Source organism: Malaclemys terrapin, chromosome 6 (assembly GCF_027887155.1).
Source record: "Malaclemys terrapin pileata isolate rMalTer1 chromosome 6, rMalTer1.hap1, whole genome shotgun sequence".
NCBI classification, from domain to species: domain Eukaryota; kingdom Metazoa; phylum Chordata; order Testudines; family Emydidae; genus Malaclemys; species Malaclemys terrapin.
The window spans coordinates 131,535,539-131,604,973 of record NC_071510.1 but is presented as its reverse complement, the minus strand read 5'-3'; the positions used below and the strand labels follow the sequence as shown (position 1 = coordinate 131,604,973).

Here is a 69,435-nt window from a genome sequence, read left to right as displayed (position 1 = left end):
CTTGAGGCCGAAGGGCAGGGTCAGGAACTCATAGAGCCCCAGAGGGGTGACAAAGGCCGATTTCAGCCTGGCATCTGCATCCAGCGGCACTTGCCAATAGCCCTTTGTAAGATCCATGGTGGTAAGGTACCGAGCACCTCCCAGCTTGTCTAGGAGCTCGTCCGGCCTGGGCATGGGGTAGGCATCGGCTACAGTGATGGCATTGAGCTTCCGATAGTCCACACAGAACCGGATCGACCCGTCCTTTTTGGGGACCAGCACCACCGGCGAGGCCCAAGGGCTGGAAGACGGCTGGATCACCCCCAAAGCCAGCATGTCATTGACCTCTCTTTCCAGGTCCTGAGCAGTTTTCCCTGTGGCTCGGAAGGGGGAGCATTTTATAGGCGGGTGCGATCCTGTCTGCACCCGGTGGACAGTCAGATTAGTGCGTCCAGGCTGGTTGGAAAACAGCTGTTGGTACAGATGCAGCACCCCTCCGATCTCAGCTCGCTGGGCAGGGGTTAGCCGATCAGAGAGGGGAATTGCTTCCAGGGGGAAGCCAACTCTTGTCCCAGGGAATAGATCTGCTAAAGGGTCATCTCCCTGCCCCTCCCACTGTCCACACACGGCCAACACCATATTCCCCCTGTCATAATATGGCTTCATCATATTCACATGGTACACCCGGTGGTGGTGTGCCCGGTTCGACAGCTCCACCACATAGTTTACTTCGTTTAGTTGCTTGACAACCTTGAAGGGCCCTTCCCAGGCGGCCTGGAGTTTGTTTTTCCTCACGGGGATGAGGACCATCACCTGATCCCCAGTGGCGAAGGCGCGGGCCCGTGCTGTGCGGTCATACCAGACCTTCTGCTTCCTCTGGGCTCTGGCCAGATTCTCCCTGGCCAGGCCCATGAGCTCGGCAAGTCGTTCCCGGAAGGTCAGGACATACTCCACCACCGACTCTCCGTCAGGAGTGGCCTTCCCCTCCCATTCGTCTCTCATCAGGTCCAGGGGCCCCCTTACCCGCCTTCCATATAGCAGTTCGAAAGGCGAAAACCCGGTAGACTCCTGGGGTACCTCCCTGTACGCAAACAGCAGGTGAGGTAAGTACTTGTCCCAGTCCTGCGGGTGCTGATTCATAAATGTTTTCAGCATCATTTTTAGCGTCCCATTGAACCTCTCCACCAGCCCGTTGGATTGGGGGTGATATGCTGAGGCCCAGTTGTGCCGGACCCCACATCTCTCCCACAAGCACCGGAGTAGGGCCGACATGAAGTTGGACCCTTGGTCCGTCAAGACTTCCTTGGGGAACCCCACTCGGCTGAAAATGGTCAGCAGCGCATCCGCCACAGTGTCTGCTTCAATGGACGATAAGGGCACTGCCTCGGGGTGGCGGGTGGCGAAATCTACCACCACCAGGATGTATTTCTTCCCAGACCGGGTCATCTTGCTGAGAGGTCCCACTATGTCCATGGCCACCTTCTGGAAAGGCTCCTCTATGATGGGCAAAGGTCTCAATGCTGCCTTCCCCTTGTCCCGGGCCTTCCCCACCCTCTGGCAGGGGTCACAGGATCGGCAGTACTGCCGGACGTTGGTGAAGACCCCGGGCCAGTAAAAGTTCTGTAGCAGCCTCTGCCTGGTGCGCCGGATCCCCTGGTGCCCTGCGAGAGGGATGTCATGGGCCAGGTACAGTAGCTTGTGGCGAAACTTCTGGGGAACCACCAGCTGCCTCCTGATCCCCCACGACTCCACTTCCCCCGGGGGAGCCCACTCTCGGTACAGGAACCCCTTCTCCCACAGGAACCTCTCCTTGCATCCTCTCCTCATGGTCTGTACCACACTGAGGTCAGCCAGGCCCCTTAGCTTCCGCAGGGAGGGGTCCTTCTGCAACTCGGCCTGGAACTCGGCGGCTGGGGAAGGGATGGGGACCTGCTCCCTCTCGTCGGCTGGGTCGGAAGCCCCAGCCACCCCGCGGCCTGTCCTTGGGTGTTCCCTCCCCACCCGGGAAGGGTTCGGTGCCTCCGGTGGGACATCCTTCCCAAGGTCAGGGCGTAGTGCCCCTCGCCGGCTCTGGCTACGGGTCACGACTAAGGCGGTCTGGGGGCTGCTTGGCCAGTCCTCTAGGTCCCCCCCCATCAACACCTCAGTGGGCAAATGGTGGTGCACTCCCACGTCCTTGGGGCCCTCCTTGGCCCCCCATTTCAGGTGTACGCTCGCTACGGGAACCTTGAATGGGGTCCCGCCCACCCCGGTCAGGGTCAGGAAGGTGTTGGGCACCACCCGATCTGGGGCCACCACCTCGGGCCGGGCCAGTGTCACCTCTGCGCCCGTGTCCCAGTATCCATAAACTTTCTTCCCATCCACTTCCAGGGGAACAAGGCACTCGCTCCGCAGGGACAGCCCCGCGCCAACCCTGTAAACGGAGAACTTTGAATCCGGAGCATCTGGCCCCCCAGAGAAGCTGGCCGGGGGCCCTTCTCTCTCTTGAGCAGTTGATAAGCTGCCAGCCCCTCTTGCGTGGGAAGCCTGCCCCTCGTCCGTCTGGGCCTCTACCAAGTTAACCCGGTGCGGGTTCGGTCTGCTCAGTCTGTCTTTGAGCTTGGGGCACTGGGCCCGAACGTGGCCTCTTCGGCCGCAGTAATAGCAGCTCATGTCCCGTGGGTCCCCTCGAGCCGGTCGGTTGTCCCTGATGCTGGGCATTCCCCGTGGGAGGGGATTCCCCATATTCCCCCTTTGGGAGGTCCCAGGGTGACTCTCTCTCTGCATCGCGGCGGGCCTGTTCCTTTGGGGCTCCTCCCTGACACCCCCTGACCGGCTCTTTACAAACTCATCAGCCAGCTGCCCGGCGTGTCGCGGGTTCTCTGGCTTTCTGTCCACCAACCACAGCCTCAGGTCGGATGGGCACCGCTCATACAGTTGCTCCAGTACCAGCAGTTTAATCAGGTCCTCCTTCGTCTGGGCCCCATCAGCCCACTTGCTGGCGTATCTTTCCATGCGGACGGCTAGTTGCAGATATGAGATCTCAGGGGTTTTATCCTGACTCCGGAACCTTTCCCGGTACATCTCAGGAGTCAGCCCAAACTCACGTAGCAGGGCCTTTTTGAATAGTTCGTAGTCCCCTTTCTCTGCCTCTCCCAGTTGGCGGTACAATGCCACGGCTTTGGGGTCCAGTAAGGGGGTAAGGACCCGGAGTCTGTCCGCGGGATCAACCCGGTGCAGCTCGCAGGCCGTCTCAAAGGCCTCCAGGAAGTCATCCATGTCCTCCCCCTCCTTGTATGGGGCCATGATGCACTTATCAAAGCTCCGTGCAGTCCTGGGTCCCCCCTCACTCACCGCAGTCGGAGGTTCGCTGCCCTTCAATCTCGCCAGTTCCAGGTCATGCTGACGCTGTCTCTCATTCTCCTGTCTCTGTCTCTCTTCATGCTGACGCTGTCTCTCATTCTCCTGTCTCTGTCTCTCTTTCTCCTCCCGTTCATGCTGACGCTGTCTCTCTTCACGCTGATGCTGTCTCTCTTTCTCCTCCCGTTCATGCTGTCTCTGTTGTTCACGATCCTCCAGCTCTCTCAGTTTTAGCTCTTTCTCCCATTCCAGCCAATTCCGCTCCCCGGATGCCGAACGTCGCCGGGAGGATCCTCTGCTGGCCGGCGAGCTTCGCCGGGAGGGTCCCCTGCTGGCCGGGGGGGCCACGGCGCCTTCGGTATTTGCTGGGCTCCTCCCCACCCTTCCCCTAGGCATAGGAAGGAGGGGTCTCGGGAAGCCCTCAGCAGCCGGCTGACCACTCCCAGCTGGGACAGACACTGGTGCCTGCGCTGCATTTGCCAGGCTGCTTCCCTGAGGACACAGGGATCAGTTCATTCGCGCGATCTTCCGCCTCTAGCTGGGCAATGAGCTGTTCTTTGGTGAGCCTCCCAATGCGCAGCCGCCTCTGCTTGCACAGCTCCACCAGGTCGCTCTTAAGCCGCTTGGCATACATCTTCCTGCTGGCCACTCACCGGCCTGTGTGCTCACAGCTCCCCACAGTTCCCAGGGGGACCCCTAGTGTGCCAGCCCTTCTCGAGGTCACCGCCTCTCTGCCAGGGTCGAGCTGCAGACTCCTCCGCCCCTGGGACCACTCGCTGCGATCCCCTCGGGGGACCCTGTTACTGCAAAAGTCCTTCTCGCTGGTCACACACTCCCAGGGGTAATAACCGTCTCTCTCCCACTCTTCAGCAGGCCTGGTCCCCGTCAATCCCCCTTCGTTTTACTGCTCCCCAGTCACTTACTGCAGGAAGCGCCGTCCACGGGGTGCAGTAGATCCCACCGCTGCCACCAGTTGTTGCGGAGTGTGGGGGAGTTAGGGCCCTGCACCCCTCTTCCCGAGATTCACTGCGACTCTCAACCAGCCAGTAAAGCAGAAGGTTTATTTAAGGACAGGAACACCGTCTCAAGCAGAGCGTGTAGGTACGACCAGACCCCCTCAATTAGGTCCCTCTGGGAGGTTCAGGGAGCTTAGACCCCAGCTTGGGGTTCCCTGCGTTGCACCACCCAGCCCCAACCGCCACTAAAACTCCAAGCCCCTCCCGCTGCTCCTCTCCTTTGTCCAGTCTCCCGGGCAGAAGGTGTTAATTCTCCCCACCCCCGTTCCTGGCTCAGGTTACAGCTCAGGTAGCTTCCTTCAAGGGAAGTCCCCCCCTCCTCACTGCAATCCCCCTGCAACATTCCCAGGTCAAATCTGCCCTGCTCCCTGCTCCGTCACAGCCTCCTATGGTCCCACCCCCCCAGCCCCACCCCAGCCCTTCCCACCAGCTCCCCATTCATTGCAAGGGCCTGGCCGGCCCCTCCCTGTGCCCTCTGCCAGCACCGCCCGCCCCTCTGCCCCTCACGCATGGAGCAGCCTCCCGCACCTCGATCGCCCCCCTCCCGGCAGGACCCCACCTGAGACCAAGCCCGGAAGGACAGACAGAAACTAGGGACCGCCTGCCCCAGCCCGGGAGCTGGGAGTGCTGCAGGATCTGCCCACCTGTGGCAAGGGCCTGCTCTGCTTGGGGTCCCCACACCAGCCCGCTCCCCTGGCCAGGTTCTGAGCACAATGCCTTTCCTGGGTGCCCTCTGGCTCAGCCCTGGCATGGCCCAGCTGTCTGGGCAGCCCTCCCCGAGACGTGCGGATGATGAGAAGCGTTTGGAGGACAGGAACGTTTCGCAGCTGTGGACACAGGGCAGGTTTCAGCAGTGACGGTGCCCTGCTGGGCTCTACAGGGGGTCTGGACACGGGTTTGGGTCCCTCCTTCCCCTCTGGCAAAGCACTGACTCCAGAGGGAATGAGCCAGGTAGGGCGCTGGGCAGGCCAGTGGGGCCAATGGCCCTGACCCTCGTGGAAGTGCCGTGGGGTCTTTCAGCCAGACGCAGGGAAGGCCGTAGAATCATAGAATATCAGGGTTGGAAGAGACCTCAGGAGGTCATCTAGTCCACCCCCCTGCTCAAAGCAGGACCAACCCCAACTAAATCATCCCAGCCAGGGCTTTGTCAAGCCTGACCTTAAAAACCTCTAAGGATGGAGATTCCACCACCTCCCTAGGTAACCCATTCCAGTGCTTCATCACCCTCCTAGTGAAATAGTGTTTCCTGATATCCAACCTAGACCTCCCCCACTGCAACTTGAGACCATTGCTCCTTCTTCTGTCATCTGCCACCACTGAGAACAGCCGAGCTCCATCCTCTTTGGCTTGATGTCTCATCCGAACAATGGTGCCTCCATGCTGGGGCATCGGGGAAAGGGCCCCTAGGAACCCCCACAATGACACCGCTCCCTGCAGAGCAGTGCCCCGAGCACTGGGATTGGCATTGACCTGATTCCTAAGGAAGAATCTGCTGCCCCTGGGCGCAGAACGGCCTGGCCCAGCCGCTCAGAGGTGAGGCCTGGAAGTGAAGTGGGGTCTTGCCTCAGCCCTGCTGGGTACTCTCCGGGCACCGCAGTCCTTGCTCTCTAGAGGCAAGTGGCCGACAGTACAGGGCAGCCTGGGCACTGCTGCCGGGGCGCCGTGCCGGGCGTGGGCAGCGCTCACAGGAATCCAGCCGGGAGGCAGCGAGAGCAGACGGCCGAAGCCAGACCTAGGCCCAGGCTCAGGGCCAGCAGGAACCCGTTCAGGATTGGTCCTGGCGCCTCGTCTCCTGCCGGGGCGAGCTGTTCACAGACCCCTCCGGGGCGACCTAGGCAGAGATGGGCCGGGACCAGAACCACTTGGGAAGTGTGCGGGGGAGGGACTGGGGGTCGCCCTATCGCAGTTCTGGGCCCGAGACACGCGCCAGCCAACCTGGTTGTTTTCTCATTCCGAAACAGCTGATCCCAGGAGCTCTCCCCACTTCGGCGTGTGTGGGGGGAGTAGCCGGCAGGGACAGCTCGCTCGGACCCACCCGCAGCCCTGAGTCAGTCTGTGATCCAGACCCTACCTTGGCTCCAGTCTGGGCCCAGCCACGGGTCCCCAGCCAGCTCGGTGGGACACCTCCTTGCTGCCCCACGTGCAGCTGGAAAGGGGGAGTGCTGGCAGTGCAGCCCGGGCTGGGAGGGGCCAGCCAGAGGCAGGAAGGGCAAACTTTGTCCCCCCGACCAGGCTGTTTGGTGGCCCCATGTGTGAGATGAGCTGGAGGGTCTCAGCCCCGGGCCCATGTCACAGCCACCCCCGCCCCCATGGCAGGCTGTGACGAACTGGGACTGTTCTTGCTGGGGTGTGGGAATGCTGACAGGGGAGTGTGACTAGGATGGTCTGCATCGGGGGATGGGAATCTGCCCAAGGGAACATACCTGAGCTTGTAACATGAGAACCCAGGAGGGGGTTGGAGGTCAGGTGACTCCGGGGCCCGGGAAACTGAACAAAGGCTGTGGGAGGGGTCGCGGAGAGCGGAGTGCTGGAAGCAGGCTGGAAGGAGGCAGAGATGGCTCTGACCCCCCAAAGGGGGGTGGGCTGGCATGCCCTGGGACCCCAAGCTGGACCTAACTGAGGGGGGGCCCTGTTGTCTGTGCCTGCAAGACCTGTCTTGGACTGTATTCCTGTCATCCAAATAAACCTTCTGCTTTACTGGCTGGCTGAGAGTCATGGTGAATCGCAGGAAGCCGGGGGTGCAGGGCCCTGAGTCCCCCAATACTCCGTGACAACTGGTGGCAGCGGTGGGATCTACTGCACCCCGTGGACGGCGCTTCCTGCAGTAAGTGACTGGGGAGCAGTAAAACGAAGGGGGATTGACGGGGACCAGGCGTGCTGAAGAGTGAGAGAGAGACGGTTATTACCCCTGGGAGTGTGTGACCAGCGAGAAGGACTTTTGCAGTAACAGGGTCCCCCGGGGGGATCGCAGCGAGTGGTCCCAGGGGCGGAGGAGTCTGCAGCTCGACCCTGGCAGAGAGGCGGTGACCTCGAGAAGGGCTGGCACACTAGGGGTCCCCCTGGGAACTGTGGGGAGCTGTGAGCACACAGGCCGGTGAGTGGCCAGCAGGAAGATGTATGCCAAGCGGCTTAAGAGCGACCTGGTGGAGCTGTGCAAGCAGAGGGGGCTGTGCATTGGGAGGCTCACCAAAGCACAGCTCATTGCCCGGCTGGAGGAGGAAGATCGCGCGAATGAACTGATCCCTGTGTCTCAGGGAAGCAGCCTGGCAAATGCAGCGCAGGCACCAGTGTCTGTCCCAGCTGGGAGTGGTCAGCCGGCTGCTGAGGGCTTCCCGAGACCCCTCCTTCCTATGCCTAGGGGAAGGGTGGGGAGGAGCCCAGCAAATACCGAAGGCGCCGTGGCCCCCCCGGCCAGCAGGGGATCCCCCCGGCGAAGCTCGCCGGCCAGCAGAGGATCCTCCCGGCGACGTTCGGCATCCGTGGAGCGGAATTGGCTGGAATGGGAGAAAGAGCTAAAACTGAGAGAGCTGGAGGATCGTGAACAACAGAGACAGCATGAACGGGAGGAGAAAGAGAGACAGAGACAGCATGAACGGGAGGAGAATGAGAGACAGCATCAGCGTGAACTGGAACTGGCGAGACTGAGGGGCAGTGAACCCCCGGCTGCGGTGAGTGAGGGGGGACCCAGGACTGCACGGAGCTTTGATAAGTGCATCCTGGCCCCACACAAGGAGGGGGAGGACATGGACGACTTCCTGGAGGCCTTTGAGACGGCCTGCGAGCTGCACCGGGTTGATCCCGCGGACAGACTCCGGGTCCTTACCCCCTTACTGGACCCCAAATCCGTGGCATTGTACCGCCAACTGGGAGAGGCAGAGAAAGGGGACTACGAACTATTCAAAAAGGCCCTGCTACGTGAGTTTGGGCTGACTCCTGAGATGTACCGGGAAAGGTTCCGGAGTCAGGATAAAACCCCTGTGATCTCATATCTGCAACTAGCCGTCCGCATGGAAAGATACGCCAGCAAGTGGGCTGGTGGGGCCCAGACGAAGGAGGACCTGATTAAACTGCTGGTACTGGAGCAACTGTATGAGCGGTGCCCATCCGACCTGAGGCTGTGGTTGGTGGACCGAAAGCCAGAGAACCCGCGACACGCAGGGCAGCTGGCCGATGAGTTTGTAAAGAGCCGGTCAGGGGGTGTCAGGGAGGAGCCCCAAAGGAACAGGCCCGCCGCGATGCAGAGAGAGAGTCACCCTGGGACCTCCCAAAGGGGGAATATGGGGAATCCCCTCCCACGGGGAATGCCCAGCATCAGGGACAACCGACCGGCTCGAGGGGACCCACAGGACATGAGCTGCTATTACTGCGGCCGAAGAGGCCACGTTCGGGCCCAGTGCCCCAAGCTCAAGGACAGACTGAGCAGGCCGAACCCGCATAGGGTTAACTTGGTAGAGGCCCAGACGGACGAGGGGCAGGCTTCTCACGCAAGAGGGGCTGGCAGCTTATCAACTGCTCAAGAGAGAGAAGGGCCCCAGGCCAGCTCCTCTAGGGGGCTGGATGCCCCCGACTCAGGGTTTTTGGTTTATACGGTGGGCGCGGGGCTGTCCCTCCGGAGAGAGTACCTTGTTCCCCTGGAGGTGGATGGGAGGAAGGTCAATGGATACTGGGATACGGGCGCAGAGGTGACGCTGGCCCGGCCCGAGGTGGTGGCCCCAGATCAGGTGGTGCCCAACTCCTACCTGACCCTGACAGGGGTGGGCGGAACACCAGTCAAAGTGCCCGTGGCAAGGGTACACCTGAAGTGGGGGGCCAAGGAGGGCCCCAAGGATGTGGGGGTACACCCGTATTTGCCCACTGAGGTATTGATGGGGGGGGACCTGGAGAACTGGCCAAGCAACCCCCAAAAGGCACTGGTTGTGACCCGCAGTCAGAGCCGGCGAGGGGCCCTGCGCCCTGGCCTTGGGGGGGGTGCCTTGCCTGAGGCGCAGGACCCTAACCTGGTGGGGAGGGAACGCCCAGGGACACGGCTCAGGGAGGCTGCAGCTTCAGACCCAGCGGGCGAGAAAGAGCAGGTGGCCATCCCTGTCCCAGCTGCTGAGTTCCAGGCCGAGTTGCAGAGAGATCCCTCCTTGCGGAAGATAAGGGACCTGGCCGACCTCAATGCGGTACAGACCATGGGACGAGGTGGCCGGAAAAGGTTCCTGTGGGAGAAGGGGTTCCTGTACCGAGAATGGGCTCCCCCAGGGAAAATGGAGTCAGGGGGGATCAGGAGGCAGCTGGTGGTACCCCAGAAGTATCGCCGCCAGCTGCTGTGCCGGGCCCATGACATTCCCCTCTCAGGGCACCAGGGAACCTGGCGTACCCAGCAGAGGCTGCTACGGAGCTTTTACTGGCCTGGGGTCTTTGTTACTGTCCGACAGTACTGCGGATCCTGTGACCCCTGTCAGAGGGGGAGGAAGGCCTGGGACAAGGGGAAAACAGCTTTAGGACCCTTGCCCAGCATAAAGGAGCCTTTCCAGAGGGTGGCCAAGGTTAAAAGGGCGGCTCTAAACCAAGAGAGCCCAAAGCACAGACCTCCAGACTGGAGCGCTGGGAGAAGACCACAGCCCAGTTGGAACCCCAGAGGTATGGGGGTGGAAAAAGGGCACAGGCCGCATAAACCTTCCCACATGCGAACTGCGAGTGCCATCAAGCACCCCCGACCGAAGGGGGGGCGTGGAACTGAAGGGGCCTGGTGTAATTCCCACCAAGGAACTGGAGGGATGCGGGGGCATCCATGGGAACGGGGGTAGGTTCAAACTTCCCCAGGTCACTGGCTAAAGTGACCCTGCTCAGTTCGGTCTCGAAGGGGGGAGAGATGTGACGAACTGGGACTGTTCTTGCTGGGGTGTGGGAATGCTGACAGGGGAGTGTGACTAGGATGGTCTGCATCGGGGGATGGGAATCTGCCCAAGGGAACATACCTGAGCTTGTAACATGAGAACCCAGGAGGGGGTTGGAGGTCAGGTGACTCCGGGGCCCGGGAAACTGAACAAAGGCTGTGGGAGGGGTCGCGGAGAGCGGAGTGCTGGAAGCAGGCTGGAAGGAGGCAGAGATGGCTCTGACCCCCCAAAGGGGGGTGGGCTGGCATGCCCTGGGACCCCAAGCTGGACCTAACTGAGGGGGGGCCCTGTTGTCTGTGCCTGCAAGACCTGTCTTGGACTGTATTCCTGTCATCCAAATAAACCTTCTGCTTTACTGGCTGGCTGAGAGTCATGGTGAATCGCAGGAAGCCGGGGGTGCAGGGCCCTGAGTCCCCCAATACTCCGTGACACAGGCACTGGCTGGCCCCTGGTTCACAGCCTCCGCAGAGAGGCCGGGATCGGAGCCCACGCTGCCAGGGGTCTCTGGTACCAGTCGGCTGAGGCAGCTGCCAGGGCAGGGGGTGTGTGTTGGTCCTGCTGGGGAGGGGTTGTGTTCCTCAGTCCCCTCCTGAGCATGGGACAAGCCCTGGGCGTGGCTGTTCCCGGTGCCGGGCTGCAGCCCACGCTCTGTTCCGCTGAGGAGCACCGCGGCCGCCAGCTCCCCCCAGGCCCCGGGGGCTGCCCGCGCCACGGAGAGTCCCCAGTGGAGCTGCTAAAAGCCTCCTTGCTCGCAGGGGCACAGCACGCGCTCGCTGCGGCGGAACAACGGGGCGGGGGGACGCCAGCCAGCCCGGCCGCCTGCTGTACTAATTAGCCAGCTCCCAGTCTGCGGAGGCAGGGACTTTCCCCTGGCAGGCAGGCGGGCGAAGTTGGCTGCAGCATGGGGGGTAGGGTGAGGGTGGAGGAAGCAGGCAGATTATCCACACCACAGGCCCAGGGAGCATCTGGGAGCCTGGTGTGATGCGATGAGTGTAATAATATCTCATTGAAAGGGGCCAGGGCCAGAAAGAGTTAATTACCTCCCAGACTGACCTGACCCATGGCCCAACTTTAGAGACTGGCTAGGAAGATCTGTAAATGAATAGAGCTTTGAAATGCAGCCGGCATTGTTAGAGGTAGAAGGGGAGATGTTTGCTCAGGTCTTGTGATGTCAGCAAACAAGTCTTGTCTATTGCTATAGCTTTGATTCAAAGGTCGAAAAAGGAATATTAACATTTAGGAAACACTTGAGGGAAATAGTATTATTGTCTCTATGTCTCTTTGAAGGTTGTGGTAACCTGTATCTGAACTGTTTAATGGATAAATTACCCTGTGCTAATTGCCAGGATGTTTGGGAGAAGGAGAGTTAGGCCTATTGTTTTCTCAGGCCGAAAGGCTGCTGGAAATGTATAAGAACCCTGGGACACGATCCTGCTTCATCTCAGATCTGCTTTGGGTTTCAAGAGGGGGAAACCTTAAGCCACAAGGATTGAGAGCCCCAGTTACTGACTGGAGTCACCCTGAGCATGGACATTGGACTATAACCTCTGGACTATTTCTAAAAGGACTTTTGGCAGCTACAAGCTCATCTCTGCTATGTATCTGAACCTCAAGAATTGAATTTGAAGTCTATCTGTAAATTGATCTTTTAACCAACACTCTCTTGCTTTTCTTTTTTAACAAATTTTAGCTTAGTTAATAAGAATTGACTATAGGGTGTATTTTGGGTAAGATCTAAGTTATAATTGAACCTGGGTATGTGGCTGATCCTTTGAGATTAGAAGAACCTTTTCTTTTATATGAGAGAAGATTTTCAGTAATCACCATCATATCTGACGTGTGTGTCTGGACGGAGGCCTGAGGCTGGGCACTTCAAGGGAACTGCGTTGTTTGGACTTCTGAGTAACCAGTGCGGTAATACAGAGGCTGTTTTGGGCTGGTTGGTAAATCTAAGTATTAGAATATCCACCAGCGTTTGGGGTTTGTCTGCCCTGTTCTGTTTGCAGTTCACCCTGATTGAGTGACCTCAGCTGGTTCCCGCAGGCAGCATCGTCACACTTGGCCTCTAGCGCTGGAGGATTTCAGGGCTGGGTACGTCCGGGCGCTCCTAGCGAGAGCTGAGGTTCCCCGGTAACGCCCAAGTTGCAGAGCTGAGCTGTGTGGAAAACACCGAGTGCGGCGAGACTTGCGGTAAAACCGGGAGAGCTGGCAATGCAGCTTGGGCCCCTCCCGCCCTTCACACGGAGCCCCTCGCCCAGGCCCGCCAACAGCAATTCCGGACCCCAGGGCAGAACCGTCAATGAGCCCCCTACTGCAAGCCGCGCCCGCGTGGTCCGCCTGACATTTGGGCCTACACTGGCTGGTGCTGCCCCCAGCACCCCTAGTTCCAGCGGGGCTCCTTCCCCCTCCCCCCAGCCGCCCCATCAGGGCGCGCCCCCTCTCCCCACAGCGTGGCCAGCACAACGGGGCGCGATCGGTACCTTTCTTCTCCTCCACTGCGGCACTGAGGCAGACGTGGGTGAGGACAGCAGCTCTCCCGGTCCAGAGAGGTCCACTGGCTGCTGCCCAGGGCCGGCGGCTCCAGTCCCCCATCCTGGGCTGGGAAATAATCCCCAGGGTTCGGTGTGGGTCTCTCCTCGTCCCCCCGGCAGCGCTCAGCTCCTCTCCCCGGGTCCGTGCCCTGCAGCTCGGCTGAACAGCTGCCCGGGCACTGGGCGGAGACAGTGGCACTGGGGCTAAGGGGTTCGGGCACCGTGCTCCCTGGTGCCTGGCGGCGGCTCCCACCCCATGTGTGCACTGGAGAAAGTGCCTGGGGTGTGTCTGGGAGCTGGTGGGTTGCACGCACCTAGGAGCCTTGCGCCTCCCCCCCCCCCCCCCGGTGATTTAAAAGGGCCTGGGGCCCCTGGGCAATTGTCCCCTTTGCCCTCCCGCCCCCGGCGATGGGCCTGCCCTCACTCCCTCTGCAGGCCTAGGGCTTCCCTCCCCGCTCACATCTGCAATTAGGGGGAGAGCGTGGCCCTTGTCTCCCCACGGGCAGCGGCTGACCGGGGTCTGGCTGGTCCTGGATGCACAAAGCAGCTCCCATTGCTGCTCGCTCCCCCACTGGGCTGCTGCTCCTCCGCCCGGCGCAGCCCCAGGGATTTCCCCAGCACCCCCCCAGTTCCATGCAGTGGTGCCAGTGTAGTCGCTGGTTGGAAATTTGAATTGAAATGGAAACACTCCCGAAATGATTTGTAAGCGAGGTCTGGCTGAGCTCTCCCCTGACAGCGAGCAAGTGATCAGTGTTGTAACCCGGCACCAGCCCAAATGGATCCCTGGGGCAGCCCAGCTCTGTCTGATCCCAAAGCCGTTCCACCCACCGCTGGCTCATCACGAGCGGTCAGGGGCGAGCGCACTCAGAATCCGCTGCTAATCCCTGGCTGGAGCGCTCAGCCACAGGGAAAGCTGCTGGGTTGGGAGGGATCATTTGTCCTCGATCCTGAGCGTGTACGTCTAGCAGAGACTGGCCAGACTGGGTCAGACCAACGCCCCGTCTAGCCCAGTGCCCTGTCTTCCGAATTCCCGCTGGCCCCTCCCGCGGAGTCGCGTCTGGGCGGGAATTCCCGCTGCCCCCTCTGCCTGTCGAGATGTGGGGCGGTGCAGGGAGGGGGCTGGGCGTGTGGTCTCCATTGTCAGCGGATTCGTTTAATGTGCTGCTTCTTCATTTATGTCCCGTGCCCTTGTGCCAGGCTCCCAAACCGCCTGGCTGCATCAGCTCAGCATGCCAGACTCTGCTCCCAGTTACCCTGGGGGAAATCCAGAGACCTGTGCCCCATATAAACGCGCCAGGCCCTCTGCCTCAGAGCAGGCCGTGAGCAGCTCTGAGCGAGGCTGGGGAGAGACGTCAGTGGCAGTGACTCAGCACATCACAAGCTCCATGATCCGAAATGCAGCCTCTGGTTTTTTTCCTCTGCAGAATAATCCTATATTCCAAGGCCAGTACGTCTCCTCGCCCCTCCCCACTGCATTCCCACCAGGTCCCCAAAGATCCGGGCTGCACACGCCCACCTCCAGGGCGGGAACCAGCCGGGAGTCCCCGAGGGGCCCGTTAATGGGCCAGAGGGGTCGCTGCCTTGCCATGCCAGCTGTTCCCCACTGCCTGGCCGAGAGCACTGATCTGGGAAGCCAGACACAAGAGGGGTCATCATGGCTGGGGGCGTGGGGGCATTGCTGGTACAACTCCCAGTGCCCCAGGGAGCACGAGCCTGGGGCTGGAGAGAGCATCTCCCCTCTGCGCTTTCCTCAGCTCCCAGCCCCCCAAAGCTGCAGCCAGTGCGGCCCCTTTGCAAAGCCCAGCCCAAGGCGGGAGCCTTGGTGTCACGGGCCGAGGCTCAGACAAGAAGGATGGCCCAATGGTTAGGGCACTAGCCTAGGACTTGGGAGACCAGGGTTCTAAGCCCCTGCACCTCCACAGCCTCCCCGTGTGACCCTCGGCAAGTCCCTTTGCCTTGCTGTGCTGCGGTTCCCCAGCTGCGGCTAATGCTGGGGTGGTGCTCAGTTACTGCAGCGATGGCCATGAGGGCAGCTGAATGGCATCTCACAAGGCACAGCCCTGGAGGGGCCCTGGCAGCCTGTTCCCCTCTGATTTGGGTGGGGCGGACTGCCCAGAATGGATGCGCCCACTTCTGGAGTGTACTAGGCCTGAGCTGCACAGGCCCTGCCACTGCTGAGGATGTTAAACAAAGGCCCGGGCGGGAACTGAGTTCAAGTTCACAGAGCTGGTGGAGGGAGCTCTGCCCAGGGGGCTGGTGCTGGAGAGGGGCTGCTCTCTGGAGCGAGGGAACCAGGAATCCTCACAAGCCACCGGCACTCAAGGGCAGCGGCCCAGGACAGAAGGGGCCACAGAGCGAAGTTCCCTGCCCCAGGGCTCTGGACTCACCAGGTGCTGCAGGCCCATGATGCACCAGACAGGGACCCTGGACACCTGGTCACTGCAGCAGCCCCTCTGGGGCTAACCAGCAGGGGCTGGACCGGGGGGGCACCTTAGGAACCCCCCAGAGCTGCTGGTGCCTGAGCGATACCGAAATCCAAAGACCAACAGATCTATTGAGGTTGGACACAGCTGTTTAATGGACACATCTCGCTGCACAGCCCTTCTCACGCCCCGCGGGCCGGCCCCAGCCATTCCCCCGGTCCCACCGACAGCAGGCGATGGTGCTGTCTCAGCAGTGCCGCCGGCAGGGTCAAACCTGGAGGGCTGATGCCCCCACTCCCGGTGCAGTCCTTGGCACCTGCGCAAAGCGGGGGTAAAATGCAGCCCAGGCAGAAGGGTCGGGCTCCGCGCAGGGGAACGGGCCCCTTTATCTGTACATTGCCCCCCAACCTCCTCATGGCGTGTGGGAATTTGGGTAACCCATTGGCTCCATGACGCTGGCCTCCATGCTGCCCTGCCTGGCTGGGTGAAACCCATGCACTTGTTACACAGCCAGCGAGCCAAGTGCCCCAACCAGCCCGCGGGGCTCACCACCACAGCTCCATTCACAAGACAGCGTGGCCCACGGAGACTACACATCCCAGCAGTGCACAGGCTGCAATGCATGTTGGGACGTGTAGTCTCTGCAGTTTATGCCTCTGTTAAAGCTGATGGAGGCTGCATGCAGCCCCATTTTCTGCAAACGAAGGGCAGCCTTCGGGGCCCAGAGTTTGAGCATCACCCTGGGTCACCAGCCAGAGACAAGCAGGCTGAGGGCTTCAGAGCAGCCAGAGGGTACAGAGGCAGGACTGCCCTCATTTCAATGGAGACTGTGTCTAGCTCCCCATTTGGTTACCTCCTGGGCTGAAGCAGAAAGATCCAGGAAGCTACCCGCCCCCGTGTCTCCTCCGTCCCGTTTACTCAGCAGCGGGCCTCTGGGAGGGAGCCCCCCCATGTATTATCCCTGTCGTGTACGTGCGCCCTCCTGCCGCCCTCATTTCAACACTGACGTGCCCTCGGCGATGCGCCAGCCCGGGAGTGTGAGTACGAGGCGTGCTTGTCCCTGGCACACTGGCTGCTAGTGTTGCCTGAGCGCTCCGGACCCGCTGCGAGCGCTGCTCCCGACTCCCCGGGGAGGAAAGGTACCGCTGGGGAGCTGACGTGGGCTGGCTCGGACGTGCAGCTCGTGCGGTGGCCCGGGTGGGTGGTGTCACTGCAGCTGCCTCGCGCGGCGTCTCACCATGTCCCTGGTGGTGTCTGTTGGGGCAGCTCCATGTTCCTTCCCTCTCTGCCATCGTTCAACGGGCTGCCCCAGGGAGGGGAGGCTTTCACAAGCAGGACCTGTGGGCGAGCGGCCTTGGCTCGGCATCGCGGTCCATGCCCTGGGACGCCCACGGGCCGAATGTGACTGAGGGTGCGTTGCCATGCTGCCCACGGCTCCACTCCTTTCTGACCGCGGGTCCCAGGATGTTGTGCTCCATCTTGATCTGGGGGGATCGCGGGCTGTGGCCTGTCGTCTCCTCCAGGGACGCGAGGGTGGGCACAATCTGCTCCGGGTTAGGCACGGTCGGTGCAGCTTGGCAGCTGTTTGCAAGGTGTGAACGGAGTCATGCGGTGGCAAAGTTTGGGTGTGTTGCTCCACTCCGTGCCCACGTCCCAGGGCGAGAGGTGCCAGAGGAACCCCTTAGATAGACAGCGTGGTTGGGCTCCCGTTTGGGTCACTCCTGTGCACTTGAATCTTCTTATGTTCAGCAGCAGCAATCCTTCATCCTCTCCCCACGCCGGGCCCACCCCACGCACATCATGTGTGGCTCCAGGCTACCTTCACCGTCCCAGTGGACATGAGGCAGGGCTGCTGAGACGGTGACGAGGAAGGTTATAGTCCAGACGACAACCGGGATGGAGCAGGAGGGGGCGTTGCAGGCAGGCTTCCTTCTAAAAACAGGACAATGTTCTGGGCAGGTCCCTGAGAAACCAAGAGCTGCTGTGCTCCGAATATACTTGATACAAGGCGAATTGGCCAGTGAACCCCCAGGACTGGAGAGCTGCAGGATCTGGAGTGAGCAGTCATCCAGGAGACAGAGCGACCCCACTGGCCATCCAGTGACCATGGACTCGCTGATGCTGGGGTGGGTTGCATCTAGACCCTCCCAACACAACGGGACGGATTCCTCTGGCACAGTGTCCTCTCCTCTCAGCCTGCCCAAGCCAGGCCCATTGGCAGATCTAGCAAAGCAAAAGCGAAAGCATTTGCCACACTGGACCAGAGAGTTGGATCCTGCCTCTGGCAAGGGCGGCTATCGGGTGCTTCCGATGTAACCCCCCGACACATGCCAATGCCCCATGGGTGGCAATTCCCTCCTGAGTCCTGCGGTGCTCCAGGCAGAGCTGTCGGGAAGGACTTGGTTTCTGGCGGTAGCTGGGCACGGCTTTGAAGCAGGCCATGCCTGATGTAACCGTTTTATCTCCGCTAGGTTGAACTGTGACCGATTTCCCTCTCCCATTAGCTGAGCCAGCACTTGCTGCAGCCGCTCAGCTCATATGCGGCTGGCTCTGGGGATGGCCAAGTACTTATTAACGAGAGGCAGAGCCTGCCAAGAGGGGGAGGGGAGCGCGCTCTGATGTTCTTGGTGCAGCTCACGGAGCCTCACGCCTTCTGCATTCCCTCCTGTAAGAAACAGGACGAGAGCAAACCTCAGTTCTGCCCAGCACTGCTACCGGAGAGGCCCAAGCCCGCTGATTCTGAGCCCCTGTCCTTGCTGGAGCTGGAGGCTAAGGGGATCCAGTGACCTCTTGTTGCTCACCACGGATCTCCGCTCTCAGGCATCTCTGCTTCTGTACCGGCTGTTGACGTCATGAACGCAGGCTGGTTCCTAGCTCCCCGATGATCCAGGCCCTGTTACAGGCTCCGGGGGCAGGGGACTGTGGGGCAAGTAGCTAGAGGAATCCATGGCCACCTTCCTAATGAATACGTAGGTGCGGAGACTACAGACCCCAGTGTGCACTGCTTTGTCTCTGGGACAAGGCACTGCATTCTCTGCCGGCTGCACCTTCGCGTTCAAGGGGAAGGTAGTTGGTTCTGTGGTGGTGAAGCTGGGTGGGGTGGAAATCTGGCCCCTCCTGACAGTGTCTCCGATGAGTTGCTGATCTTGCATCATGGTGCAATACTGGCTTCTCTTTGTAGGGAACAGGAAGCACTATTATGAATAGCTAGCAGGTACCAAGTGCCAGTGGGGGGGCTGCTAGCACTGTGCCTGTGAAAGGTGTGCAGAGCTAGTGCACATGTGTCACCATTGCCCCCAGGTGGGTGGAACTGGAACTGCTCACTGTGTGTCATAGCTCCTGTACTGCTAACAATGAAAGAAGATTCTTCTTTGGCTCAGGGCAGTGGCCGGTGCTTTTGGAGCCGGAGGGCATGACTTCTATCCTGGCTTATGGCTGTGAAGTCACAGGTGGCTACGGATTCCATAAAGTCTGACGGAGGTCTCAGAATTTGCAGACATGCGATGCTGTGTAGTAAAGGCAGGTGGCTGGCGTCTGACAACTTTGAGAGGACTAAGAAATCACAAGAAACTCGCATCCCTTCTTCACACATGGCAAGGCCAGAAGAGACCACTGTGACCCTCCTTCCTAACCCCGCCCCGTGACCCCTGCATCCAGCCCGGCACTGGGGGGTGAGCTAGCAAGTGTCTTCTAGAAAGACATCCTGGCGCGAGGCCCAGGTTACGTTAGCGGCAACGCTTCTACGGCTCCTACCACGCCCTCGCTCCAGAAACACAGGGGGCCTGATCTCCCCCCCACAACCTCACCGCAGTGAACCAGGCTCACTTCCCTGGAGCTGACACTGGTGGGAGCGAGAGGGGAATCCGGCCCCGTGACAAGCAGCTGACACACCACCCAACTCTCAGGATTGTCCTGACGGGCCCCCTGGCTGGCAGAGCAGCGCCTGGCGCCTTAGCCGGGAGGAGACCGGGAGGTGGAGCTGCTCAAAGGGAGTTCTCTGTGGCTCGTTTCTGCAGCGGTGGGCCGGGGGTTCGCCAGCCTGAGGAAAGCAGCTCCCCACATGCCAGCTCCTGGGGACACTGAGCTGTTCTGCTTGGTGGCCCCGAATCCACCCTGTCCCCCCCCCAACCCTCCCGGCCAAGGCAGGACTGTCGCTTGCACAGAGACCAGGGCCTGCTCCGTGGTGGCGGTCACACTGCTGTCCTTTGGGTGGTGGTGAGAGGCGACCCAGGCCCGGTATGCCACGTCCTCGCTGGGGTCTCACGGCATTCGGCTCTTGCTCCGTGCCCAGCTCTCCCAGCCAGAGATCTGTTCACCCAGAGAGGCTGGAATATGGGCGTCGAGAGCCACCGTGCAGAGCAGAGAGGGGACCAGTCTGGGGGCGGGGGTGGTCCCAGAGAGCAGGGGAGAGGCTGGCACGGTGCCCGGTCCAGCTTGCCAGCTGCAGGGCAGCCCCGCAGTGCTGGCCCCACCCCACCCAACACGCCTCCCTCTGCTCTCCAGCAGGCACGCCAGTGCCATTGCCAGGCCAGCAGGGGGCTCGTTAGTCCACAGCCACCGGGGTCACGCCCAGTCCGCCGACCCGCGGCCACGGTACAGGGCGACCTCGACGCTGGAAACCGTCCAGCCGCTACGTGGGGCTCACATGGGCTTTCTCAGCCAGTCAGAAGCCAGAGCGCTGCTGGACTGTTTGCGTTCAGTCCTCTCTCCGCTAATCAGAAGTCTGCCGAATTGTGTGCGGGTTGGGGGGGCAGCTCCCTCTCAGCCAATCAGAAACCAGAACTCTACTGAGCTGGGGGTGTGGCCGGGCGTGGTGCGGGGTTTGGGGCCTCGCTCCGCCAATCAGAAGTCTGCTGGGACGTGGGTGAGGGCGGGGGAGCTGGGTGCGGCTACCTGCGGCCCATGGAGACGGGGCAGCCCCTCTAGCGGGTGAAGCAGTCTGTCAGCTCCTCCAGCTGCAAGCTCAGCGACTACAGAACACAAAGGCTAGGACTGGGCTCCGTGCGCCCGGCCTCCCGCCCGCTCATGCATCGTCCAGGTTGGGAGCCCTCGCCCGGCCCCTGTCCCGGGCGGCGGCTACGCCAGCGGCTTCAGGTGGATGGCGGCGCTGTTGGGGCGGGCGGCGAGGATGTAGATGACGTTCTCCTTCAGGAAGGTCGGCCAGTCGACAGGCCTGCTGGGGAGAGCGGAGGGGGGTTAGCGTGGGGGCCACGCGGGCAGGGGCTCGGTCTCCAGCCCAGCCCATGTGTGCTACGCAGCAGCTCCTGGCCTGACCACGGGCCCTACGGATCCCAGCGTGCAGCGCTCCATCGGGGCTCTGCCTGTGTAGGGACCATTGGGGACACAGGGTCCCCTTGCCAGAGCCTGGCATGATGGATCTGCTAAGCAGGGGTCTACATTTCCCATCAGCCCCCTCCCCACTGCACATCCCCTTCCTCCTGGCCAGGTAAGGGGGCACAGAAGCCCTGTGAAAGACCCTGAACCGGGATCTGACTGGGCACCTAGGGGAAGCAGCAGCTGCCTGGCGAGCCAGGAGAAGCCGGACGCGGAGGAACCCCCAGGAACTGGATGCAGAGCCCCGGGTGGAAGGCTGTGGGGCCGGACATCACAGCTGGGTGCAGGTCTGTGTGGGGCGTAGGGGGGGGCAGCAGCTGGGCAGGGACCCAGGGCAGAGGGATCCCGATGAGACACACCGCTAAGTGACCCTGCAAGTGCCTATTTGCTGGAATAGAGCCCGGACTGGAGAGGGCAGCCCAGGCATGGAAGAGCCGTCTATGACCCTCGCGTGGGCTGCCCCCCAGACCCAACCAAGAACCCCTATTGCTCTTCAAGCCTCGGTACCTAGGGTATCGGCTACCTTCCCCTTTCCTGCCAGCCCCTGTAAAACAGCCTTCCCGTAGCACACGTCTGAGTGGTGACGGGACCGCCAGCCTCGTGCCTGCAGGGCCTAGCAGTGAAGTGCTTTTCAGTGCTTGTCTCCGAGTCGCGGTGCAGCCGGCAGGCTCCTGGCCCAGGGCTTTGGGGCACTCCCGCCCTGAGCAGCTGTGATCACCACACTGGGACGCTGCACAAAGGAGCTCATCGGTCGCGCTCTCGGGTCCCCCAGTGATTCCCGGCCTGCGTTGCAGCCGGGGCGGTGGAGCCAGCGATGAGGGGCCGGCAGATGGCAAGAACACAGAGCAGCACATTTTGCAGCCCAGCAGCTGGTTTCTGCAGTGTTTGGTGCAGCTCCAGTGTCTTCTGCCCGCCCCCCTGCTGCGTCAGGCTCCGACCTTTCAGGGCCCGACCCCTAAGTCCCGGGTTTCTCCGGCAGCCGCTGTGGAACTGCTTTAGGTGTCTCTGCCTGTGCCGTCATTGTGGAAATGTCGGATCCTGATCTTAAGTTACCAATACTTAGCATCTCTCAAACACGAACGAGTCGTCCCACACCCCCAGGAGACAGGCCAGCGCCATTAGTACAGGTGGGAAACTGAGGCCCAGAGCGGAGAAAGGACTTGGGTCACACAGCGCGTCGGTGACAGAGCCAGGATTAGAAACCAGGAGTCCTGACGCGCAGTCCCCTGCTCTAACCACTAGCCCCGGCTCCCTCTTGCCTGGGCAGGAGAACGAAAAGGAAGAGTGGCTTTGCTGACTATTCCATTGTAAAATGTATTCACTTGCCAGCAGAAATCTGCCCCCCGGGAGGATTCTGCTAACGAACCGGGTGCTTTTACCAGAGCAGAGCGCTCCCGCCGCCCGCCTGGGAAAGGGACGCCGTCACACCATCCTTCCCTGGGCGGAAGAGCACACAGAGAGCCCTGCTCAGCCCTCTGTCTCTGCAGCTTTGCACTGATGGACGCTGCTAACTTCAGCGATGAAGCTGGCCCTTTCTGCGTGGGCTGAACGCCATGAAATACATGGAGCTACGGCTTACCGAGGTTATTTCCCATCTGGTGAATTTCCTCAACCACCCAGTGATTTTAATAGGAGACAGAACATTTTCTCCAGACGCATGGACTGGGGTGGGATAATTATACTGTCTGCCTCATATATCTATAGTGTTTTTCATTACCCTGGAGACTCTCCGGCTGCTTTCCAGACTGCTTTCCCCGCACCACCACCCCACGCTACAGAAATGCAGCCACCTCTGGGGTGTAGCAGTACATCTGTTTGCTGCTGGCTGTGACAGGAGCCCACCAGCATGGCTCTCCGGGCTGAGGGAGTGCAGTTCTGCTCTAGCTGTAGTAGAAGGCCATCTTGATTAAGCTGCTGAGTTCTGTGGATTCCAGGAAAGCTGCTGAAGACAAGTTTTCCTGGAAAATGTCACCACTCTTGCAAAAAGGCGCCCGAGGCGCTGCGTGGGCTTGTGTATGGCGCACTAGGGTGGGACGCTGGAGACCCGAGTTCTAGTCCTGGCTCTGCTACTCGCCTACTGGGTGACTTTGGGCAAGTCACTCTACTGCCCTGTGCCTCGGTTTCCCCATGTGCAAAATGGGGGCAAGGACACTGGTCTACTGGTGAAAAGTGCTGTAGTTACTACTGACCCCAAGGAGGTAGCAGCGCAGTCTCCCCCGGCAGATGGCACTGGTTTCTCGCCAGCACTAGGAGAAGCTTTCTAATGCTCAGGTTGTTCAGCTCTGGAGCCGGCTCCCAAGGGAGGTGGGGGGCTCCCCGTCACTGGAGGCTTTTAAGGCCAGGCAGGACGGAGAGCCCAAATCCACTGGCCCTGCCTCAGCGCAGGGGGCTGGCCTAGGTGAGCTCTGCAGGACCCTGCCAGCCCCACACTGCTATGATACCCCCTTTAACACCACACCCCACAGCAGCCGGGAGGGGCCTGGCTTGTGCGGGAGCCCAGCTAGCCTGGGCCCAGCGGAGCTGATCGGATGCTGCAGCCGTGGGCCTGGAGGCTCCTGCGGCAGAACCCGTCCCCCCCCCACGCCCCGCCCCGCGCCCCGCCCCGCTCACCTGGATTCCTCCTGCTCGGTGCCCAGCAGGGTCTTCTGCGGGCTCCTGTCGCTGCCGCTGCTGGCTGGGCTGCTCTCTGACATGGGCCCCACGTGGCTGATGCTGCGGAGGACAAAGGGCGTTTCCCTCCTTTGCCCCTGGGCCGCAGGAGCCGGGCTGGGACTCCACCAGCGCCCTGGGGTACCGTGTGACAAACGCCGGCCGGGCTCCAGCTGTGCCTCACACGCTGGGCATGTGGCATCAGGGGTGTGAGGGGAGATGGGGGGGCTCCCCAGGCCTCTCTCAGGCAGGTGGGAGGGAGATGGGGGGACGCAGAGGGAAGTGGGAACTGTTGCTGGGGGGCGGTGCCGGGGGATCTGGCGGACGCTTTGGCCTGCACTGGGAAGACACTGAGCAGGGGTTCTGGGTGGAAATGCTCCGCTAACTAACCAGGAGTTTGGGCCTCCTGGGGCTCCCCCAGCTCTGGCTGGGGAAGGGGTTCTCCCCCTGGGCAGCCCGGCCCTCTTACCTGACGTTGCAGGACGGGGCCTCCTTCTGGTGCTTCCGAAACCACGTGTGCTGGGCTTTCCGGCACTCGCTCTGGCTGATCCGCCCCTGGCTGTCCTGGTGGAGGGGCAGGAAGGCGGCTCGCGCCCGCTCCCGCTCCTTGGCTGTCAGTAGCCGCAGCAGGGAATTCTGTAGGAGGGAGGGAATGGAGGAGGGCAGGGGGGCTGGCTGGAGCTCCTGGGCATGGCTAGAGCGGGTGCAGGGGGGCAAAGCTCCCCTCAGGCACAGGGGTTGGGTTCATCACAGCCGTGCCAGCCCCAGGCAGCACTGAGGGATGTCCTGGACAGGTCCCTCACCAGTCATCCCAAGCTGGGGCGGTGGGAATACAACCCCATCCTGCTGATAGGTGTGGGGAGAGGAGACCACACCTCAGCTGGGACGGCCACTGTCTCAGCCTCACCAACAAAGGGGGAGGCTGACCTAGTGATGGGGCCTCCATATAATCTACCCCTCTTGGGCTGACAGAGGGGTTCAAATCTGGGACTCTCTCTCAGGTATGAGCCTCTAGGGCTGGAGCAAAAGGAGAAGTTCCTTAGCTGGCTGCTGTAGTGGGCTCTTATCCTCTTTTGTGGACCAGCCGCTCGAGTGGGACAAAGACATAAGATCATAAGAACGGCCAGACTGGGTCAGACCAATGGTCCATCTAGCCCTGTATCCCGTCTGCCGACAGGGGATGGTGCTGGCCTCAGAGGGAATGAACAGAACAAGACAATTTTGAGTGATCCATCCCCTGTCGTCCATTCCAGCTTCTGGCAGTCCCGAGGTTTACAGACATCCAAAGCATGGGGTTGTGTCCCTGAGCATCTTGGCTAATAGCCATTGATGGACCTGTCTGCCAGGAACTTATCTAGTTCTTTTATGAGCCCAGTTATACTTTTGTCCTTCACAAGATCCCCTGGCAATGAGTTCCACAGGTTGTTGTGTGAAGAAATACTTCCTTTGTTTGTTTAAACCTGCTGCCTGTTAATTTCATTGGGTGACCCCTAGTTCTTGTGTTATGAGAAGGAGTAAATAACACTTCCCTACTCACTTGCTCCACACCAGTCATGATTTTATAGACCTCGATCATATCTCCGCTTAGTCATCTCTTTTCCAGACTGTATAGTCCCAGTCATTTGAATCTTTCCTCATACGGAAGCCATTCTATACCTCGAATCATTTTTGTTTTCTGAACCTTTCCAATTCCAATAGATCTTTTTTGAGACGGGGCGACCACATCTGCACGCAGTATTCAAGATGTGGGCATACCATGGATTTATATAGAGACAATATGATATTTTCTGACTTTGATGACCTTTCAGGGTCCCTTCCAGTTCTATGAGATAGGTATATCTCCATATATTATTATTATCTCTCCCTTTCATAATGATTCTCAACATTCTGTTCGCTTTTTTGACTGGCGCTGCACATTGAGTGGATGTTTTCAGAGAACTATCCACAATGACGCCAAGATCTTTCTTGAGTAGTAACAGCTAATTTAGACCCCATCATTTTATATGTAGAGTTGGGATTATGTTTCCAATGTGCATTACTTTGCATTTATCAACATTGAATTTCATCTGCCATTTTGTTACGCAGTCACCCAGTTTTGTGAGATCCTTTTGTAACTCCTCACAGTCTGCTTTGGTGTGTTGGGTATGGACCTTGGAGAATGGCGCTCTGAAATAACTAAGATAGACAGATAGATAGATAGATAGATAGGAGGGTGTATGGGGATAGATAGATAGATAGAGGGGGTGTATGGGGATAGATAGATTAGATAGAGGGGGTGTATAGATATATATATAGATAGATAGATAGATAGATAGATAGAGGGGGTGGATGGGGATAGATAGATAGATAGATAGATAGATAGAGGGGGTGGATGGGGATAGATAGATAGATAGATAGATAGATAGAGGGGGTGGATGGGGATAGATAGATAGATAGATAGATAGATAGATAGATAGATAGATAGATAGATAGATAGATAGAGGGGGTGGATGGGGATAGATAGATAGATTAGATAGAGGGGGTGGATGGGGATAGATAGATAGATAGATAGATAGAGGGGGTGCATGGCGATAGATAGACAGACAGAGAGACCCAGGGGATGTGTAGGGATAGATAGATGATAGATGATATGGGGCTGGACAGACACACAGACAGGAGACAGGCAGAAAGAGAGATCTTGAGGAATGGGCAGCTCATTGGGATGGGGAGAGGCACTGGGACAGTCTTTGGGATGCTCAAGGATCCCTCTTGGCCTCCCGAACTCCCCAGGGGGTGCCCCCCCCACCCCGTGGCATTGCCCCAGGGGGCCTGGCTCTGTGCGCTCGGGGGGGCTGTCCCAGTACCTGTGGCCGGAGTTTCTGCAGCAGCACGATGGACTCGTGGGAGAGGAAATCCGGCCACTCGACGTGGCCCTTCTTATCGGGGTCCAGTGCGGTGAACTGCAGGGCAGCGCGCTCCTCCTGATCCTCGCTCAGCGGCCTCTCGAAGTGGCGCTTGTGGACCAGGTGCTTGTAGTGCAGGAAATTGTCCTGCGTCAGGCAGGTCTCTGCAAGGCCAAGCCGGGCGCACGTCAGCCCAGTGCTGCGCGGCGCTGCTGAGGGCGGCCGTGAAGCGCCCAGGGGAGAGCACTGACCCGCGGGTCCCCAGTCACGCAGCCCCTTGCACATGCCGGGACCTGCAGCCAGGCCTCCCGTGGTCCCCTGGCAACCACCAATGACATCACAGGCACACTCTGCATTGTACACCTGTGATGTCATCGATGTGGCCAGGGAAACATGGAACCCGAGTGTAGGTCTTGACAGGTGAATAAACAAGAAGCAAACCGGGGCCCAAAATCTTGCTCACCTGCTGGCCCAGGGCTTTCAGGACTGGGGGTGCGCTGCTGGAATTCGGGGTGCCTGAGTGAGGCTGTAGGTATCCCACATGTGTGCAGCATGGGCCCAACTCTGGACCTTCCAACCCCGGTCTCTCTGAGTTAAAGGAGAAACTCCACCCGCCGTCACCAGTAGTAGAGCTTTTATTGTCTGTAGCCCCTAGGGGGCAGCAATATACACACCCAGGGGCCAGCACGTTGCAGGGTGAGGTGAAGGGCAGCACTCACCGGGGATGATCTTGCATTGCTGGAAGGTCTCCATCAGGCTGTACATCTCCTCCTCCGTCAGCAGGAGGTTGAGGTTATCCTGCCGCAGGGAGAGACGTTCAGAGAGAAACACCCAGGGGTTAGTTAGTACCTGGAGAATAGCCCCCGGGGCTCCATCCCAGCTGCCTGGCAGGATCCGTAATCCCGCCAGGGACTTTGCCGGCCCCATCGCCGCAGCATCTGGCGCCTCCCAAGCGTTTAGCCATGGAAATACGGAGAGCCACCTGTCTGTCTCTTTCTCCCTTCCCAGCGTGCAGTGGAAGTAGCTCCGTGCGTGTGGATGGGGGCGGGGTACTGTGTTTCTGTGTGTGCACACACATGTGAGCGTGGAGGGGTGTGCATGCAGTGCGGTGTCCCGCAGCAGGGTCGAGAAGGATTTAGCAAGGGAAAGCCGAAGTGACAAAACAGGTTTTGCATTTTGTTCTGAACTTGGCGAGGCCTGTTGTCAGGTTATTAGAGTGAGTGCAGGGCCGCGGCACGCTGGTATGTTATTGTAGGGTTGTGTGGGAATGCGGGGACAGGGCACGCTGGTGTGTTATTGTAGGGCTGCTCGGAAGTGCGGGGACGGGGCACGCTGGTATGTTATTGTAGGGCTGCTCGGGAGTGCGGGGGCGGGGCACGCTGGTATGTTATTGTAGGGCTGCTCGGGAGGGGGGCACGCTGGTATGTTATTGTAGGGTTGTGTGGGAGTGCGGGGACGGGGCACGCTGGTGTGTTATTGTAGGGCTGCTCGGGAGTGCGGGGGCGGGGCACGCTGGTGTGTTATTGTAGGGTTGTGTGGGAGTGCAGGTGGTGGGGGCACACCAGTGTGTTGTTGTAGGGCTGTGTGGGAGTGACATTGTCTGTCTGGGCTGGGGGGTGACGCTGTCTGTCTGGGCTGGGGGGGTGACGCCGGCTGTCTGGGCTCGGTGGGGGCTGACGCCGTTTCCCGGGGCTGAAGGGGTTGTGGGGGGGACACACAGGGTTTTGGTTATGGGAAGCAGAACCTCTGCCTTGTGGGTCTGGGCCCAGCCAGGTGCCTCCGTCAGCCTCTGGCTCCTGTCCTGTGCCCCATGGGGCAGCGGGGCCCTGGTGCAGGCCCGGCCTCGGCCTTGGGGCAGGTCAGGGCGCAGTTTACAGCATCGGGCAGGTGTCAGGGACTTGCCTGCTGCTGCCCGGGTGGTGCCTGCTGTGGGTGTCCCCAGCTCGGAGCTCCCTGCCCACCATTTGCACGGTTCCCTGGGGAGCCATGGGGCCCGGTGCTGGCCCTAGTGCCGCGGCCAGGCCAGGCCCCCCCGGGGCCACACTCACGCAGTAGTAGCAGCTCCAGCCTGTCTCGGTGTGCGCTGTCTCCGTCACCTCCACGGCGCTGCTGTTGTGCAGGAAGCCCATGCGGCGCAGACAGCCGTCGTGGTAGACCCGGGTGCACACCCTGCAGGGGAACAGGCTCTCTGCCGTCCACACCTCGCAGATCTCGCACATCTCGTCGCTGCTCACCTGGGCATGGCAGGCGGGAGAGACGGGGGGAGTGAGCGGGGGGCGGGGTCGTCACACAGACCGCCTCGGGCCCCCCCCCCCCATTCCCTTGGCCTGCAGCCCTTGGCCTGCCCAGGGCAGCAACGCAGGGTGCAAGGCCCCGAGGCCAGGATCGGTAACTAGTGAGGGGGCTGTGTGTGGGGAGAAGGGGACTCAGCTCCTGTGGGGATGGGGGCCACATGAGAGAGAGGGCAGGGGATGAATAGACTGAGGAGTACGTATGGGGATGGATGTAGGAGGTGTGTGTGTGGGGGGGGATAGACACAGGGGTGTGTGGGGTAGATGGAGAGAAGGGTGGATAGACAGGTGTGTATGGCAATGGATGGATGGATGGCTGATTGGATGAAGGGGTGTGTAAGGGGAGGGATGGATGGATGGATGGAGCTGTGTGTAGGGGGATGGATGTGTAGGGGGATGGGGTGGGATGGAGGGATAGAGGGGGTGCGGATGGGGAGAGATGGAGGGATGGAAGGGTGTGTAGGGGAGAAATGGATGGATGGAGGGAGGGAGCGATGGATGGGTATGGAGGATGTGTGTGTAAGGGGATGGATGTGTAGGTGGATGGGGTGGGATGGAGGGGTGTGTAAGGGGAGGGATGGATGGGGAGAGATGGAGGGAGGAGCGATGGATGGGGATGGAGGAATGTCTGTGTGTGTGTAAGGGGATGGATGGATGGAGGGGGTGTCTGTTGGGGGAGGGATGGAGGAATGGAGGGGTGTAATGTTGCACTCCATATGTTTTATGGAAGTATGTTAATGAGTGTGAATATGATGTATCTGGAATATGCGTTATACAAAAGGTCTCTTGTAAGGTATCATTACAAAGCTTATAATCTACTGAGTGTGATCATCCTATTTGTATGAATGTATCACTCTTGTATCTAAAACTAGAATATGAAATATAACTCTGAGGTCCTATTGTAATTATGCAAAGTGTGGGCCATTAATGGTGGCTTAGGATCTTAATGGCTCCCATTGACTAGGACAATTGAATGGGTTTATTTACCTGCAAGTCTTCCTGTGTACCTGACATGGCTAATGAAGAATGAGGTCTCACAGGACATGTGACCATGTCACCTGATACTGGAATCCATCTTAAACCTGGTGCTTTTCCATTTAGAAGGAGGGATGGGGACCCAGAGAGACAAAGGATTCCCGCCTTGTGCCAAAGCTATAAAAGGGGGTGGAGCAGGACAAAGGGGGGCTGCCAGTCATGAGAAATCCCCTAGTTACCACCTGAGCTGGAACTAACAAGGGCTGTACCAGGGGAAAGGATTGGGCCCAGACTAGGAAGGAGTCTAGTCTGTGAAAGAAGCTTATTGGAACATCTCTGAGGGTGAGATTTACCTGTAATCAGTTTCTTAATGTATTAGCCTTAGACTTGCGTGCTTTGTTTTATTTTGATTGGTAACTTACTTTGTTCTGTCTGTTATTACTTGGAACCACTTAAATCCTACTTTTTATGCTTAATAAAATCACTTTTGTTTATTAATTAAACCAGAATACGTGATTAATACCTGGGGGAGCAAACAGCTGTGCATATCTCTCTATCAGTGTTAGAGAGGGCAGACAATTTATGAGTTTACCCTGTATAAGCTTTATACAGAGTAAAACAGATTTATTTGGGGTTTGGATCCCATTGGGAACTGGGTGTCTGTGTGCTGGAGATAGGTGACCTGCTGAGCTGTTTTCAGTTAAGTCTGCAGCTTTGGGGGGGTGGTCCAGACCCTGGGTCTGTGTTGCAGCTGGCTAGCATGTCTGGCTCAACAAGGCAGGGTTCTGGAGTCCCAAGTTGGCAGGGAAGACATGCTCAGAGGTACTTCTAGGTGACAGTCCCAAGGGGGTCTCTGTGACCGAACCCATCACAAGGGGTATGTAGAAGGAGGGATGGAAGGATGGATGGATGGAGGGGGATGGATGGAGATGGAGGTATGTGTAAGGGGATGGAGGGATGGAGGAATGGATGGATAAAGGAGTACAGATGGGGATGGATGGATGGAGGGATATGGATGGTGAGGGATGGAGGGGTGTGTATGGGGAGCGACGGAGGGGTGTGTAAGGGGAGGGATGGAGGGATGGATGGAAGAGTGTGTAAGGGGGATGGATGGATGGATGGAGTCGTGTGTCTGGGGAGGGAGAGATGGATGGATGGGGAGGGATGGATGGATGGGCAGGGATGGAGGGGTTTGTAGGGGCTGGATGGATGGAGCCGTGTGTAGGGGGAGGAATGGATGGAGGGATGGAGGGAGGGGTACAGATGGGGATGGATGGATGGAGGGCTGTGTATGGGGAGGTATGGATGGTTGGAGGGGTGTGTAGGGGGATGGCTGGATGGGTGTGTAGGGGGATGGCTGGAGGGGTGTGTAAGGGGATGGATGGAGGGGTGTGTAGGGGGCTGGCTGGCTGGAGGGGTGTGTAAAGGGAGGGATGGAGGGGTGTGTAAGGGGAGGGATGGAGGGGTGTGTAAGGAGAGGGATGGATGGAGGGGTGTGTAAGGAGAGGGATGGATGGAGGGGTGTGTAAGGGGAGGGATGGAGGGGTGTGTAGGAGGATGGATGGATGGAGGGGTGTGTGGAGGGATGGATGGAGGGGTATGTAGGGGGATTGTAGAACTGATGAATGAAATTGTTTTTAATTGTTCACTTTATTAATGTAACTTCATAAGTAAAGTTTTATGAATGAAACAATATTCATTCATAAAACCAGTTACCCCAATAACTGGCTAATTAACAATTAAGATGCTTGTTAAGAGCCATAGCTGTTCAGTCAGCTGCCTTTGTAAGTTTCACTATCAATCCAATTCCTGCTTAAATCACTGAGACTTGCACTGTGTCAGTATTGTAACTTCTGTTCACCATTTATTACACTTGCCTACAGTGGAACTTCTGTTCCCTGTTTGCCATCCATTATACTTGTCTATATTGTAACTTCTGTTCACTGTTTGCCATCCATTATACTTGTCTATATTGTAACTTCTGTTCACTGTTTGCCATATTGTAATTCAAACCCCATTTTAAAACGCGGACTCCATTTTGTAAGGGCTTGCTGCAATCTTCATTTTTGCAAACCCTGCTGTAATCTGATTAGTTTAGTTTAGATGTGTGAATGAGGTATGTATGGATGATGGAATCAACCTCCAGCCCCAGCCTGTCCTGATTAAATAGAGTTCAAACACCAATGGCTGAAGATGCAGACAAGAGCCCTAACAAAGTAAGAAGAATCCACCCTAAAAAGAAAAGGTACAATAGAAGGAAGATCAAAGCCCGGTCCGAGGCTGAAAGTCATGTCTGCAATTGACGGGTGATCAATCACCAAACCCAGAGGCAGCGTGACACAGCAAGACCTATAGACTCTGGATTCAAACTAAAGCCTACAAAAAGGATGGGTGAGATGGAAAACTTTGGAGGAGGGTAACATTCTGCTGCCAACATGGAAGGGCATCGGTGCATGCCCAACAGAGACCCAGCTCGTCCTTGTGCCCGGCTTTCCTGGCCAGTTACCGCCACAAGCTACGAACCCAAGCTGCCAACTCAAGCCACAGACTCAAGCAGGACTGGTAACTATGCAGCAGCTGCAGAACATCTGATGGATGTGTGTGTGTGTGTGAGTGTGTGTGTGTGTGTATAAATCAAATTGTTATCATAATAAATGTGGCATCTTTATCTTGTCCCCTTTAATAAGATCCTGCTAGTTTTTTATTGGTATAACAGGATGGAGGGATGGATGGATGAATGGAGGGGTGTGTAGGGGGCTGGAGGGATGGATGGATGGAGGGATGTGTAAGGGGAGGGATGGAGGGGTGTGTAGGGGATGGATGGATGGAGGGGTGTGTATGAGGATGGATGGATGGATGGAGGGGTATGTTGGGGGATGGCTGGACGGATGGATGGATGGAGGGGTATGTTGGGGGATGGCTGGACGGAGGGATGGCTGGAGGGGTGTGTAAGGGGATGGATGGGGATGGATGGATGGATCGAGGGGTGTGTAAGGGGAGGGATGGAGGGGTGTGTTGGGGGATGGATGGATGGATGGATGGATGGGTGTGTTGGGGGATGGATGGATGGAGGGGTGTGTAAGGGGAGGGGTGTGTACAGGAAGAATGGATAGATGGGGAGCTCCTTCTCCCTGTCCCCAAGCTGAGGTTGCCAGTGCTGTGGAACGACCACCCCCCACCCTCACCCAGGGGTCACCCTCCCTCCATGGCGTCCCTAGCACCTAGCAGGGGGCTGCAGGTCAGGACTGAGGGGTATGGGCCCTGGAGCGGTGGGGAGCGCTGCACGGTCAGTTTGAGGGCATCAGCAGACCAGCACGTGGGAGGCGAGTCGGGGAGCGCTGGAGCTGAGGGCCGACAGGTGCTAGACATACTGAGTGCGGAGCCCAGGGCCGGGAGAACAGGGGTCAGGACTGAGGGGCACTGGCGGAGCCCAGGGCTGGGAGAGCAGGAAGTCAGGACTGAGGGTCCCTGGGGGAGAGCAGGGGGTCAGGACTGAGGGGCACTGATGGAGCCCAGGGCCGGGAGAACAGGGGTCAGGACTAAGGGGCCCTGGAGGAGAGCAGGGGGTCAGGACTGAGGGGCACTGGGGGAGCCCAGGGCTGGGAGAACAGGGATCAGGACTGAGGGGCACTGGGGGAGAGCAGGGGGTCAGGACTGAGGGGCACTGGCTCTCCGCTCGGCTTGGGCAGGCTGGCACGGCCTCCTGGGCTCCTCTCCTAGGGACCATAAAGGCCTTTCTGGGGCCAAGAGACCCGACTCCCCGTGCACGTGACCCTTCTCCAGCACCCACCGGCCAGTGGCTGAGCCTGGCCTCCAGAGCAGCACAAACACCCCTGGGCCACAGGGCTGGGCACAGGCTGGACCTATGGTCCCCCCCACCCCCACGTGTGCTGCCAAGCTGACCCAGACTGCAGGCATGTGGCTGAGGGTCAAAGGTTAAGGCAGGAGGGGGCCAAGCCCCCCATGGCCTGTGATTTCTGCAGTGACTTGTGTCCTGGGCGTGGGGCCTGCAGCCCCCAGACGGTCTCCCCACGCTGAGGGGCAGCCAGGGGCTTTCAGCAGCACCAGCGGCATCGCCCATCTTGGCCTGGTCACCCGCTGGGCCCTGGCGCCCAGGACGAGGGGATGTGACCCGCCCTGGAGCAGCGGGTCCATCTGCCAGCCCCAAGCTCTGGGAGCCCCCTGCCCCTTCCCACTCGCGGGCTGCTGCTGCCTGCCCCAGCCTGGGGAGTGACAGGGAAAGCAGGTGACGCCGGTTCCTCTAAAGTGTCCACCTGAGCTGCCCCATCTCCATGCCCGGTGCCTCCCCAGCACTCACCTGCTCCCGTTGTTCCAGGCTGATCTCCAGCGGCTCGTCGTCGTGCAGCTCGCGCGTGGGCCGGACGAAGGCCGGTGGAGTGAAGCGGTTGGCACGGTTGAACTCCTCCGGCTCCACGCCCCGTCCGTCCCGCAGTCTTTCCCAGGCCGCCCGGTTGGCACGGCTCTCCTCCCGCTGCGTCTGCGAGGGGCCGGCGGCCTCCGGACTCTCCTCCTCCTCCTCCTGCACCTCCTGCACCACGTGCTCCAGTGTCCCCCGCCGCCCGCCCCACGCATCTGCCTTGCGCTTGGTGGAAGGCCGCTCCCGCAGCCCGTCCTTGAAGGCGGAGACAGCCAGGCTGACCTTCTGCACCTGCTCCACCGTCTGGCGCCGGGACATCAGCACCCCCATGGCTCTCCTGGCAGGAAAGATGGGGTGGGGGGTTCAGAAGCAGCCTGCCTCACAGCTACCAGCTGACAGCTCACAGCCCTTCTCATCACCGAAAGCCAGCCTCTTCTGGGGTGCGCCATGGCAGCTGCCTCTGCAGGTCTCACCCACCACTGAAAGGCCACCGCCTCTGGGGCAGGGCACAGCAGCCGTTTAACAGCGCACAGCAACGCTGCACAAGACTCATGTACCCAGCTCTGACATGCAGCCACCTCTGGGGCAGGGCACAGCAGCCGTTTAACAGCGCACAGCAACACTGCACAAGAGTCACGCACCCAGCTCTGAGGTGCAGCCACCTCTGGGACAGGGCGCAGCAGCTGTTTAACAGCGCACAGCAACGCTGCACCACAGAGTAGGACAGGAGGTGAAGAAGAATTCCTTGTCCAGCTGAAGCTCCGGGCAGGGCTACGGGAGAGTTGTGGGGAATCGACTGACCCATGTTAGGCTCTGACCGGGGTTTATACCCAGATTCTTGTAGAAAGTGCCCAGGTCCTGCCCTTGGTGTGCTTGTGGCTCTGGCCTGAAAGAGGCGCTCAGGGGAGGATGGGACAAACAGAGGTCAGCCATAGAGAAGCCCCTCAGCTCCCTCTGACCCTTCCCCGGGGCCTGGGCAGCTCCAGCCCTCACGCTGCTCCACGTCGGGTGGCGGCTGGCTCCGGTGACCTGCTCCCACCCCTCCCGGAGTGGTGGAGGTGGGGTCTGGGCCAAGCTGTGGCAGCCCCAGGCCCAGCTCAGACACTTGCTCCAGGGCCTTGAGCAAGTCCCTGCACCCATCTCCTGTCCGCCCCGGAAAGCGGAGCCCATGGTGTTCTCCTGGCCCTGCCGCGGGGAAGGGGCATCAGCCAGTGTGAGGAGCCAGCTTTGCAGATGCAAACCCTGAAGTGGGATTGTCTCTCCGGGAGCACATCGTGCCTAAGCTGGCGTGGAAATTGTGCGTTGCGCATCATCTGTCCCATGAACAGTTCAGAGAGCCCTGGCTGGGTCAGGGAGTGTGAGCATGGGTCAGTCCCCGGCCTGCACCCCGTGCTGGCTGTCACACGCAACATGCTCCACATGCCAGTGCACACGCATCTCCCTCCTCCACACGCAGCCCCCTGTCACGTGCAACACACTCACCCAAACACCGGCATGCACACGCGCACACACACCCCTCCCTCTCCCACGCACAGCCCCCTGTCACATGCAACACACTCACCCAAACACCGGCACGCACCCCCCGCTCCCTCTCCCACCCACAGCCCCCTGTCACATGCAATACAAACACCCAAACATAGGCATGAGTGCTCACACACACACACACACACACCCCTCCCTCTCCCATACACCTCCCCACAATCCTGTCACATGCAACACACTCACCCAAACACCGGCACGCACACACACACAGACACAGACACACACCCCTCCCTCTCCCACCCCCACAGCCCTCTCTGTCACATGCAATACAAACATCCAAACACAGTTACGTGCACAGACCCCCCCCCCCAACACACACGTTCAAGCCCCCCCAATCCATGGTTTGCAGTTCAAGTTGAGGACACAAAACCCCAGTACATCCCAACCCTCAGTGCCCCATTGCACCCTCTGTTATTGGACCCGGGGTCACATGGGCAACTCCGCACCCCCTGCCAGTCACGTGCTATCAGCGAGGCTTCCCAGTGGTCCCACTTGCCCCCATATCATGCGTGCACCCCCCGCGTTCCTGCTGTGCCAGCTGGCGGCCCCCACCCCAAAGCGCTGCCCATCTCCCTGTGCTCTGCAATAGAAATCAATCTATTGATTTCCTCCCTGGTTGCCAGGGCAACCCAGGCTCCCGAGGGCCGGGGCTGGCAGGTAGGTGATTTGCGGATGCTCTGCTGTGGGAATCACCCCCCCACTACAGCGTGCCCGTGGAGTCCTAGTGCCCCGCAGGGCGAGGGAGGGGAGAGGGGCCCAGACCTCCCTGTGGCACGGCCCATTGATGTGGGAGGGGAGCCAGGGGAGGCGCTGACATTGCAAACCAAACGCCCAGGGCCCTGGGAGAGCGACGCTGCTGGCGCAGCCGTGAGCATCGGCCCAGCGCCAGGAGAACCATGCCAGCAAGGAGGCCCAGGGCGCGGGGCAGGCAGACAGCAGCTGCTGGGAGTGCCGTGGGCTGGGGGACAGGGCCATGGTGGGCTCTGCCGTGGGGGCACCATGGCACCGGGAGAGGACATGAGCACAGCTGGGGCAAGAGGGCATCGGCGGGCGGCGTGGGGCCCTGTGCAATGGGGCTGCTCGCTGGCCATGCTGTGCATGTGGGTCTCAGGCTCCTGCCACCCCTTGGGACCCGTGGGCCTTGCCCCACATCCCCTCCCCCACCTTAGTGGCAAGGACTAAGAGCAGTGGAAGTACTGTCGGCTGCAATGGGAGAGGCTGGGCCGGCTGGCTGGCAGCCATGGGGCAGGGCCCATCTCCTTCCTTGAGAGCCTCCCCCAGCCACAGGGATGCAGCCCAAAAACCAGTGTCCTCGTTCCTTAGAGCCTGACATGCACACTGCCCTCACACAAACACACACTGCCCTCACACATACACACACTGCCCTCACGCACACACACACTGCCCTCACACACGCACTGCCTTCACGCACACACAGACTGCCCTCACACACACACTGCCTTCACACACACACACACTGCCCTCACACACGCACTGCCTTCACGCACACACTGCCTTCACACACACACACACACTGCCCTCACGCACACACACTGAGAAACACACACACACTCCCGCACACACACAGCAGGCACCCTCCCTCCCCCTGCCAGCGCCGCAGGAAGAGGTGCGTATGTGCACACAACACAGAGCGGAACCGCCCTAATTCCCACACTGCTAATCTGCAGCCACAGCCGTGTGGAGAGCCGCAGCCCGGGCCCGCCCTGCCGCAACACTGCAAGGGCTCAAGGACACGGATGTTCTGATTAAAAAGCGAGCGCTTGCTGTGCAGTATCACCGGAACCGGTTCAGGGCTGGCTATGGGAGGGGGAAGCCTCATCAAATGGGGTCCTGGCAGGATGCCGCCGGGCTTGGTCCTGGGCCTGACGCTTGTCAACATCGCCCCGTCCCCCCGCCCCCATCGGGCAGTAAATATAAAATCCCGGCTGGTCAAAGGTGCGGCTGGCACAAAGATTGGCGGAGTGGCATTGGTGGGACCAGGGCAGGACGTTGCATCCAATTCTGGCAGCCACTGTTTAAAAAGGATGCTGAAAAATTGCAGAGAGGGCAGAGAAGAGTCACCAAACTGATTTGAGGGCTGGTGAAAAATGCCTTAACGAGAGAGCCCTAACGAGTGCCATCTGCTTAGCTTATCAACGGAGCCTGTGAGGCGGCTTGACGCACCTCCCCGGGGAGAAAAGCCCAGTACCAACGGCTCTGTTGCCTAGCAGAGAAGGGCGGAACAAAAACCAAAGCCAGACAAGTTCCAACGAGGCACAAATGTTGAACAGTGCAGGTCACTAACCATTGGCACAACCTGCCCAGGGACGTGGCGGATTCCCCATCTCTTGGGGTCTTCGCATCCAGCTGGAGGGTGCATCAGCCAAACCCGTTCCTGGGCTCAAGGCAGGGGGAACAGGGGGAATGTCCTGGCCTGTGAGCTGCAGGAGGGTCAGACTAGATGAGCTAATGGGCCCACAGGGCCTTGAGAATCATTATCATGGTTATAGGGCTGGGAAAGTCCCGAGGAGCAGGAGCTGTAGGGAGAGAACCTGCCTTGCTGTATAAAATACATCCCTGTGCATTCGCCGTTGTGCTAGGAAGTATCATCTGAAATAATTACAGCTACACGGCGCTTGTCAAAGGAAATGAGCAGACGTGAGCGGCTTTGATCGTGTTCGCCTGCTCGCTAGGCTGTAAAATATGGTGCCTGGCAATGGCTCTCCCAGTCAGTGAGCGCTCGCCAGGATCTGGTGTAGACACAATCAGAGACACCCACACACAGATACACACCTGCAAACACAAACACTCTACCGTGCTCGGATCCCCAGACATAATTCTGCACAAACATACTCAGCCAGGCGTATAGCCACCCCCAAACACTGACTACTGCACACGCGTGCACAGAGGCATGATCATACAAACCCAGGCAGAAAAACACACATACACACACTCACACGCAGCTCTCTAGTCACATGCACAGCCATGCCTGTGGTAGAATTACAAAGGCACACATGCATCAGGATATGTTCATGGCCACTTGTGTGTTCAGGCAGACACACAGGCATATATTCATGCACACCCACACACAGAGGGCCGTTTTCTTGCACAACCACACACACAGAGGAGCATTTTCATGTGCACATACAAACACACAGCCAGGTGTGTCTTCATACACCCCACACTCACACTCACACAGAGGCATATATTCATGCAGCCACACATGCACACAGAAAGATGTGTATTCACACACGTGCACACACAGAGGTGAGTATTCACATGCACACACACAGGTGTGTATTCATGCACACACAGAGATGTGTATTCACACACATGCACACACAGAGGCGAGTATTCACACATATGTGCACACCGAGGCGTGAATTCATGCACATGCATATAGAGGTGTACATTCACACACGTGCACACACAGAGGCATGTATTCACACACAGAGGCGAGTATTCACACATATGTGCACACAGAGGCGTGTATTCACACATACAGAGGTGTGTATTCACACACGCACACACAGAGGCGTGTATTCATGCACCCCCCAGCCCCGTCTGGAATCCAGCCCACCGTGTTGATACGTGATTTCCAGAGAGGCGTGAGTGGAGAGGGAAGGCAAGGCGGGTGTGTGAGTGGCAACGCAGCGTCTCCGTGTCTGCATCTGTGTGGGCAGCCAGCTCCGGGAATCCTTGGCTAATCTGCTCTCGCCAGCATCACCTCCCCCACACGCTGCACTGCTCTGTCAGCAGGCGCTAGAGAGACGCAGGGACAGGTGCCCCCCCACTGCCCCCCATGGGATGCTGCTCCATCCCCCAGTCTGCCCAGCTGCCTGGCACGAGGCCAAACCTACTGCTGGGAGGGGCGCGGGGAAGGCCCCGGTTCCGAAGGGATAGAAACTGGCCCTGGCCCCGTGGCTACGCAGGGAGGGGAGGGGGCAACCAGAGACGGAGTTACACAGTGCCACCGGGCCAAAGGGGACGGGAGGGGAGAGGGCAGAGAGAACTGAGCAGCAGCTCCCTGAGTAACGGTACCCCAAGTAACAGCCCTCTGAGCGCCAGTACCCTGAGAAACAGCCCTCAGAGTAACACCAGCAATACCCCAAGTAACAGCCCTCTGAGTGCCAGTACCCTGAGAAACAGCCCTCAGAGTAACACCAGCAATACCCAGAGTAACAGTCCTCTGAGTGCCAGTACTTTGAGAAACAGCCCTCAGAGTAACACCACAAATACCCTGAATAACAGTAATAGTGCCTCAAGTAACAGCAGACTGAGTACCAGTACTGGTACCCTCAACAACAGGAACAGTACCCAAATAACAGTCCTCTAAATACCAGTAGCAGTGCCCTTTACAACAGCAATGGTGCTAGAGGTGACAGTACCTGAAGAACAGTACTCCAAGTACAGTATCATATCCCATGTCAATATGTCTGGAGTAACCATACTGCAAATAACAGTACCCCAAACAACCCTATCCATACCCCAAGTAACAGTACTCTAAGTGCGGTAGCACTACTCAGGGTAACAGTACCACCAGTCCGAGTGCCAGGCCCCTGTCCCGCAGGGGCAGTGCCCGTCTGACGCCTGCTCGCTGTAGGCAGCTGGTGCTAAAGGAGCCATGTCCCTCGCCTGCCTCCATGGCTCCACCACGCTGATCTATTGCCAGAGGAATTACTGATTTTCCTTTGCTGAGGCCGAGACCAACATCTCCTCTTTGGGCCTCCCAATCACTCCTCATCCCCCACGGGCCTCCCGCAGGCCGGGCCTAGAATCTCCTTAGCGCTCCCTGTCTCCAGCCAACAGCAACGCGTCTCGGCTCCGCTGGCAGCCCTGCCCGGCCAGAACAGACGACTCCCCTGTATTTATTATCGGCCCCCCACCCGCGCGGGCTCTTCCCACAGCCCTGGGACCCCTTTGCCAAGCCCTCCCTCCCCGCCAGGCAGAGCTGCCGCAGGGCACAGGGCCGGTTCCACTTCCACCCTCTCATGGTCTCAGAGCGTCGTGGGCTCTCTCTGTGCCTCCCTGCCTGGCCGAGGGCTCTGGGCTCCCACCACCCCAGCCTCCCCCCCCCTTGCCACTACTACAGACTGGCGTGAGCTGGGCCTAGCGTGCTCCAGGGCGTCGCCATGGCCCTGGGAACACCGAACAACATGGCTAGAACCTCAGGCTGCAGCATCCCTCTCCCAGGCTGCGCTCCCCATGCCCCAGGGTCGCACAGGCCCTCGGGGCAGGCAAGCAAAGGCAGTTGGTGCAGCTGCCCCTGCCCTGGGCTCCATCCCTGGACCCACGCTCCCTGTGTCACAGTCTCCCCGGCGCTCCCTGGGCTCCCCGTCATCGCAGGCTTCAGCTTGCACGGTTCTCCCGGGCGCTGGGTCCAGCCAACCTCCTGGGCCTGCATCTCTCCCCGCTCCCTTCACGTGTTCAGCGCGTCCGCTCTGGGTGCGAGAGTCTTTCCCTCTGCAGCCCCCGCCCCGGCACAGCCTCCCGTCTCCCTCCAGCCAGGGCACGTTAGCCCCTGACCCTTGCTTGGCTGTCTCCAGCTCTACCGCCCCACAGCCATGGCAGAGACACCGCGCATCAGTGGTGCTGACGTGCCAGCCATGCCTGGGACACACTGAGCCCTGCCCCCCGGGACACGCCTGGGACACGCTGCGCCTGCCCCCCGGGACACGCAAAGCCCTGCCCCCTGGGACACGCTGAGCCCCGCCCCCGGGACACGCTGAGCCCTGCCCCCCGGGACACGCCTGGGACACGCTGAGCCCTGCCTGGGACACGCGAAGCCCTGCCCCCTGGGACACGCGGAGCCCTGCCCCCCGAGACACGCCTGGGACATGCTGAGCCTGCCACCCGGGACACGCTGAGCCCTGCCTGGGACACGCTGAGCCTGCCTGGGACACGCGAAGCCCTGCCCCCTGGACACGCGGAGTCCTGCCCCCCGAGACACACCTGGGACATGTTGAGCCCTGCCCCCCGGGACACATCTGGGACACGCTGAGCCCTGCCCCCTGGGACACGCTGCGCCTGCCTGGGACACGCGAAGCCCTGCCCCCCGGGACACGCGGAGCCCTGCCCCCTGAGAGACGCCTGGGACATGCTGAGCCCTGCCCCCCAGGTCACGCTGAACCCTGCCTGGGACACACTGAGCCCTGCCCCCCGGGACACGCCTGGGACACGCTGAGCCCTGCCCCCGGGACACGCCTGGGACATGTGAAGCCCTGCCCCCCGGGACACGCAGAGCCCTGCCCCCCGGGACACGCCTGGGACATGCTGAGCCCTGCCCGGGACACGCTGAGCCCTGCCCCAGGGACACGCCTGGGACATGCTGAGCCCTGCCTGGGACACGCTGAGCCCTGCCCCAGGGACACGCCTGGGACATGTTGAGCCCTGCTGGCAGGCCCCTCAGCGTGTGCTGACACTTTGGCATGGAGTATCCGGTGCTGCCGCTCACCTTGGCACGGGCTAGTGCCAGACTGACCTTGTCGCCTGGCACAGCCACAGGGTTATTTTTAGCTCTCCTCTCTGGAGACTCCAAATCTGGCCGCAGACAGCTGCAGTCTCCACACGCCGGCTGTCCTCAACCTTCGCATGGGAGTGCCAGGCCTCATGCAAGAGGCTGCAGCATCTCCCCACCCCCTTCACCAGCTCGCCACCCGTCCCTCCCCACTGAGGGCTGGGGGCAGAGGCCACCGCCCCGCTGGCAAAGAGGTCAGCCCTGGGGGTGAAAGCGCTCAGCACATCAACCCAGGCTCGAACGAACGCATCCTCCCCTCCCCTGCGAGGGGGACCTGGAACTGCACCCCCACATACGGAAGGGGAAACTGAGGCCCAAGGGTCACACTCCTTATGTGTCAGAGCTGGGCACAGCCCTCAGGAGGAGCTGGCTCCTAGACCTGTGCTCCCCAGCTCCCTCCACAGCACAGAGCAATCACCCCTGGCCCTGGGAGCAGCACACGCCCAGGGGACAGCCAAGAGCAACTGAGGCAGGGGGCCTCTTTGCAGGGAGAGAAATAAAGTCCCAGCAACAGGAGGGGTACATAGGAAGGGGAAGGGCTTTCGGGGGGGGGGGGGAATCTTTGGAGGAGTGTATAGACAGGTGCCATCCCAGGGCTGCACCCCCTGGCCTGGGGCGCCCTGAAGACACCCTGCCTCAGTTTCACTCAGGTTCCAAAAGTAACTCACTCACACCCAGTGCCTTTACAATAATAGCCCCCCTCTCCTGGGGCCTAATGGCTCCCCTTTTAGAGTCAGGGGTTTGCACCCTCCTTCTTGCCTCTCCCCACCAGGTCTAGGGGCTACCCCAACTGCCTTCCTGGGGCTGCATCTGCACTGACCTTTCCCCTCAGCAGCTCCCCCTTGGCTGTGTTTGGAGCCTCCTCTTTGAGCCACCTGCCCAGGCATTTGGCCCCAGGTGGGTCTCATCACCCCACACCCCTGGCTGGCCCCACTGGGAGACAGGGGATCCCCGCCCTGCCCGCTCCTGGACCCTGCCGTCCCCCTCCCAGGCACTGACTGGTCGCAGGCCCAGCTTCCTCTCCCGCTCTGACCCCCGGCCCAGGTGAACGGGGAACTCACCATCTCCTCCGGCCGCCAGGGCCAGCCCCGCTCCAGCCACGGCATGACCCACGCACGGCTAGGGGGCCGAGCTGGCGGCCGGGGCGGCTCAGGCCTGCAGCGGCAGGAAGCCGGCATGGTCTGCTGGCTGGCTGAGGTCCCATGCCACGCGAGCTGGCGAGTCACAGCCTGGTTCCTAGGGGAGAAGTGCCCACCTCGGGGACACCCTTCCCCGCCCTGGCTGTGGGGACTGACCCCCCGTCCAGGGCAGGGCTCAGGCACTGGGGGGGTTTGGGGGTGGTGCCTGGGGGCGGGGGCATAGTGCTGGTACTGCCAGCTCTGTGCACGGGGCACGTCAGGCCTCGCCTCTTCCCTGGGCGAAGAACACGGTTCCCTAAACCCTGGGGGGTGGCCCCAGCTCTGTGCCACCCTGCCCCGCCCAGTGCCCGGCAGCCCCATCAAACACACACTGAAGAGAGGAGCTGCCAGGGGGCCAGCTCAGAACCCCCCACGCCCTGCTCCCCTCCAGCAGATTTCCCCGCCGGGCGGCCTCCAGTGCAGACGGCATTAAAAACGCCTCTCAGCTCCCCCCGGGCTCAGCTCCAGCCCAGCGGGGGAGGGGGGGCGCACCTGTCTTGATCTTCCCTGGGAGAGGCACCTGCATGATGGCAGGTCTCTCCCGCTTTGTATCCCCCTAGTAAAAGCCCCTTTTCCCTTCCCCAGCCCCCCGCCCAGTGCCTGCACCTGGCTTCCCCCTACAGGGCAAGGCTGGGTGGAGATTCCCCCCTTTAGAGTTAGGAAACTGAGACATGGAGAGGGGCTGGGATCGATGCTCAGGTGATAAGGTCCATGATGGGAAGGTGCCAGGGGCTGGGGGTGAGAGCTGGCTCGGGGGTGGGGGGGTCTGCAGGGCATGGAGCTGCTATGGGAATGGCTGGCGCAGTCAGTGTGGTGGTTGGGGGCGAGGGGGTGAGGGGCTGGGCTGAGGAAGGGAGGGATTGTTCCAGCGGAAGAACATAAGAACATAAGAACGGCTGTACCGGGTCAGACCAAAGGTCCATCTATCCCAGTATCCTGTCTACCGACAGTGGCCAATGCCAGGTGCCCCAGAGGGAGTGAACCTAACAGGCAATGATCAAGTGATTTCTCTCCTGCCATCCATCTCCACCCTCTGACAGACAGAGGCTAGAGACACCATTCCTTACCCGTCCTGGCTAATAGCCATTAATGGACTTAACCACCATGAATTTATCCAGTTCTCTTTTAACTCTGTTATAGTCCTAGCCTTCACAACCTCCTCAGGCAAGGAGTTCCACAAGTTGACTGTGCGCTGCGTGAAGAAGAACTTCCTTTTATTTGTTTTAAACCTGCTGCCTATTAATTTCATTGGGTGACCCCTAGTTCTTGTATTATGGGAATAAGTAAATAACTTTTCCTTATCCACTTTCTCCACATCACTCATGATTTTATATTTTATATAGGGAGGTAACAGACCCAGCCCTGGCACCACGGGCACCTTCCCATTGCCAGCTCTGACCTGTAAATCAATTGCTCCCGGCCCCGCCACCTTCAGAGCTGCCCTCCCTGCCAGGTCCCACTCCTACCCCACCAGCCCTGCCTGCAGGTCGCTGCCTTCTGGCAATGTGTGCACCACTTGGCCCATCTGCACAGGCACCTGGCCATCTCCCAGGCGGCGAGCGTCTTGGTCCCGCCCCGGCCCGTCAGTCTGCACAGCACTTGGACAGACCTGAGCCCACCCCAGGGTGCAACCAACTCTGCTCTCCTCAGCACCACCCGGGCTCCCCAGGCTCTGCCCCAGCCTGGCCAGGGCTCCCTGGACCCTGGCATGGTGTCGCTGGGACTGGCCCCTTGTCTGAAATCCCAGTCCGGAATCCGGAGGGGCCATGCCCCGAGCGCCCCCCGCTGCCTAGAGAGGAGAGGGGGTGGGGTGCTGCGCTGAGACATCCTGCCTGCCTGTGCTCCGCTGCTGAAGGCAGGACAGTTTGGGGGGCTGGGGTCAGGCACCGTTTCCATCAGCAACTAGTCCAGGCCTGGGCCCCCCAAGCCCACCTGCCAAGGGCCCCTCAGCCCTGCCCTGCAGCCCCCTGCCCTCCCCAGCTCGTCCCCGCTCCGGCCCCTCTGCTCAGCCCTGACTGCGCCGGCCCTGCTGGAGCTGTGCTAACCAGGATTCGAGCCACCGCTCTCCAGCAAAGTGCACAGCCCTCCCCCCCCCCCAGTGTCGCTCCCCAGCCACATACGCCCAAGAATCTCCCCCCTCCCCCTACAACTACAAACCACTGACCCAGCCCCCAACCCAAATCGATGGGTCCTGGGCCCCAGATCCCCCATCCCACCCTACTGCACCATTAAAGTCCATGTATCACCCCCGCCCCCTGAGCTACAACCCATTCACCCTTGGCCCCCTCCGCTCCCCAGGCCAGTCACCGCCCCGGCCCAGCTGAAATCCTGCTGACCCCCAAGCACCTGTCAGTGTGCTGTCCTAGGGTTGTGAGAAAGAGGGTTGGGTTGTTAATGTCAGGCGGAGAGCCCAGCGCTGGGTTGTTACGGTAGGGTTGTGAACACAGGGCTGGGTTGTTAAGGTTGGGTTGTGAGCCCAGCGCTGGGCTGTTAAGGTAGGGTTGTGAGCATAGCGCTGGTTGTTATTGTCAGGCGGAGAGCCCAGCGCTGGGTTGTCATGGTCAGGTTGTGAGCACAGGGCTGGTTGTTATTGTCAGGTGGAGAGCCCAGTGGTGGGTTGTTATTGTCAGGCGGAGAGCCCAGCGCTGGGTTGTTATGGTCAGGTTGTGAACACAGGGCTGGGTTGTTAAGGTCGGGTTGTGAGCACAGGTATGTCGGAGCAGGGCGGATTTCACCTGGGAATGTGTTACATTGGGGATGGGAAGGAAGTTACCTGAGCTGTAACCCAAGCCAGGAGGGGGCTGGGAGAAGTGACACCTTCTGCCCGGGAGACTGAACAAAGGAGAGGAGGAGCAGAGGGGCCGGGGGAGAAAGTGGCTAGAGGAATTTTTAGTTTCAGTTTGGGCTGGGTGGTGCAACGCAGGGAACCCCGAGCTGGGGTCTAAGCTCCCTAAACCTCCCAGAAAGACTTGATTGAGGGGTTCTGGTTGTACCTACAAGCTCTGCTTGGGACTGTGTTCCTGTTATCTAATAAACCTTCAGTTTTACTGGCTGGCTGAGAGTCACGGTGAATTGCAGGAAGAGGGGTGCAGGGCCCTGACTCCCCCACACTCCGTGACAACAGGACTGGGTTGTTAAGGTTGGGTTGTGAGCCCAGGGCTGGGTTGTCATGGTCGGGTTGTGAGCACAGGGCTGGGTTGTTAAGGTCGGGTTGTGAGCACAGGGCTGGTTGTTTTTGTCAGGCGGAGAGCCCAGCGCTGGGTTGTCATGGTTGGGTTGTGAGCACAGGGCTGGGTTGTTAAGGTCAGGTTGTGAGCACAGTGCTGGGTTGTTATGGTCGGGTTGTGAGCACAGGGCTGGTTGTTAAGGTCAGGTTGTTAGCACAGGGCTGGGTTGTTACGGTAGGGTTGTGAACACAGGGCTGGGTTGTTAAGGTCGGGTTGTGAGCACAGGGCTGGTTGTTTTTGTAAGGCGGAGAGCCTAGCGCTGGGTTGTCATGGTTGGGTTGTGAGCACAGGGCTGGGTTGTTAAGGTCAGGTTGTGAGCACAGTGCTGGGTTGTTATGGTCGGGTTGTGAGCACAGGGCTGGTTGTTAAGGTCAGGTTGTTAGCACAGGGCTGGGTTGTTACGGTAGGGTTGTGAACACAGGGCTGGGTTGTTAAGGTCGGGTTGTGAGCACAGGGCTGGTTGTTTTTGTCAGGCGGAGAGCCTAGTGCTGGGTTGTCATGGTTGGGTTGTGAGCACAGGGCTGGGTTGTTAAGGTCGGGTTGTGAGCACAGGGCTGGTTGTTTTTGTCAGGCGGAGAGCCCAGCGCTGGGTTGTTATGGTCGGGTTGTGAGCACAGGGCTGGTTGTTAAGGTCGGGTTGTGAGCACAGGGCTGGGTTGTCATGGTCGGGCTGTGAGCACAGGGCTGGTTGTTATTGTCAGGCGGAGAGCCCAGCGCTGGGTTGTTATGGTAGGGTTGTGAGCACAGGGCTGGGTTGTTAAGGTCAGGTTGTGAGCACAGTGCTGGGTTGTTACGGTAGGGTTGTGAACACAGGGCTGGGTTGTTAAGGTCGGGTTGTGAGCACAGGGCTGGTTGTTTTTGTAAGGCGGAGAGCCTAGCGCTGGGTTGTCATGGTTGGGTTGTGAGCACAGGGCTGGGTTGTTAAGGTCAGGTTGTGAGCACAGTGCTGGGTTGTTATGGTCGGGTTGTGAGCACAAGGCTGGTTGTTAAGGTCAGGTTGTTAGCACAGGGCTGGGTTGTTACGGTAGGGTTGTGAACACAGGGCTGGGTTGTTAAGGTCGGGTTGTGAGCACAGGGCTGGTTGTTTTTGTCAGGCGGAGAGCCTAGCGCTGGGTTGTCATGGTTGGGTTGTGAGCACAGGGCTGGGTTGTTAAGGTCAGGTTGTGAGCACAGTGCTGGGTTGTTATGGTCGGGTTGTGAGCACAGGGCTGGGTTGTTATGGTTGAGTTGCTTCTGAGGTCTCAGGCTGCATCTGGTGAGCTAATGAGAACTCAACATGTGGCCTTTGTGTGGAGAACGAAAGCACCGAGGGCGGCGAGAGCTAACGTGGAGCTGGGACCCCAGGGGGGAACCATCCACCCCAAGCTGCTGCAGTTTAGCATCAGCCCCTGCTCTGGAGATGGGGTCCCGGGGTTTGACCTCTCCTATCCAGCCCCCCAGGGTGGGCCTGCGCCCTCCAGCCCGTCTGGCTGGGCTTTGCCTGGGCTCCATCGGTCTGTCCCCTGCAGTCTAGTGTTCAGCACGATGGATCCCCCCTGCGTTCCTCTCCCGCCCGCCCTGGAACGTGACCGGCCGGACCTGTGCTGGGCTGATTACAGCCGGCTCCGCCCTCCTGCCCTCGGAGAGGCGCCTGTTCTCCGGGGTGCACCTGGCGTTGTGGGTTTGCACCCTGCCCCCTGCTCTGTCCCCACTCCAGTAACTGGGCCCGGCGCATACTTCTGTCACTAGTACAAATGACGGCTCAAAGCTGGCGTCTGCATGGAGCCCTCAGGGCTTCCTGTGCCGCAGGCTCCCTGGAGCCGGGAGGGAAGGAGCGCCAATCTTGCCCCCTCGGGAGAAAGCCCCTGGGAAGGAGGGAAGCCAGCCGCGGCTGCAGGTCTAGCTACCTGTATCTCTGTGCTGGGTCTGGGGTGGGGCTGCCGGGCTGCCCCTGGGGCTGAGGTCTTCTCCAGCCGCTCCACCCGGTCTGGGTGCAGCTCCCCCTCCCTCCTTGGGTCTCCCCGCCCGCTGCAGCCTGTCGCAGGGTTACAGCCTTGCCGTGTATTGTGCCGGCTAAACATGTGGGCACCACCATTGCCCGCTACGGGCTGCCATGTCAGGGCGGCTCCCCCGGCTGACGGACCACGGCTGGAGGAGATCCCCAGCTGGGCAGGCCTCCCTGACGGCGGGCGTACGCTCTGCCCCTGCTGGTGGCCACCGTGCACAGCGCAGCGGCTCCCCTTATACTCGCTGAGGGGCGCACGGGGGGAGCACATGGCAGCCAGACGCCCAGGCCGGCACAAGGCGGAGAGGGAACGACGCCTCCTGCTGCCTACCCCGAATCCCTGCCTTGGCAGCAGGGCCCTGGTGCCTGCGCTGGCCGGGGGAGAGTGCGGCTGGAGGCGGTGGCTGTGGGAGCCACGAGGATGCAGCTGGTGCCCTGTCCGACGCGGTGCTGAGCCGGGTCGCTGTCACCAAGTGCCCCGGGGAGGAGGAGCAGGGCAATGGGACGGTCACTGCTCTGTTATACGGAGCCCGGGAGCTCGCCGGCTCCCTCCGCTCCAGGCATGCACCCTGCCCCTCTGTCGGCTCTGCCACTCGTCACTTCACCCCTTGCTTTTCCCTACCAGAGCCCGCGGCTGCCAGGCCTCCCAGCTCATGGGGCTGGCGTGTGTGCAGGGCACTGGGGGCGTGGAGGGGAGGCTGCAGTCAGAGGCTGGGGAGGGCTGGGGCAGCCCAGGGGGGGTCACCGGGGGTGAGGGGAGGGCGAGAGAGAGCCAGGAAGAGCTGCTGAGCGCCAGGTGTGTCCAGCTGGGGAAGCAGGGAGCCGGGAGCACTGAGCGCCCGAGGCCTGATGGTCCTGTGGGAAGGAAGGGCTGGGAGCGAGTCACCGTGCTGTGCTCTCCGGATTCCAGCCGACGCTGGCTGGGAGAGGAAAGGGCTGAGGTGGGCACCTGGAGCCTGCGATGCTGCCCCAGGCCGAGATGCCCGGCCCCAGTTGGGGCAGATGGACAGACAGACTTCGGGCCGGGAGAAGCTCCAGAAGTGACTCCGGGCGATGGCCCAGGAAGGTAGAAGCGTGGGGAGCCCGTGTCTGGGCGTTGTCAAGGCAAGACGGATCTTGCAGGGGCGCTGCCCTGGGGCTCAGCAGTGAGCTGTGGGCTCACACTCCCCAGGAGGGCAGGAACAATCCTGGGAACTGGCCTCGTTGGGGTCCCTTTGTGGGGCATGACCCAGTAGGGGCTGATGGCCCTATCTATGCGCAGGGCAAGAAGGGACAATCTGGGCGGGCTGGGGGCGCTGCGGGAGTCTGGAGAGGGGACAGGGTCTCAGGGCCCATTGTCCCCCCAGCTGGGCTCAGGGCAATTCCCCCATGGCTGGGTGGCTGGGAGAGGGCTACAGTCTCCTCTGAAGCATTCAGCATCGGCCCCTTCTTGGAGATTGGGGAGCAGGCAGCGTGGGCCGGTTGGCAGTGGGTAGGAGGCTGGGCTAGATTCCTGGGAAGCCAAAGAGGGGCGCTCCCCACACCCCCTGCTCCTGCTTCATTTGGGCAGGGCCCCCTGGCTCTGTTCACCCGGCGCGCTCGCGCCGGGGCCAGGGCGCTGCAGGATCGCCTGCGGGGGGTGAGGGGGTCCAGAGGGATTGACCAGCAGCCATGCCTGGCCCGTGCAGTGCAGCTGGTCCCTTCGCTTGGCTTGGCCGTGGGCAGGGGCAGGCCTACGCGGCTGAGCAAAGGCGGGTTCCAGAGACAGCACTGAGGGGCCCAGGACGCTCTTTCCACTGGCTCTGACTGCCCCCCGCCTTGGCACTGAGCTGCCCGGTGCCCAAGCTGCCCCTGCTGTGTGGCTAGCCCCGGGGCTGCCAGCCAGCACCTTCCCCGGCACTCAGGTCACTCGGACAAGATTCAAGCAGCAGCAGGAAGGGAAGGGCTGGAGCAGCTCGGATTGGGGCTTTTCCAGCCTGCTGAGCGAGCTTGCAGCAAAGCAGCGGATGGGGCTCAGGGCGGCCTGGCACCCCGGCCCTGGGGCAGGAGGCTGGGCTCTGCGGGCTCAGAGAGCAGGAGATTTTGTTGTTCTGTCGCATGTCTCCATCTCCCAGAGGGCAGCAGAAATATCAAGGCGGCACAATCCCCTGCCCTACAGCACACTCAGCACCCCTCCGCCCCCTCCCCCCATTTGCTCGGCGCTCCCACGCCCGCCAGAGACCCCCTCCGGCCAGCACCCACATCAGGACCCTGCACCCAAGGAGAGAGCCAACGGACTGGCCCGCCCCAAGGCGACACCAAGGCCAGGTCCCCCACCGGCTCCGACCGGCTCCGAAGCCCTGCTCCCCGGGCCAGCGAGAGGGGGGCCTGTTCTGGAGAGGAGGGGGGCCAGCGGGGTGAAGTGCCCCACCCTGTCACTAACGTGTTCCCGAACGCTCTCTGCCGGGCATTCGCAGCGGGCTCGGCGGGCAACGCCTCACTTACCGGAGTGGGGATCCAGACGCGCCGCGGCGTGAACCCTAAGGAGCTGCCCGCACTGTGCCCATTCCGTCTGCTTCTCCCAATCGCCTCCTCCTTGCCCGCCTTCACTGCATCCCTGGCGGGACTCCCTCGGCCCCAGAGAGGCGATGCCTGCGAGTGGAGCTGGGAGGCTGGTACCCGGAGCAGATGCTGCCGGAGGATGCGGGAGGAGGAAGATGCTGGCAGCTGGTGGCGCGCGCAGACGGCTGCGAGCAGGAAGCGGGGCTGAGCAGATGCCGCCTGGCTTGCTGGCCCTGTACCAGCTACTGCGTGAGCTGGGCTAGACTCCTCGCTGGGAGATGAAGCGGGTTTTTAACCATTCTGACGTTGGCTGGGACATACCAATAAAATCCTTCCCCACGTCTCTGGCTCCCAGGCTCAGCTGCTCTCATTAGTGACAACCTCAAGGACTGCAGCGCTGGGACCGCATCCACTCAGGAGAGAGACGAGCAAGGTCAGGCCAGCTCCTCCCCACCCTGCCCAGCCCCAGCCCCAGGGATCCGGCAGCCTTTGGGTGCTTTAACCCTTCCCTGCCTAGCAGAGGTACCTTCACAGAGCCAGAGCAGCAGAGACGGAAGGGGCTGGGGGCTCTCCAGCCCACGCCCCTGGGTCCCTACTGTAGGCCGGGTTCTCTCCTGGCCATCCAGCGCATGGAAGGTCAAGGTGAGCTGGGTGCAGTTGGCTGCAGGCCCTGCACGCCCTCGGCATGCGGCTCATACCGCCTGGCCCCTGCCGCACGTCACTTGGTCTGGGGGGTCTCTGGGAACTGGCCCGTCTCCCTTGCAGAGCTGGGATCAAATCCCAGGCTAGGTCACAAGTGAAATGAGTTTGGTGGATTCTCATCCTTCTGAATGGGCCACGGGGTTGGCCACACGAGGGGGTAACTGGGAGAGGACTAGGACTGGAGGCTAGGATGGAAGGGCTCTGACAGAGATGGTGATGGGTGTCTGCGAGCCCAGGGCTGGGACAGCAGGGGGCAGGGGGGCAGGATGGAGGGACACTGGCAGAGCTGGGGGGTCAGCCCCATCCTGGGTCTGATCCATACCCCCCTGCCACCCCGCAGGGGAACCAGCAACCTCTCCCCTCTCCGCTCTGCACCAGAATCCAGTCCCTAGGACTCACGGGGCAGAACTGCAGTGGGGCGGTGTGAACAGAGGGGCAGTGTTACGGAGTGTGGGGGAGTCAGGACCCTGCACCCCTCTTCCTGCGATTCACCGGGACTCTCAGCCAGCCAGTAACACGGGAGGTTTATTGGACAATAGGAACGCAGTCTACAGCAGAGCTTGTAGGCACAACCAGGACCCCTCAGTCAAGTCCTTCTGGGGGGCAGGGAGCTTAGACCCCAGCTTGGGGTTCCCTGCGTTGCACCACCCAGCCCCAACCGAAACTAAAAACCCTCCAGCAGCCCCCTCCCCCCAACTCCTCCTCTCCTTTGTCCAGTCTCCCGGGCAGAAGGTGTCACTTCTCCCACCCCCCTCCTGGCTCAGGTTACAGCTCAGGTAGCTTCCTTCCCATCCCCAATGTAACTCCCCTGCAACATTCCCAGGTGAACTCCGCCCCGCTCCCTGCCCCGGCAGCAGGACGGACCCACACGCCAACCCCCATAACGGCACCCGCCGCCTCTGCTGACCCCTCTGCGCCAGAGGAACCAGTTCGCGGCCAGGCAGGACCGGGCGCCCCCAGGAGAGCCGGACGGGGGGAGCCTGAAGGACACGGGGGAGACGGGGCAGTGGGTCCCAGCTGACCCCCGTGACTGTCCCGTAGAGGCAGAGGAGAGACGTGGCTGCTCCGGCCCATTGGCCGCCTCATCGCTCTCCCAGGCAATGCTAAAAGCACCATCTGCGCCCGGGGTGGGGCGAGGGAAATCCCCCCCCACACCCGCGATGGGACCCATCGTCCCAACGCTTCCCACATCCTTCCCGCACTGCCAGGCTCACTCGCCCACCTGCCGCGGAAATGCGCCCACCTCTGGGGTGGACGGCGGCGGCAGCGGACAGAGTTTGGGCAGGGAAGGGCAGAGGAGTCCCAGGGCTGAGTGCAGCTGAAGGGGGGATTGAGGGAGGCGGAAAGGAACTGCACACGGGGGAACCGGCCAGGGCGCCGCACTCACAGATTCCTCTCGGATCCCAGTGACAGCAGCGGGGCAGGAGCTGTGCTCGGCTCCGGCAGAGAGCGGGCACCGGGCACCGGGCACCGGGCACAGTATTATTCAGCGGGTCGCACGTCCAGTGCTCGCCCGCCCCACCCCCCGCAGCCCAGCGCCCCCTGCTGGCTCGCCCGCCCCACCCCCCGCAGCCCAGCGCCCCCTGCTGGCTCGCCCGCCCCGCCCCCCGCAGCCCAGCGCCCCCTGCTGGCTCGCCCGCCCCGCCCCCCGCAGCCCAGCGCCCCCTGCTGGCTCGCCCGCCCCGCCCCCCGCAGCCCAGCGCCCCCTGCTGGCTCGCCCGCCCCGCCCCCCGCAGCCCAGCGCCCCCTGCTGGCTCGCCCGCCCCGCCCCCCGCAGCCCAGCGCCCCCTGCTGGCTCGCCCGCCCCGCCCCCCGCAGCCCAGCGCCCCCTGCTGGCTCGCCCGCCCCGCCCCCCGCAGCCCAGCGCCCCCTGCTGGCTCGCCCGCCCCGCCCCCCGCAGCCCAGCGCCCCCTGCTGGCTCGCCCGCCCAGTTCCCCGCAGCCCAGCGCCCCCTGCTGAGTCGCCCGCCCAGTTCCCCGCAGCCCAGCGCCCCCTGCTGGCTCGCCCGTCCCGCCCCCCGCAGCCCAGCGCCTCCTGCTGGGTCGCCCGCCCTGCCCGCCTGCAGCCCAGCGCCCCCTGCTGGCTCGCCCGCCCAGTTCCCCGCAGCCCAGCGCCCCCTGCTGGCTCGCCCGCCCCGCCCCCCGCTGCCCAGCGCCCCCTGCTGGCTCGCCCGCCCCGCCCCCCGCTGCCCAGCGCCCCCTGCTGGCTCGCCCGCCCCGCCCCCCGCAGCCCAGCGCCCCCTGCTGGCTCGCCCGCCCCGCCCCCCGCAGCCCAGCGCCCCCTGCTGGCTCGCCCGCCCCGCCCCCCGCAGCCCAGCGCCCCCTGCTGGCTCGCCCGCCCCGCCCCCCGCAGCACAGCGCCTCCTGCTGGCTCGCCCGCCCCGCCCCCCGCAGCCCAGCGCCCCCTGCTGGCTCGCCCGCCCCGCCCCCCGCAGCACAGCGCCTCCTGCTGGCTCGCCCGCCCCGCCCCCCGCAGCCCAGCGCCCCCTGCTGGCTCGCCCGCCCCGCCCCCCGCAGCACAGCGCCTCCTGCTGGGTCGCCCGCCCCGCCCGCCTGCAGCCCAGCGCCCCCTGCTGGCTCGCCCGCCCTGTTCCCTGCAGCTCAGCACCCCCTGCTGGCTCGCCCGCCCCGCCCCCCGCAGCCCAGCGCCCCCTGCTGGCTCGCCCGCCCCGCCCCCCGCAGCCCAGCGCCCCCTGCTGGCTCGCCCGCCCCGTTCCCCGCAGCCCAGCGCCCCCTGCTGGCTCGTCCGCCCCGCCCCCCGCAGCACAGCGCCAGTCTTGGGGGCATGGCTGGGAAAAGAGGGCATGGCTGCAACCTGGCTATTCCCAGCTGCCAAAATGGCCCCTTGCGGCCATAAATTAGAGCAGCCTTGCGACCCCTCTAATTGACACCGGGCGTTGGACAGACGCCCCAGCCACCCGTGTGTCCCTGAGCGTATCTCAGCCTGGGGCCCCTCTGTCCATTCCTCGCTCCCTGGGGCTTGCAGACAAAGGAGCCAAAGGGCCCTACCAGGCTCAGGGGAAGGAGCTGCAGCTCCTGGGGGTAGAATGTCCCACGTCAGGCTGCCGTCACGGGGTGCGCTTGTCTGAACCCCAGGCCTGGGTGTTGGCCCTGCAGAGAGCTGCCATCAGCCGCTGACCCGCTGCAATGCAGGGAGGGAGGGTTTGAAGCCTTGCCCTTTGTTTTCTTCATGCAGAGGAGTTACTCCAGCTCGACGCCGTCAGGAGTGTGTGTGGGGGGGTTTGGCCCCCTGAGTTCCTTCACCATTGCGTACCCACTGTCTGTGCAAACACAGCACCCGGGCACCTGCCCCTCCTCTGCCGGGGCTAGGTCCTGCTGCGCCTGAAATCACGGGGAGACTCCCACTGGCTTCAATGGGAGAAGGACGGATCCGTGGGCCGTTAGCAGCAGCTCTAAGGGAGCCTGGAGATCGCGGCTAACTGCTGGACTCCTTCAGCTGCGTCCTGATGGTGGGCACCTGGCCTCTCTAAAGAGCCGGGCAGCGGTTGAGAAAAGGGCCCGGGAAGATGCTGCAGAGATGGGAAAGTGCTCAGGCCTCCCTGAGAATAGGGAGGGGGCGTCCGGTGCGGAGGAGCTCGGCGGGAGACCTGGGAGGGGCTGGTGAATGGAGACTTTGGCTAGGGCTGGAGTGTGAACGGAGCCAGGAGCAAGCTGTGGTGTGTGGACGAGGAACCTGCAGACCAAGCGGGGCTGGCTGAAGGCCGTGGATAAAAGGGGAATGACTCGGAAAGGTCCGTATCTCAGCGTAGGGCCTGAGAAGAACTATGGGGCAGTCAGGCCTGGATGGAGGGGAGCCTGGGGTTGAGTCTGGTGTAAAAGCTGATTTGGGCTGGCAGAACGCGAGGCAAGAATCGCTCTGGTTCTAGGGTGTAAAGCGAGAGCCTGAGGAAATGGTGTCAAACCGGACTTGAGGCTGGGTGTCCGTCCAGCCGGGTTTGGGGAGACAGGACGAACCCCTGCAAAGAGGAGAAGCTGAGGCAAGACTTGTCTGTCAGCCCAGGGGAGTGCCCTGGGAGGGGTGACCAGGTTACGCTGGCCCAGTGCCCACAGCTGGGTGGACTCAAAGCCTTGCCGTTGGGTCCCCCTCGAGGGAACTGGGAGCACCCAAAGGCACCCTGTTCCTTATTGCTCCAGCCTGGAGCTGTGCCGCTGACAGCTCGCGGAGACGCTGCCCACGCCTAGGCTGCGGCAGAGCTCAGCCCCCCGGCGACTGCCGGCAAAGCCTCTTCTCAGCCCTCCAGCTAGACTAAAACCCTCCTCTCTGGCCAGGCTAAGGACAGTTCCCAGCCAAACCTCCCTTGGCCCCCAGTCCTCCCACGTAGCCACCACTCAGCAGCCCTCCTCTGTCTGCCTCCATGGAGAGGCCCCACACAGCCCTTAGCACCCTCCAGCTCTTTCCCTGTTTTTGAGTGAAGACTGTTTTTTATACTCCCTGCAACCTTCCCAGCATGCCTTGCAGCCCAGCCTCTAAGTCCCCTGCTTCCTGAGAACTACAAGTCCCAGAATTCATAGAAGCTGAAGGCCAGAAGAGACCATGATGCTCATCTCATGTGACCTCCTGCATCAGGTAGGCCGGAGACCCCACCCCGTGACTCCTGCATCCAACTCCACACTTCTGGCTGAGCTAGAGAGACCCCCAGTCTTGCTTGAAGGACTGCGGGTGATGGAACCTCTTACCTAGGGTGGTGGTGGTGGGGGTTCTCCGGTGGTCTGCTCCCTCTACCTTCGTTCCAGCCTGCCCTGCAATGAGAGATCCCCTCTCCCAGGAGGTACATGTCAGCCGGAGTCTCCTCTCAGCCTTCTCTTGGATGCTCTAAATGGATTGAGCTCCCGGAGTCTCTCGCTAGGAGGCAGGTTGTCCGGCCCCCCAGTCGTGGAACCTCGATTCTTTCTCGTGTCTTAATTCTGGGCTGAATCTGGCTCTTGGAGCAGGTGGCTGGAGCTGGGGCAAGGTCCCAGGCTGAGGGGGGTGAGATCTCCTGTGTGGTCTCTTTTTTTATTGATCCCCCAAAAGCCTGTTCTGTGCCCATGGAGCCAGGACTCTCCTTTCCCAGCTCCATTAGGCTCCCTCTGCCACCAGCCAGCTGCTCCCACAGCAGGCGAGGGCAGCATGTGTGCTCGGTGCTGAGGGCGAGGGCATCACCAGCCACGCCCGCCTCATGCCCAACTGCTGCCCACTCTGTGGGATACCAGCCCTGCAGTGGCAGCCGCTCCCTGTCTGTGTCCTGGTCCGGTGCCATCGCAGGCAGAGGTCCGGCTGGTGGTGCCCGGGGCTGGGCTGAGGGTGGTGACTTCATGGCGCATTTGCCGTCCGGCTGGAGCCGTTAGCCACAGGCCAGGGACCTACCGGCCCCTGCCCGAAGCCCCATGGCGCTGCCTCACTCGGACACAGCTGGGGTGCCTGGGGGCTAGTTGGGCCCAAGCCAGGGGGCACCAGGGGTGAGGCGGTGGGAGGTGTCATACGTCCCAGGAAGTTATCTCAGGTGAAGACACCATTGCTAATGGCCAGACTGAGGGCAAGGTGGGGTTAATTCCCCTGGGGAGCCCCAGATCTCCAGGGGAGGCTCTTGGGGAGCAGAGGCTGCTGCTGCAGAGGGAGAGGGGCCCCAGGTCTCCCCCATCCTCTCCTAGCAAGGCCCCCCGTGGGCTGGGGAGAGCTGGCCAGGATTCCCCCTCACAGCCTGCCAGCCCTGCCTCCTCAGTGCCCTGCAGCCAGCGTTGCGGGGGGCGGAGGGGAGGCTGGTTCTCCGAGATGCAGCCACGGAGAGTCAGGGAGCCCATCTCACGGGGCACTGAGGCCTGGCCTCCAGCACCCATTAACCCCGGCCAAAATCCACTCAGCCTTGCCCAGAAATGGCGCTGGGAGAGGAACTGCTCCCTCCAGCCTGCCTGGCTCTTTGGTAAGATCCCAATCGCCCCTGCCTGGCAAGGTGGCGTCCTCTTACCAGCAGCGCCAGGGCCGCTCACCGGCCCCGTCAGGCAGGCACCGGGGGATTTTGTATTTCTCCGCACAGAAGGGAAGGTCTGGTCAAGCCGTGGGGGCTGGCAGAGCCATATCCACTCGGGGCTGCCTGCAGCCGAGGGGGGGCAGAGGGGGATGGGACTATTTTAAATCCAAATTTAACCCCTCTCGGCTCCTCCCCCCATCCAAAAGTTTCTTCCTGTCACATTTGTTTCTTCTGCTTTCCCCGCAGGGCGATCCCTGGCTTTGGGCCCCCTGGACGCAGCACCCCACATTTAAAGGGGTTCACACCACCTCCCCTTCTGGGGAGCTGCGGCTCATTCAGCCCCTCGCACTGGCAAGGGGGCCGGGGTTGGGCAATGTGGCTGGGACGCAGATCCAGACCCAGCATCTCGTGGGCTAACGAGCAGCCATTGGATCCCGGCTCGCCGGGGCTTCCAGGAAAGCGCCGCATTGATTGTGCTCTCAGTGCACTGCAGGCTGGGCTGGATGTGCAACGATATCACTCAACAGCAATCAAATCATCCTCCTGGTTAATAACGCTCCCGGCCTTTCCCTGCACTCCAGCCCCAGCCAGCGCCCGCGGCTGCCCCCTCTGCTGCGGGCGTGGAAAGCAATGGCCCGGAGGAGACAGCAGGAGCAGCGGAAGCAGCAGAGATGGAGCGTGAAGGGGCCGGGGAGCCGCCCGGGGCGGGAGCTGCAGAGCAGAAGGCTCTGGCGCGCGTTGGCCCAGGGCTGTTGGGATGCACGGAGACAGGGCCGTCACTAGGAGCGGGACCAGGGGGAGTCGTGCCATTGTCTCCACTCTGGCTCAGGGCATGGATGAAGAGACAGACACAGAGTGAGAGGGGAAACTGAGGCCTAGGGCAGGCCCAGGGTAACCCAACTTTCCTGAGTCCCAGTCTGGTGCCATGTCCGTTTGATGACATTGCTTCTCCACAGTCTATAGTGTCACCCGCAGCCCATCACCCCCAAAACTACACCCAGAGCGTTGCCCAGAGCGTCACCCACAGCCCGTCACTCCCCAAACTACACCCATAGTGTCACCCACAGCCCATCACCCCCAACCTACACCCCATACCACCATCCACAGTCCTCCACCCCCAAACATACACCCCACATCACCCCAAACCTATACCCCCCAACACCTCCCAACCTGTTCTCTCAGACACGTACACAACACAGAAACACCCCACAACAGGGGCCGAATCCTGCCCTCATTCAGGCTGCCGTGGGGCTGAGGGGCAGCGCTGCAGGCAGCAGGTGGGTCCCCTCTGCTCCCTGGGCTCTACGTGTGTGAGCTGCTCCCACGGGGAGAGCAGTGAGGGGCCAGCGGGTGCCGCTCACTTCACTTGCCTTTTAGGGCCCCGGCTGCTGAAGCCCCTTGGCTGTGAGCAGAGGGGAGCAGGGTGTGTGTGTGTGTGTGGGGGGGGGGGGTTTGGGGGGGGAGGGATGGGCCCAGATCACACCCTTCTCAGAGCTCGTCTGGCTGGTGCCGGGGGCTGGCGGGTCTCTTGGGCAGGTTCCAGACACTGGCAGGGGGATACCCTGCCCCCGGGCAGGCTCCCCGTGCCCCCCGCACAGGCTTGGTCAGGGGCTGTTGGTGGGGGGAGCTACGTGGATACAGCCAGGCTGCCCCAGAGTGAGCCCACCAGTATCCCCCTGAGGGCCTGGGCAGCCTTTCAAATGCACCCGGCTACGGAGCTGGGCTGGGGGCCAGCCTGCCCCCAGTCCCTGCTTCCGGTCAGAGGCAACTGAAATCTCCAGGACCGGACGCTCCTGAGCTGGGCTGGGCTGCTAGGGGCTAGTGACAGAGAGAGGTTAGCAGTGTCCAGGCCTCGCCCTGACCCAGGGCCCCTGCAGACTGGCCCCAGTGCTGAGCCCTGCCTCCTCCCAGCCCATCCAGAGGTCACTTAACTCCTTTCCTTCCTCCAGCATCAGCAGGGCTGAGTCTCCAGCCGCTACGGGATCTGCCACAGTAACAGCGTGGCACCTCTTCCCCATTCCCCCCGCTCGCCCCAGGCAGCTGGCCAGGCACAAGGAGCTCATGCCAATCTAAGCTCTCTAGCTAGCTACTCTTACTCACGGTGCCCAGCTGCAGACCACTTGGGTAAGTGTTGCCGAGTGCCCACCTCTCTAGTGAAGCGGCCGTTTGGTCTCCAGTGAAGATGCCTGGATCAGCTTATGGTCCGCAGGGTGATCCTCGCCTGGCAGAGAGTCGTGGCTGGGCTCCATTTCTAGAACACCCTAAACCTACAGCACCCACAGCCAGTAGTGTCATCCTCAGCCCATCACCTCCAAGCCTATACCCATAGTGTCACCCACAGGCCATCACCTCCAAGCCTACACCCATAGCATCACCCACAGCCCATCACCCCCCAAACCACACCCATAGCGTCACCCACAGGCCATCACCTCCAAGCCTACACCCATAGTGTCACCCACAGGCCATCACCCCCCAAACCCACCATAGCGTCACCCACAGCCCATCACCTCCAAGCCTACACCCATAGCATCACCCACAGCCCATCACCCCCCAAACCACACCCATAGTGTCACCCACAGGCCATCACCCCCCAAACCCACCATAGCGTCACCCACAGCCCATCACCTCCAAGCCTACACCCATAGTGTCACCCACAGGCCATCACCTCCAAGCCTACACCCATAGCATCACCCACAGCCCATCACCCCCCAAACCCACCATAGCGTCACCCACAGCCCATCACCTCCAAGCCTACACCCATAGTGTCACCCACAGGCCATCACCTCCAAGCCTACACCCATAGCATCACCCACAGCCCATCACCCCCCAAACCCACCATAGCGTCACCCACAGCCCATCACCTCCAAGCCTACACCCATAGCATCACCCACAGCCCATCACCCCCCAAACCACACCCATAGTGTCACCCACAGGCCATCACCCCCCAAACCCACCATAGCGTCACCCACAGCCCATCACCTCCAAGCCTACACCCATAGTGTCACCGACAGGCCATCACCTCCAAGCCTACACCCATAGCATCACCCACAGCCCATCACCCCCCAAACCACACCCATAGTGTCACCCACAGGCCATCACCCCCCAAACCACACCCATAGTGTCACCCACAGGCCATCACCTCTAAGCCTACACCCATAGTGTCACCCACAGGCCATCACCCCCCAAACCACACCCATAGCGTCACCCACAGGCCATCACATCCAAGCCTACACCCACAGTGTCACCCACAGCACATCACCTCCAAGTCTACACCCATAGTGTTGGGGGAGAAGGATAGCTCAGTGGTTTAAGCATTGGTTTGCCAAACCCAAAGTTGTGAGTTCAATCCCCAAGGGGGTGATTTTGGGCAAAAATCTATCTGGGGATTGGTCCTGCTTTGAGCAGGGGGTGGGACTAGGTGACCTCCTGAGGTCCCTTCCAACCCTGAGATTCTATGATTTATACAGTGTGTCACCCACAGGCCATCGCCTTCACCCACAGTTAGCTGAGCACAAAACTGCGAGATGATCCTGCCTCTAACTCCATAGTTCTTTTCGGCAACTCACACCCCCTCTTTGTGCCTCAGTTTCCCCATGTACAAAATGAGAATAATACTTCGGGGGGACTGCAGCAGATCTGGCTTTTGCACAGCTCCAGGGGCAGGGATCCAGCAGTAGCTCTCGTCTTTCTCCTCTCAAGGGGTGATACCAACAAATATCGGCTCTTTGACTTGCATGTGCTGTTTGGGGTATCTGGGTCATCCATGTCATCAGTCGCTCACTCACCCCCATTGAGGGGACTTCTTAAAATGAACAGTAAGTGACTGTTGCTACGCAGGTGCTGCAATCCCTGGCAAACACACGACCGAACTAAACCCAAAGGGAAGCCGCTGGCAGTCTGCGCCGGTTCAAAGCCGTGTCTGTCTCCTTGAACTCGTCCCATGGGCACCTCCAGGCAGCCGCCCTCATTAATAGGTTCAGACATTATCCCTCCTCCCATTGTACAGCCTGCCGGGGCCCGGCCCGCACCGCCCCAAAGGGAGCAGCCCGGAGCCTGGGCCCTGCCGGCCAGGGGAGTGTGACAGGCACAGGGAGCTGGGAGAGCAGCTTCCCAGGCACCCGGCAAAGGGCACTGAGTCCCTGTGTGTGAACACATAGCACAGACACACAACCCCCCTTCACAGGGACACACACACACACCCTCCACACCAAATCAGACACACCCCCTGGGACACCCCTCCCCCCACACACCAACACAGGGACACCCCCCGGGACAACCCCCCTCCACACCGACGCAAACACACACCCCGGGACACACACAGCCCCCCTCCACACTGACCCAGACACACACCACGGGACACACACACACACCCTCCACACCGACGCAGACACCCACCCCAGGACACACACACACCCTCCACACTGATGCATACACACACCCCAGGACACACACACACACACACCCCTCCACACCGACGCAGACACACAACCCAGAACACCCCCCCCTCCACACCAACACAGACAGACCCCCCGGGACACACACAGCCCCCCTCCACACTGACGCAGACACACACCCCCAGGACGCACACCCCCTCCACACTGACCCAGACACACACCCCGGGACACACACACACACACACACACACACACACACACACCCTCCACACCAACGCAGACACACACGCCGGGACACACACACACACCCTCCACACTGACACAGACACACACCCCGGGACACACACACACATCCTCCACACCCACGCAGACACACACCCCGGAACACACACACAGACATAGACACACACCCCAGGGAATCACACCTGCAGATAGATGCACGTGTGAGCGCTTCGCCCACAGCCCCCCGCACACAGGTGACACAAAGGGCTGCGTTCAGCCCCCAGCCGTTGGGCTCAGAGATTGGCCGCTGACCACGAGCGAGCGAGGGGAAATCTCTCGTCCCTGCTCAGCGCCCCGGGCGCAGTTCTGGAGGCAGTGGGGCGGGAGAGGCGCCCATGGAGCGTTTCTTCCCTCCAGCCCCTTGATGTCTGGCTTTTAATTATGCTGGGGTCTCCAGAGCCGCAGCCGGGCTCCACCGAGACTTCCCCAGCCCGCCAGCAGCTTTGCCGCACCCTCCCCCGGCCAGCGCAGCCTGGGCCCCTTCACCCTTTGCTCCAAGGCAGGCTGGGTGCTGGAGCCGGCCCTGGCAGGAGCCGGCCTGCCTGGGGTAACGCCAGCCCTGCCCCCGAGGTGGGAGGTCCAGGAACACCAGCCCCCTGCCAGCTTGTCAAGGGCTCCAGCGCCGCCACGCCCTTCCCATGTCCATCCGTCCACGGGGGATTTCGGGGAGTCTAGTCTAATCTCCCCCTGCTGCCTGGCCTTGCTCACGCTGACTCTCCCTGCACCTCGCCCTGGCCTCCACCCTCGCATCCCCTTTCTGCTCCCTCAGGACCGTCCCTCGCCACCTCCTCTCCTCGTGGGACCCATCTGACATCCAGTCTGGTCTCCCACACAGCCCAGGCCAGGTCTCTGCCAGTGACCCCTGCAGGCAGTCCATCACCTCTGTTACAGCCACAGCGCCTCGCTGGGAAAGAGACCCCTCGGCCTGATTTAAAGGCGGGAGAGGGATAGCTCAGGGGTTTGAGCATTGGCCTGCTCTACCCAGGGTTTGAGTTCAATCCTTGAGGGGGCCATTTAGGGATTTGGGGAAAAAATCTGGTCCTGCTTTGAGCAGCGGGTTGGACTAGATACCTCCTAAGGTCCCTTCCAACCCTGAGATTCTATGGTTCTAAGTGGCGGAGAAGCCGCCCTGCCCCAGCTCCTCAGCCTGCCCTCAATCAGGTGCCAATCTGAGTACCGGCAGGTCTCACTCCATCTCCCTTGGCCTCTCGCCCCCCGTTCCGGGCTTGAGGAATTACTCGCTGCAGCTTGTGAAGTTCTTGGGACAGGGACAGTGTCTCGTTCCCGTTGTCCAGGGCTCGTCCGGGTGCTGGATGAATAAAGCATACTACGAAATAACGAGCCAGTGAAACTTGCCTTAAGTGGTGAACCAAGGGACTGGCAAAACGAGCGGCCTTTAAGTGGGGGATCTTTATGCAGAGGTGGAACAAACATGCTAGAAACCTCGGGAACCCTTTAAGGAGGAGTGGGGCAGGGGGGCGGCAGTGGCTGGGGCAAATGGCCATTCGGGCAGGTTTCACTGTAGAATGAAAATATTTGCTTACAAAGCACTTTGCTGAGGGTCACCCTGCAGTGGGGCCTTCTGCTCCGGAGCCCCGTGCTCTCCCAGAACCCAGGGCTCTCCACCACTAGGGTTACCATATTTTAAGTGTCCAAAAAGAGGACACTCCACGGCCCCCGGCCCCGCCCCAACTCCACCCCCTCTCCTGGACGCTTCGCCCCCTGCCCCTCCCCCTCCCCTGCTTCCCGCGAACATTTGATTCGCGGGAAGCCTGAAGCAGCAGGCAAGCTGGGGTGTGTGTGGGGGGGGCGCGAGGAGGCACAGCTCTGGCCCTGGCGTCTCCTGCCCGGCTTGGCTCGGGCCCCGCACCATCGGCCCCGGCCCCGAGCACTGCTAGCCCCAGCCCCGGCCCAGCAGCCGGCCGAGCACCCCCGGCCCGGCCCCTGCCCAGCACCCCTGGCCGAGCACTCCTGGCCGGCCCCAGCCCGGCCCCCAGCCGAACACAGCCGGCCCCGGGCCCCGCACCGACGGCTCCGGCCCCGGCCGAGCACCCCGGCCCTCGGCTCCGCACCGCCGGCCCCAGCCCAACCCCCGGCCGAACACCGCCAGCCCCGGGCCAAACACCGCCGGCTCCGGGCCCCGCACCGCCGGCTCCGCCCCAGCCCCCGGCCGAGCGCACCGCCGCCCCCAGCCGAGCACCACCGGCCCCGCACCGCTGGCTCTGGCCCTGCACCGCTGGCTCCGGCGTCTCCGGCCGAGCACTGCCAGCCCCAGTGGCTCCGGCCCCTGGCCGAGCACCGCCGGTCCCTCCCTCCCTATTTTCCCGGACATGTCCGGCTTTTTGGGATTTCCTCCCAGACGGGGATTTGAGGCCCCAAAAGCCGGACATGTCCGGGAAAATCCGGACGTATGGTAACCCTAGTGCTGGAGAGAACAGGAGTGTAACAAGAAAAAGCAAACCTTTGGGCTGCCGGCACATGGAGCCCCACCACCTCTGTGCACCATGATGATACCTGGGAGGGCAGGAGGCCTAGAATAGGGCAGCCGGCCTCTTTAAGGGCCCTGTTCAATTAGTCCCAACCCGCTACACCTGTGCTGGGTGGTACAGAAGAGAAGAAAGGCCAGTAGTGGAGAGTGGGCTGCAGGGGAGGTAGACGGCTGTGGGGAGCCAGAGGAGGCCTAGGGGGCAGGCCAGGAAGGGGGAGAACGACATAAGAACGGCCAAACTGGGTCAGACCAAAGGTCCATGTAGCCCAGTAACATGGATTTATATAGAGGCCACATGATATTTCCCATCCTATTATCTCTCCCTTTCTTAATGATTCCCAACATTCTGTTCGCTTTTTTGACTGCCGCTGCACAGTGAATGGATGTTTTCAGAGAACTATCCACAATGATGCCAAGATCTTTCTTGAGTGGTAACAGCTCATTTAGATCCCATCATTTTATAGGTAGAGTTGGGATTATGTTTCCAATGTGCATTACTTTGCATTTATCAACGTGGAATTTCATCTGCCATTTTGTTGCTCAGTGAGATCCTTTTGTAGCTTCACAGTCTGCCTGGGACTTAACTATTTTGAGCAGTTTTGTATCATCTGCAAATTTTGCCACCTCACTGTTTACCCCTTTTCCCAGATCATTGATGAATATGTTGAACAGGACTGGGCCCAGTACAGACCCCTGGGGGACACCACTATTTACCTCTCTCCATTCTGAGAAATGACCATTTATTCCTACCCTTTGTTGCCTATCTTTTAACCAGTTACCGACCCATGAGAGAACCTTCCTTGTTATCCCATGACAGCTTACTTTGCTTAAGAGCCTTTGGTGAGGGACCTTGTCAAAGGCTTTCTGAAAATCTAAGTACACTATATCCACTGGATCCCCCTTGTCCACATGCTTGTTGACCCCCATCAAAGAATTCTAGTAGATTGGTGAGGCATGATTTCCCTTTACAAAAACCTGTTGACTCTTCCCCAACAAGTTATGTTCGTCTCTGTGTCTGACAATTCTGTTCTTTACTATAGTTTCAACCCGTTTGCCAGGTACTGAAGCCAGGTTTACTGGCCTGTAATTGCCAGGTCGCCTCTGGAGCCCTTTTTAAAAATTGGCGTCACATTATCTATCCTCCAGTCGTTTGGCACAGAAACTGATTTAAATGATAGGTTACAGATGACAGTTAGTAGTTCTGCAATTTCACATTTGAGTTCCTTCAGAACTCTTGGGTGATACCATCTGGTCCTGGTGACTTCTTACTGTTTAGTTTATCAATTTGTTCCAAAACCTCCTCTAATGACACCTCAATCTGGGACAGTTCCTCAGATTTGTCACCTAAAAAGAATGGCTCAGGTTTGGGAATCTCCCTCATATCCTTCGCTGTGAAGACTGATGCAAAGAATTCATTTAGTTTCTCTGCAATGGCCTTATGGGAGGTGGACAGGAGCCTGGGAAGGGTGAGAGCTGAGCCCAGGGGGGTGGACTGGGCAGAAGTGAGTGTGAATAGGGGGGAGAAGGCAGAGCCCTCAGGAAGGAGGGGCTGGGCCCCGCGGGAGCCTGGGTCAGAGCCTCTGGGGCGTGTTTGCTTTGGACGGGGCTACCCTGGAAGTGCTCAGACGCGGCAGGTGGGCGGGAGGGGGCCAGCAGTGCTGGGATCCCGCAGTAAGAGACTCTAGTGGTGGCACAACTTGCTATCTCTGGGGCCAGGTGGGGAGAGTGGGAGGGGTGAGCGAATAGGGGCAGGGGCTGGGAGGGGCAGGGGGCTCTGGGGAGATGTGGGGAAGGGACAGCTAGAGGCAGGCAGGTGAGATCAGTGGCAGGGTGGAGATTGGACCTGACAACCATTGGCAGACAGAAATGAATGCGCAGCCCGCTGACATCGCTGATGTGTGTGGGTTCTCCGGGGCGGGGCGGGGAGACCCCTGGGCTGGGAGCTCTGCTTGGTGGAGTCCAGGGAACCCCTCCTGGCCTGCTGCTGCTCCCTGGTGTGGCTGGCAGTCCCAGTGCCCCTAGCGATTCTTCCTCCCTTCCTGCCCCAAACGGCTCTGTGGCACTATTGGGTGGCTGTTAAACAGCTGCCCCGCTCCACCCCAGAGGGGGTGCATTTCCACACGAGCTGAGGCAATCTGTCTCTGCCCATCCAGCGTGCCAACTGTCAGGCACCCAGGGCGGGGCTGGAAGCACTCTGCATAGCTGATGACAGGCACGCTGCGGATGCCAGTCATTATTGCTCATCATCATCTGTGTCTCCGGAGCACTCCAGCGTGTGAGTGCTGAGAACGCTGGCTCTGCCAGCTGGAGCCTGTGTGGGGAGCTGGGAATAGCTCTGAGCGGTGGCCGGTGGGGGATGGTGGCAGCTCGCACAGCCTCAGCTGGGCCGTGGCTCCTGCTCCCCCAGGTGACAGCTCTCAGACCCATCTAGACAGAGCTAGCTTATCTGCAGAGCACTTCCAGGCTCTAGCTACCTCACCCGCTGCACGCTGCCCTTCGCTCGCTCCTCCAACATAAGGCCCCGCCCGGGCACTGCACCCCTGCCTAGGAAGGAGTGCTGCGGAAAGGGCGCTGCGGGTCCTAGTGGATGACAAGCTACATATGAGTCAACAATGTAACGCGCTTGCAAAACAACCCAAACATCGTTCTGGGCTGTATTAGCAGGAGTGTTGTAAGCAAGCAAGGGAAGTAATTCTGCTCCACTCGGCGCTGATACGGCCTCAACTGGAGTCTTGTGTCCAGTTCTGGGCGCCACATTTCAGGAAAGATGCGGAAAAATTGGAGAAAGTCCAGAGAAGAGCAACAAGAATGATGAAAGGTCTAGAAAACATGAGCTAGGAGGGAAGATTGAAAAAATTGGCTTTGTTTAGTCTGGAGAAGAGAAGACTGAGAGAGGACATGATAGTACGTAAAAGGTTGTTACAAGGAGGAGGGGGTAAATTGTTCTCCTTAACCTCTGAGGCTAGGACAAGAAGCAATGAGCTTAAATTGCAGCAAGGCCGGAATAGGTTGGACATTAGGAAAAACTTCCTGTCAGGGTGGTTAAGCACTGGGATAAATTGCCCAGGGAGGCTGTGGAATCTCTGTCACTGTTGATGTTTAAGAGCAGGTTGGACAAACACCTGTCAGGGACGGTCTAGATTATACTTAGTCCTGCCATGAGTGCAGGGGACTGGACTAGAGACCTCTCGAGGTCCCTTCCAGTTCTATGATTCTACGATTCTATGCAGCATCGGTGCTGGAGCACGACTTGGCCACGTGCCGGTAGAGGGGAGTCAGAACTGCTCCCTCCACCTGGACCTGGAGTCCTGGTGCCAGGGTGAGCAGGGAGGGGCACCTGGGCCTTGGCCAGCGCAGCAGAGCTGGCACAGGGGGTGCTGACCGGACTGGCTGCTCGCCCCTCAGAGCAAAGGGGAGCGGGAGGAGACTGACTACAGTGGTATCTCCTAGGGCAGGGCCCTGGCCCCAGCCCTGCTCAGCTCCGTGGGGAGATCTGTTCTGACCAGCACCATCTGACTCATGAGTTTGTGCCGTCCCTGGGGTAGGAGCCCAATTTCTTCTAGGCACCATACCAGGCTGGCCGCACCGGCAGCAATCTTATCCATTAACCAGCCAGTCGGTCACTCCATCAATCACTGCCCCGCTACGCAGCCAGCCAGCCCATCCACCACAATGCTAACAGCCCTCAGCACTGCGACTGATCTGGGGGAATGTCCCGCTGCTGGGAGACCGCCTCAGCTGGGCAGCCCCAGGGAAAGGGGTCCCAGGGGGGCTAAGAACAGCCACAGTCCCCAAGTAGGCTTCCTTGCCTCATCCTAGGGGATGCTGGCCCTCAACATCCATGTCACTGGCTGGCTACACAGTGACGGAGCGTGACACTTTTCGGGGGTGCCCAGGTGTCCGGGGCAATTGGCTACCCCCTGCTCGTGGCAGGAGGGACCCTTGTCTGGGGCCCGCAGGGGAAACGCTCCCCGGCCACTAGCAACACAGGTGCTCCGGGCTCCACGAACTCCGCTCTTTCCCAGTGCAGGCTAGCAACTGGCACACCCCACTTTGTTTCACTCGCACGCCCAGGCCCTTATCGTCAGGACACCCACGGTGCACACCAATCCGCTGCTGCCGTGGAGACAGCGCCCCCCAGCTCACTGCTCTCACCACGTCCAGGGCTCTCCTTACCTGTAGATGGGTTTGCAGTCAGCCCAGATGGAAGGTTATTTCACAGCGCCTGCGGTAACGACTCCACATTAAGGCGAGTCAAAGGATTCAGAAACACGAGGTTACAGGAAAAAGAACAACATGAAATGCCGTCTAGAACCTGCGCTTATTAACAAGGACCTTCCCTGTGATATAAAATTATTCTGCTTAACTGCCAGGGGGCAAATTTGTCACGTACACATGGGAGAAAGAAGAAGGACAAAATGCAGGGTCAGCTATAGGTAGTCAGGAAGTTCCTTCAAGAGGAAATGTAGCCAAACTCCAAACCTGGAGACAATGGACCTTTCTGTGCCTGCGTCCTGTAGATAGCTAACTGCTTAGTTTGCAAAATAAGCAAGAAGGAGGGGGCAAATAGATGAACAATAAGGGGTCACAAGAGGGGCAGATACATGTAGCTTGTTAATTATGTATGGTAATGATGGCAAATTTTGGCCAATCATAGAGCGATAGATTATCATAAGCAACTGCATATAATGCTTTGGGGTAAATGTTTTCTTTGTTCTTGCTGACTTCTGAGCTCGAACCCAATTGCAATTGAAATAAATGGATTGCCCCTCCCGAGGCTCCTTGTTTGGCGAGCTGTGTCGGTCTCTCCTTATTCCTCAGCTGGAACGGACAGGAATTTCTATGACACCTGTCTACGACGGGATTTCTCACCCATCAGTTTGTTCTTGCAGTTCAGAGATCTGGAGTTCATGAGACCCCCTCACGAACAGAGTCTCTCCTCTGTAATGGGCCA

General features: G+C 60.6%; 1 protein-coding gene and 1 long non-coding RNA gene across 3 annotated transcripts; one reads left to right on the top strand and one right to left on the bottom strand.

Moving 5' to 3' along the window:
- Positions 1 to 15,301: 15,301 nt before the first annotated feature.
- On the bottom strand, positions 15,302 to 50,919 carry PHF24 (PHD finger protein 24). Of its 2 annotated transcripts, none has more exons than XM_054033219.1 (8): positions 50,591 to 50,919; positions 33,620 to 34,016; positions 28,084 to 28,269; positions 26,755 to 26,833; positions 25,997 to 26,199; positions 23,623 to 23,789; positions 23,115 to 23,216; positions 15,302 to 20,346 (listed from the first exon to the last, which is right to left on the bottom strand). In XM_054033219.1, exons 2-8 carry the CDS (start codon positions 34,007 to 34,009, stop codon positions 20,247 to 20,249), a joined length of 1,227 nt encoding a protein of 408 aa, XP_053889194.1. In that variant the 5' UTR covers positions 34,010 to 34,016; positions 50,591 to 50,919; the 3' UTR covers positions 15,302 to 20,246. The 2 variants fall into 2 exon arrangements, with proteins under 2 accessions (XP_053889194.1, XP_053889195.1); XM_054033220.1 differs by having other exon boundaries at positions 15,302 to 20,343.
- Positions 50,920 to 51,030: 111 nt separating this feature from the next.
- LOC128838994 (uncharacterized) lies at positions 51,031 to 57,889 on the top strand. Its single transcript, XR_008445341.1, has 3 exons — positions 51,031 to 51,080; positions 55,817 to 55,936; positions 57,564 to 57,889. It is a non-coding gene; the product is annotated as an uncharacterized LOC128838994 (long non-coding RNA).
- Positions 57,890 to 69,435: the final 11,546 nt, after the last annotated feature.

Bases quoted from the DNA above. Each gene is read 5' to 3' on its own strand.
- PHF24 (XM_054033219.1), bottom strand. From the start codon at position 34,009: ATGGGGGTGCTGATGTCCCGGCGCCAGACGGTGGAGCAGGTGCAGAAG. The intron at 26,200-26,754 runs GTGAGTGCTGCC...TTGGCCTTGCAG, and splicing joins GCAATGCAAGATCATCCCCG to AGACCTGCCTGACGCAGGAC. The intron at 20,347-23,114 runs GTGAGCGGGGCG...CGCTCTCCCCAG, and splicing joins ACCGAGCAGGAGGAATCCAG to CAGGCCTGTCGACTGGCCGA.